General features: G+C 34.7%; 1 protein-coding gene across 1 annotated transcript; it reads left to right on the top strand.

The window, feature by feature from the left end:
* Positions 1 to 17,109: 17,109 nt before the first annotated feature.
* On the top strand, positions 17,110 to 56,208 carry LOC132910993 (protein tipE). The gene is made up of 6 exons (XM_060967256.1): positions 17,110 to 17,699; positions 22,351 to 22,674; positions 32,163 to 32,450; positions 33,425 to 33,618; positions 37,450 to 37,769; positions 50,764 to 56,208. The coding sequence occupies exons 2-6, from the start codon at positions 22,470 to 22,472 to the stop codon at positions 50,825 to 50,827; spliced, it is 1,071 nt and encodes a 356-aa protein (XP_060823239.1). The 5' UTR covers positions 17,110 to 17,699; positions 22,351 to 22,469; the 3' UTR covers positions 50,828 to 56,208.
* The last annotated feature ends 243 nt before the right edge of the window (positions 56,209 to 56,451 follow it).

Below are 56,451 nucleotides of genomic sequence, written 5' to 3'. Positions count from 1 at the left end.
TGAACCTACACGAAGAAAAGCACTCGGCACTGCTCTGTTTTTTTCCAGGCGAGCAGCAGTTTTTGTGCAAGCGGCGCCAGTGCGTACACTTCCTGCAAGCTTCGTTCGAAGCCAAACGCTTCAGGGAAACCTGCGAGAAATTTCTATCGCCGTCTTTTCAATGTTAGGAATGATTGTTCTTGTGTGAAAGTCGTGGTTCGATTCATTCGATGTTGTTATTTATTGAAGACATACCGGCTTAAAAGGATTGCTCGGAAAATATTCCCGCAGAAAATTGTAGATTATACTCTATCGGTTATGATGAATCGTTATATGGTCAACTGACTGATACTGTATGTAAGCATAAACGAGTGTTATTTTAATGGTTATGGAACATGTAGCGGATAACGAATGAATATGTACACAAGTGATTTTAAATATCTGTGAATGGGGTAAAATAACACTACGAAAATTGTAACTACTATTTTCTAAAATTATATCGTAAATCATAAAGTATCCGGTTTTCACGTATAAAATACAAAAATTATCAGGTTGTAATATGTGAAATATAAAATTATGAATCAGATTATATCATATGAAATATCATTCTTCTTCGATTAAACTAAATATGGTTTTTTGTTTCATTGGAATAAGCTTATTAATCTAAATATTATGTCGTTGGAATTGAAATTCTTTTATCACATCAAGATATTGCATAAATAATTATCAATAACTAATAGGACTACTATGTCTTCTATTTTTATTTAACAGTTTTATGTTAATATAATAATATTATTTTAGAAAAATGTTATTGTTTTGGTTCGTATAAAAACTTCGCAGGTTTTCTCCGGTCTTCGTTTCCAAAGCTAATTTTTATAAGAATGGTTTAGGAATCGATGATTTAGAAATTGTTTTTATAAAATAATAAATTATGATTCAAATATTTAATTACTCGATGCAATGAAAATACATACTCAGTGTAAAATTCACGAAAGCACATTTCATGTTACTCTTGGAGTTCATTGCTTGCGATGTAAAAATAATCAGATTAATATACTGGTAGATATTATCGTTCATAATTCCTCTACATCATTTTCAAGTTACTCAAAATACAAAAACGTAATTCATAGATTACAACTAAAAGAAAATTTCATGTAGCAAATTCTATATACATAAAATAAAACATGATTGTACAGGAGAAATGATTTAAAAATTTATCAAATAAACAAAATAAAATTACAAAGCAAGAAATGGATTTAGATAGATACCATTTTATACAACAAGCTTTCCATCGCGAAACAAGAAAGAAGATAATCACGAATACGATGCACTTATACTACTTCAATTCACATCACATGTGATCGGTCTAATCAATTTAATCAAGTTTCGATGTATAAACAGAGCACATTCTGTTGACACTCGTTACACAATATAAGATTAATCAGAAAGATTTCAAAACAAAAAAGACTTCGATTTCACAGGAAACTGAATTAAATCTTTCTAAAAACGAACGTTAAAATAGATCGTTACATGGCATAGATAAACCAGATAGGATTTTATGTGTTTCAAACTCGTGAAACACGCCTTCACTGGAATTAGAAACGAGCTTTATAAACGCGAATACACGGCATTTTATCACCACGTGCTGCGTCTAAGAATAGCCGAGCCGATCGATCGGTTAACGATCATCAATCTGGCTTTACACCAAATCAACTGCACATCATTACACGCTGATTGTATCATATTTTATCCAAAAAAACTAATATTTCCATCATCTAAACAGACTAATATTTCCATACAGCATTAAAATGTCATCTAACGAAGCGAGAACGGATGGAATGATCGCGCGACAGACTGCGTCATGCAAAGAATCCGACACTGACAGCGCGTTTTTCTCTTGAGATTTCACGCGAACCGAAACAATAAACTTGAAACAAACTGTATCATCCTCTAATACTAATCTGTAAGGATCACTCAAGCCGAGACAACCACCTGTCAAACAGCCGTTGCACGTTGTTTACACGAGCCTGTTTGAAGAGACAGTCGCAGCGATCGGCGAGCACGTCGTTCGCTGCAGCGTCGCGTGCCGATAAATCCCGTTAACGATGCTTTACAAGCGAGAGAGGCCGAAAAGCGTGGGCATGAATGTATAGTCGTCAACTGGTCGTACTTACGTGAATCGGCGATGGATCAGCGACTGGAAGAAGCCCCTGGAAAATCCACTTTCCGCAGTCTCTCCCTGGTCTTCCTGGGGGAAACAAATATGGCGGTGCTACCATTGGAGCTGCGATGGCTCCACCTCGTTGTTGCCGTATCGTACCAGAAAATCAATACTCCTGTTGCCACCAATACCGAGGCTTTTTCCTCGGAACGTGCTCACGTCCACAGGCAACACTATGATATTTTCAGGAACGAGGACTTGAATCGTGCCTATATAGAACGGCGTTCGAGGAAGAAAGAAGAATTTCCGAGGGTTAACAAGTTCTCTCGCTTTATCTTGTTTTCTCTGTCGCTTTCTATCGTTCTGTTTGGCTATCCTTGTTATGATAGCTTGGTTATATGCTTCTCTGTCTCTATCGTAGCTTGCCCTATTCAACGGTGGGAAAAAGTGGCCTGAATGGGAATCGGAAAATCAGATTTCCTGATCCCGTTAACGGGGCTCACCGACTGCTACCGTTCCTATTGTCGCCTCGGTTTACCAGTGTTTCTGCCTGCTCCTTTTTTCTTCGTAACTGCTCGCCATCCGTAGCCCATGGCAAAACACCGGTTTCTTTCATACAATCGAACTGATTCTTGAGTTCAGTTGGTGACAGTTCGGTCGATGAGTACCACGATGATGAAGCACGTGATGATCAATTGATCGATCTTTTCATTGTCTGGAACGGGACGTTTGATTTCGACCCGGGATGAAACAGAGCTTTGGAACGGGAAACTGGCCTGATTAAAGTTTTCTACAACAATGGTAGAAGTCAGCCTGCATTCCGTTTTATCGGTTAACTCTGCATCGGTGGCGATATCGATCCGTCCTGCCGTCGAATTCGATTCTACGGTATTCTTTTCCATTTTACTTTACGTCACGACACGACAGGAGGAGGGATAATCACCGGGAGTTGGAATAATAATGAAAATTACTTTGCGTCCACGGAGTACATCGGGTTTTTTTAATTAATTAATCTAACACGAAGTTCCGCGATCTGTTTAATTTCCCGCGTACTTTCGATAGGCTTTTTTGCTATGCGCTCTCTTCCTTCGGCTTGTTGGGCAGAACCAATTACGGATTTCGGTGTAGCTGAGAGAAACCGTGTTTTTCACGCGTGGAATACTTACACGGAACTATGCGGAGTTACTTACGAAACATAAAATCGTAATGAGACGAAACTTTTAGTTCATTAAGTTAACGTAACGATTAAATGGCAATAAGAAACCAATATATTTCATCCATAAATTCCGAATTCCTTCATTCACAATAAAATATAAGTTAGAAATCTCACCGTACAACCGTACTCGGATGTTGTAATCAATATTCTACTGTATTCAATCACCGAATTATACAAGATATTCACATATATTTCGTCTATCGGAGAAACCAGTTGTTTCATTACTATTCCGTTAGGAAGCGGAAGAAACTTACGAAGTATATCGTTAGAAATTGTTCTCCATAAAAAGAACATTGCCTTCTTAATCTTACATGTTTGCAGACGTCTTCAATCTCTGTTCTCATTCGTTCCTTCCAACGTCAGGAAAAAGAAAAAGAGAATTCGCAGTCGATAATTTGTTTGTTCGACAAACAAATTATCTGGCGGCTCCGGTCAGACGAGGTACCAGTTATGAATGAAAGTACGGGGGAAGCTTTATTATGATTGTCTTTCTTTCCACGTCGTTCGTCGTTACCTTGAGAGAAATGCGACAAAACAGGGAAGCTGAAGAACGAAGCCGCTGGCGATTAATCAACACTATTTCTGTCTTTGGCTCTTTTCGCCACTAAAAATAGACGCAAGTATCAAATATAATCAATAAAGGTTGTCACTAAAATTGCATGAGTCCTTTTGTGGAATGAGTGAACTAACATTATTAGCGATATTTACAAGTTGATTAGAACGCACATTAAAGTGTCAAAACACTTTTACAGTACCATGACGAAGCCCAGTCTGCTGTCTAAACACTTGAACAATTCTTGGCACAGTCAGATTTTCTTTCAATTAAATTAAAGAATCAATTTTAATTAAAGAATTAATTTTTATATTAAATAATATCATCTTGTGAAATTTGAGATTTAGATATGTGGATTTAAACATTTCCAATTTCTTTCCAACAATCAAAAACTTTCTTACTTGGTTCATTTAGTTTTCACTCTAATATATATCATAATCTTGCGGTAAGCGTAAATAAATTTTCTATGTAAATAAATATTTCAATATTCCAAATTATAATAAATTCTCTCGAAAGATTTTTCCAGTATCTCTTCAATAAACCGAAATCGCTAAATTTACTTACCTCTACTTTCGTGTCGACATTCTTTCCATTTTTGTGATATATCTTATTGCGAGAAGATCAAAATTTTCATAAGCAAACATAGAAATGAAGCGCACGTACGTGAAAGTATTACCTAAGGAGAAACAGAATTATGATAACGTGGTCGATGTGAAATTACTATAGCAAACACGAGCTGAGTGATTTCTCTGCATTTTTTTCTTTATTTCTCTCCTTTGCACGGTAAATAGCAACTGACTGACAAGGCTAGTTGCACCTGCAGTGAGTAAATTAGAACGGTTGGCTTACGTGCCAAAGAAATTGGCGTATAGTCCCTGAAACCGCCGGGGAATTGATATTTCCGTATTTCATAGGCATGCACCATACAACCTCTCTTTCTCGAAACGGTAACCTATATATGGTTAGTAATATTTTTAGAGTTATGAAAATTCAACGATGCGATACGTCAGTTTGAAAATAAGCACCTGTCTCGTTGCTTTTGCATCGAATTTCCCCGTTTCCTTTTAAAATTGACACGTAACAGGGAAAGGAAAGAAAGACAGCAAGGAAGAAAGAGAACGTGTTCGATACTCTGGCGGAATCGCCTTCGAATATATCATCGGTTTGCTAGGAGAATGATGTAACAAGGAAAATAACATTTTCAGGAAGTCGGTTCGAATGGAAGTTTGAAGTAAAAAAATTATTTAGCTAATGGTCTTTAGATTTTATGCGTATTCTTTACTATTAGACTAACACAGAGGTAAGACAGTTCTTGTGAATTGTGACATGATAGAGCGTGCTTCACCGGTAACAAAAATCTATATGAATTTCTTTTAAATTTCGTACATATACCTGTTTATACACACTAAATATACATATACAATTATGATTCAGCAAAGCACGGAATAATTTAGCGAATTTTAACTGCACGATAAATTTCAACCATAATATTTCATAACTTATGCCCATGAATACATCTCTATCAAACGGTAATAGAATCGGCAAATAGCCGGGGACAAATTCACAAGAACACAATGATTTACAACAAAATTACGTTCCCTGAAACAGTCCGCTCGATTTCGCGCGCTTCTAAAAATTGCCGAGAGATAACACGCAGTTTATATGACGGGCTAAAGCAAATATTATTGCTGAATTACCCGATCGAATCATGAAGTGATCGATATATGCGTTTTCATTGTATGTTTCATGAAACTATTCATCGTCAACAAGCGCAAGTTATTTTCGGTGTGAATTATCCCATTTCTGATAACCGTCGAACGATTTCCCTCGGTCGATGTACGGCCACTGGCCCGTAAACATAAATCAATAACGAAACAGAAAATTCCTGGCTCGAACATATACCCTTAGGTATGGAATCAAATGCGGGAAAAATAACCCATTCACGATGGTCGCGACTCATGGTCTTTTATTTCTACGGAAAATCCCGCTGATTACGATCTATTGTTATGCCTATTAAAAAGGACTGGTCGTCTCAGATAATTCAGCACGAATTTTCTTAAGTCTTTGAATGATAGTATTGTTTGTTAATCATGGAATATTATAGTACAGTGACGTAAAAAAGTTTTCGGAACTTTTTTTCATATTACAATAGGTAAAAAAATACACATAGTATGTATTGTATATCATGAACTGTAGATCTTTTCAACGATGACATATCTACGATAGATTGTAGTGTTTTGTCTTTGTTTTGATGAGAAATTACTAAAGAACAAATATTGATCTTCGTATTTTTTCCCTTTTTCATCATATTAAATATATCTCGTATTCTCCCAATACATAATAACGATAAAAACAATTTATTTTATACCTTCACCGTATAGTAAAGAATTAGCCTGCATCAAAAGTCGAATAGAACTGATTGTGAGTTACCCGCCAATATGACGGCAGGACATTTTCGGAAATATTTTCACGCTTTGTTAAGGAATAGTTATGGTTTATTTGATATTTTCTTAAAAGTTGTTCAGGAATATAGTACTTTTTATAATGAGATATATATGAGATATATTTAATACTTAATAATAAGATTTGGTCATGAAAAGACGCTCTACATATCTAAATGTCTTTCAATTTTCTTATTCGTTCTAACATAAAGACAAGTTCCAAAATCTTTCGCACTGCTGTATAATGTGTAATGTGCTATTCGTTTTTGTCTTATTTATTTCTAAAAGATGGTCTTTATTATTTAGAGGATTTAAAGAGTTTATTTAGAAGAGTTGTTGAAGATTTTTGTTTTCTCTCTATATAGAATGTGATCACATTTTTCCTTTTTCCAGCTTTTAGTTTTGATAATTTTAGAAATGGTCGGAATAATAATCAGGAAATACTGGATGCAGATATGAAGACAAATTATGTAAAATTAATTTAAACACACTTTCGCGTGAGCGCACTGTTACAATCTATGCACACCTCACAATTTAAATTATTAGAGTGAAATCCAAGGTACATGTTGAAGTTAAAGGTACACTGTGCCTTTTAACTTGTTACACTTGTCAGAGCTGCGCCCATGATTTTATTTCGCGTTCCTCTTAATTGCAGCCAAACCGTGCTTAGTGTCGTAGATTTATCGGCGTCATTTGCATTTGACGCATATATGCAGATTTTCTGTGAAATCAGTTATGCGGAACCCTTGTATACCAGAAACCACGCTGAGAATTCATTTCGCTCGGGATGATCCACGAGTTTTGTTTTATGCTAACGACGTATAATCTTATGCATGTCGTCTGTATTTGTATTTCAAAAAGATTTTTTATATGATATCGTATTTTCTACAAAATTTATTATCATCTAAAAATGTAATTTTAATATTCCAAAGTTACTATTTAATCTTCTAAAATTAACAATGGAAACGCGATAGAAAGTTTTGTTCATAACAGAAGTGAAATAGGGAAACACTTGGAATTCAAAAACTTTCCAAATGCCAGAAAGAACGAAATAAAGGCGAGAAGTTATCGGATGCGAGCAAATGGAAGACCAGCTGCGTCGAAGACCCGGCAATGTCATTTGCATCTGACACACTGTCAGTTAGTTGTGGGATTATCGATAAATTCAATGGACATTAGAGGTATTACAGAGGGATGTCCCATTTGCGACGCGTTCAGTTGAGGCGGTCTGTTAAAACGATAAGGTGGTTGTTGTTAATCGAAAACTTCGGAAAGCAATACTCTTCTCTCAAAGACATTTTTAAGAATTGTCTATTTACGAACATTAAATTTAAACGTACATACGAATATGTTCTCATAAAACCTATTTCCTTTATACATTTATTAAATTAACTATATTATTAAATTTACATTTATTAAATTAACCTTGAGGAAGATTTTTCCTTTTTGCGCCTGGAAAGTTATTAGAATTATTATCATCGATATTATTTTCTAAGATAAAATTGCAATTTGAGTGAAATTATTCGTTGAATGGGGCGAGGAAAAAGGTAAATAGAAAAAAAAAGAGAATGCGGAAAACTAAGAAAGACGAAAGATCGAATAAAGAAAAAATTGAAGAAGAAAAGAGGAAGGAAGGACGAGAAGGGAAGAAGGAAAATTATTATATTCAATTTTCTTATATTCCCTTCATAATGGATGTATATCCCAGAGTTACAAGAGAATATTTATATTCCATTTCATTTAGTATATTTCTAATCACAAAATTTCTATCTAATAATTGTACGTGATAGATAATAAAATTAATATGGAAATCCAAGAAAATCCAAGATACATATTTCTTTAGAAACTAATCGATCCAGAATTACCATAAATTAAATAAGTAGGTATCATTAGAACCTCCATTGGAAGTTCCACGAATCAAACGACAAAAATTCAGTAAACGTGACCCCGTACGAAGAACCAAGAGAAAAAGAGCAAACGAATCGATTGGGGGCAGAGTGTACAATTAATGTAGAAGATATACAAGCGTCATTTGCATCGTATATTCCGCGAGGTATAGGCCACAGATTATCAGAGAATCCAGGGAACAGACAACGTGCACGGATACGAGGAAGACATTTGGCCCACATTTTCATTCATTGGCTCCCAGCCAATTTTTCCGAGAAACCCTAAGAACAAACCGTCCTCTCTGAAACGACACCGGTTAAATTGCTAAGTCCAATCTTTTCCCTGTCACCGTGACTTCCGTAGGTTAGCATGGTGACAAAGTACGTTTCACAATGGCGATTCATCGTCTTTCTGATCTCCTTTGCACTCGTCATGCCGCAGGGTCTAAAGCGAGAAACACAGAACCGCTACTCCATCACGGGTCAAAAAGGCATTTACCACGCGAATTCGAGATGGAAGGTTCAGAATAAGTGGAGTCGCGACGCGGCTCCGTGCAAATCGATCGAGATCAGACGGTGTGGAGCCATTCGTCACATCCGGAGAGAACTGCCACCGGCGAATACTCGAAATTCATCGCGGATTATTACCAAAATTCCTGACATCCTTGCCTACAAGCCTTGTTGTCTTCTACGTACGTGATTCGTCGCGAATCGCGTATGGAATTTCGGTCAGTATTATATTATTACGTTCTAAGCAGCTGTCCGGCACTCGACGCTTCTGTGCCGTCGAGTTTTCTCGTGGAGACTGATTTCTTGTGATGTATGCCTGTTTTTAATTGCGAAGTTTTTTATAATAATAGGAAGTTTCTCCTAAGGATATAGAGTATACATCCTCCTCACCGACTATAATGATAGAGTTTAGCCAATTCCATACCAAGATAAATAAATCAGACGAAAATAGATACAATACGTAGAATGTAAAACATGGTCCAATGAAGAATATATTTCTCATAAGAGTAATCCTTAATTTTTAGTGCGTAAAGGTCTGACAATGTTTAAATACTCGGACTCATCTTTAGTTTTCTTTAATTTAAGAAAGAGCAAGAATATCTGACTTTTCTTTCATTCGTCATTGAATTAATTTTTCTTCGACTATTTAAAGTAAAAAATAACAGTTCGTGGAAGACCGATAAAGTAACGTTGAACGTAACCCTTATGTTCTTTAACAGGAATTACTCGATATCTTTCCTCGAAGCATACAAACTGTTGCAACTTTAAGCAATCTCCTGACGTTTATTTGCGACTGAACGTGCTTGAAGCCAGCAAGGATTGCGCGTATAAATTTCAACTAGGTTCGCTGGTCAGCTTAAGGGAGTTTAAGAGCTTGTTAAAAGTTGTTGGTTCTTCAACCAGACTTCTTTGCCGTGTTACGAAATAATTAAATAATTTTCTTAAATAAAATGAACCGAGAAATAGACTGAATTTTGACGAAATTATTTTTTAACGAATTCGTTTTCTGCATAGATGTATATCAAACACTAAAAACCGCAAAAGATATTTCTCCTGCCAAATAAAAAGGGGTATACGTATACAAAACGAGTAAAAAGAGCGAAAGAAAGACTTTGATTCATAACACGGCAACGGAATACAAGCCAATTTTTTTGCCCAGGCTAATAGAGAAGATTCGTTGCCTCTATCACGCTACCAGAAAAAAACGTAGCACCGTTGTTAGTATCGTGAATGCTGTTTTTACGAGTTTAAGACGAAACTAGGATATAACAATATCCATGACTCTTGTATAGCTCTTTTCTTTTTCTTCTTGTTGAAATATTCAGCAACATCGTATTGTATCAAATACACAACGTAAACTATAGTTTCCTTGACTTAGCCGTAAATAAAACAATTAAATTTATTTAAGGAATAGTGTAATGTTTTTGTTAAGTAGGATGAATTATTTCTCTGAATCGTAATTAGGAAAGTGTGTAAGTACTTTGAGCTTGTAACTCATTTTTTGAAGGCTTGGTAGATGCTATTAGGTAGGTGCATATGAAATATCGTTTCTTCAAACTTTGATGAGTCAATGTGACCGATTAAATTTTTTCTTATTATCAATTATCTATTATGATAAAGCGGAAGAAATTTGCCATAAATCATGTGCATTCAATGTGTTAAAAAGATTTTAATAGAAATGTTAAAACCTTATTATTGCTCGTCATGAATAGGTAGAAGTTTAAGTTTGGGAAAACTGCTATGAAAGTTGCTGGAAACATAAATTTAGCATTTGAGAAAGATTAAAGATATCCTGTACAATTTTTGACAAATAAATTATTTTCAAAAAATTGTTGGCTAAGAAACTATAACAGGTCAATTTTAAGATTTTTCGAATTTATAATTCTTATAAAATTATAATAAATATATATTCGAAAATATAATTCTTATAAATTTGAAATAATGAAACTAGATATTAATTTATAAGTTTCTAAATATAAAAGTTTCTTGATTATCGAAATGTTATCGCAAATTATCAAATACAATTGATAAAACAATATTTGAAATGAAGTTGTTCGCTTAAAATATCATAAAGGTATAGTAACAATGAAAATGACTCCCAAACACTCGAAACCTCCACGCCTAGTCTGTGTAAACATGTTCTACTTACGAGACTCTCGGCTGGCCATGCTTTTGTCCTACTACTGAAGCCGGAGTTCGCGGAACAGTTTCTGCCACGATATAATGAGATTCTACACTACACGGATGCATCAAGCAGATATATAACACCCACGATTGCATACAACGTTCTACCTTTTTCAATAGAGATTGAATCACAGCTAAAGTTTGCTTTATGCAACCATGATTCAGTTTTACGTTCTCTAACTTATATCAATTTGCTGAATTATCTAGACGATGTAACTTTTACAGTTTGACTCTTCTACTTTATAGGTTTGCAATATAAGTTTGCAATATCTTATAATATATCTTATAACAAATATTTAAAAAAAGGAAACAATATTTTTAAATAGACAATACGGTTAAATATCTAAACTAGATAAATTCGTACTTCTTATAAACAAATACATTGAAAATTATAAGAAGTGGTTTCAATTATAATTGATCTTTCTATGAGGGCTTTATCCAGAAGATATTTATTTCGGGCAAATGTATGAATACCATAAACTATTGTACCGTTGCCATACTTTGCCATATTAAGAGTGGTATGCTTTGAATATTTTATATATTTTTGCATATTATGTGTATTCTGTATATTTTTGCACTCTTAAACTTCTCATAAATGTACAAACAACTGTATGTTTACTGGAATTGTATTAAGATTGACTTGAGTATGTAGGTACATACTAAACTTGATCCTATCCCTAGTAAGAAAACAATTCCAGTAGCGTAAAACCATTGATCAATAACAGCCGTAACAGAATCGAACGAAGCGTAAATAATTACTTTTGCGAAATATAGGCGGCAAAATTACAAAGGTCGTAAAACTATGCGTAAATACTCGTACCAGATGCCCAAGTAACAGTACAACATTTCGCAATAATCCCGTTTCTTCCATTTCCACAAACAGTGAAGAGAAACGGGCGAAGGAGTTGACAACATGACGCGACGACACGCTGTTTACTTATCGCATCCAGTTCACGGTGCAATCGAACGAAAGCAGCATACATTCGCGCGATGCTCCGGAACAATGGCCCCGAGGGTAAATTATTTTGCAGTCTAGTTAATCCAGTGAATTCTTCGAAAGTACATGAGCAAATACCGATCCCTGTTTCGTAACGGACGAAACTCGTGATAACAGTTTAACTTTAGCAGCGAGCAAAGGAGGATACAGCGACCGTACTCTCTCTAAATATTATACTCGAACGCTGAAGGGAAGAATAAACAGTCGAAGGCGAGAGTACATCTGATCAGTCCAGTTTATTCGAAAGCGCGTAAATGCTATTTGTTAAGCTGAAACGCGAAGGAAGGGAATTATTTGATGTAATCTTTGTATCTTTCTGTTTCGATAATTCTGATGATAATATGCTTGTTATTAATTGATACTTTAATTTGTTGTTGTTGACGTAATTTTCCTATTGGTAAGTTACTATTGGTCACAAATATTTGGTTATTTGAAAAATTCGTAGCAAGATATAACAAATTTTTGTGGCAATGTGTTTTCATAGAACTGTGTCGTAACTAACCGATTCCATTTTATTGTTTGAAGTTTCTAATGAATAATTCCCTTTCAATTCAGCCAAATGCACAATAGAAAATAACCATTTGGGTCAAATAAGCGATTAAATTCTTCTAGTTACTAGGTTGAAAATATGGTGGCAAAAAGTAATTTCATTAGCTGCAACATCATTTCGCAGCAATTTGTATTTACAATTATTACTCTACTATTATTACTTTTATTATTACTAGTCTTATATTATAACTAGGGTAATGTAGGGTAGTATAACCCATTTAACAGTATTGCATAATAAAAACAATTTTAATTAACAAATTTTTCATTCTTCTAATCATCATTGTAATCAATACTTATACAAATGGTTTATTGTTATCAATATAATAATTCAAATAGTTATTCTCAAATAATATCAACAAAAATTACAATTTAATTCTTCACCATATGATTTCGTTTTATATATATCCAATTCACCAAGGAATACTCTCAAAAAAATTTTTGTTCACAAAGAGTTAATATCGATCACCAGAAACACCACGAACTTCCAGAAAGTTAATCTATTAATCTATTACACACATTTTGTTCCTTCAAATCGAACCATCGTTCCAATACGCAAAGCTGGAAGAATCCTATATGCTATATCCTAAACACTCTGGAGGCTGTATATCAAACGGAAAGTAGGAAACACGAAGTTACGAGTTTTGGTATTCCCTGGAAGACGCCCCGGGAATTTCATTTCACGACGGATCCCATCGGTAATAGAAAATAAACAACAATCAGGAATTGCATGAATGGATTCGTATCGTAGAGGAAATTGACAAGGATGAAACTTCGGGAACATCGATTCGTGGTTGTGTACATTATTAAAGAGAAAAGAAAGAAAAAGAAACAATAGAGTGAAAAGTGTATCGTGGTAACGATATTCCAAATCATCAAGAGGATAAGAGTATCCGCCGTGCGGTCTGTATCAATAAAGAAACAAACCTAGCTGGTTCGAGTATACTTGGAGCGCACTCCACTTCCAATACGGCGAAGCGAAGCAGTTCACCAGGGGAGAGAAGGTTCGTTACGACATTGTTCAAAGTGCAACGTCCTGTGGGCTTGTTTTGATCGATCCCTGTGTATGGCCTGTTGTTAGAGGCTAAACGCTTACATACTTGATATTCGAGTGCTAACGAGCAACGAATAGAAGGCTCTTCTTCGAACAAGGAATTATCACCGAGCAACACGAAACAAACTCATCAGAATGCCAGCCACGAAACGAAACTTCTATAATAACTCGATAATTATTATTGATGAAAATAACGGGTTTAATTTTCCTATCTAAATCGACGATGATCGAGATTCAATAATATGCTCGTACGTGATAATGTTGCGAATATCTTGTTGAAAATTGCTGGTGACGTTCGGAACTATTAGATCTGTTCGTTTGATAAGAATAATACGTGTAGAAACGTTTCTAATGCGGTTTACTTTTAAGATCTAAAGTAGCTAAAATATGTTGAACAAACTGTTATGACCCGAAAACAGGGTCAGATACATATTTATATGTTTATTTTATTATAAAATATCTTTATATCCTTGTTTTCATTATTTTTATGCTGTGAGATTAACTTCGGTATTGTTAGACTACGGATATTTATGTAAATTCGTACTTTTATGAACCTAAGTAAAGAAATAGGATGTAAGCGGAGATCTGTTTCATCCTCTAAATACCATCCTTATACATCCTTTAAATAAAAGTATTACACTATTTTGAATACGCGAAAATAAAACAAACCTTTTTGCCCCAACACTAAATATAAGCTCGATAATTAGAGCAAAGCACTAGTATCATGGAACAGAAAAGAGAACTTTCATAGCAGTTTCGTGACATGAAATATTCGGTCCCATAAATTATGACAACGACAAGGGAAGGCGTTTGGTAAAAACCTCGTGACAGCCTCGTCCCAGTTTTAACTAGTTCCGCGGGAATACCACGAAACGCAGAAGTAACGGAACGCAGACATCGTGATAATCGTAATAACCTGGAGATGGTGTCATCTCCCTTAATGGCATTTGCACTATTTAACCGACGTTGAGTGACAGTAGCTAGAATAAGCAAATGCGATAATCAACGAACTGTTCATCGGTAGACGGAAACAGACATCGAAACGCATATGCTGGCTCAATACGATTTGCGTGTTACGAATTGACCACGTTTGACCACACGGAATAATTCTCGAATTTGGAACAGGGAAAAATTGTTAATCTCTAGAAATTTCCCACGTCACGATACGTATGCGTTTTTGCACTATCTCCAAGTTTACTTTAGCTTTAGCGAAGTAATTAAGGTCAGGAGACAATTATCTTTTCTGCACTTGTGAAGATCAAATTTTAATGCTTTAATCGATTGGAGACAAAATTCTATGGATTTAGTTATATTTCAAAATATAGTTAACGTAAGGCATAAGCAACGTAAGGTTGCGAAGGTGGAGAAAAAGCGAGCAAAAAATTATTGCTTTTTCCAAGTTGATCATTTAAAATAAAAATATTACAATATCACATAAAATATTAGAAAAAAATTAGATACGAAATGCTATCTTGTATTATTATAAAAATGTGAAATATTAGCCATTTTATTAGCCACGTTATGTAGGACGATGTTTCCTATTTTCTCCTTATATTTTAATCCTACAATCGGATTCAGTTTTCGAATCAGTCAAATCTTCTGGGGTTCATCGTGCTCACCATAGATAGACAGATTAATACGACGAATCCACGTAGAGCTAGGTTTCATAAATGAAACGGCATTCCTGGCGAGGAAGATCGATTTACCCTGCCGGACAAACTAATTTCTCAGGCTCGTCTCGAACATCGCTGCACTGGCTAACTTCATTACAACGATTTACAACTGTTCCAAACTCATGGTAGACCGGTTCTTATTGGTTTCGGTTCCAAGGCTCCACGGCTGCATCAGCATTAGGTCATTAGGGAAACCCTGGAGGGTGCATACACGATCTTGGAGAACTTACCTTCTCGCAATTTCTTGCGACTCGTTTTAATCCGAGGATAAAAACTTGTCTCATTACTGAATTGTATTTTTAAGAGATCCTTTTTTTCTTTTCTCTTTTATTAATCGACGTTCGATATTACAGAATTACTTGATTAAATTCTTAAATTTTATTATCTTATATTTAAAACATCTCCAACTGCCAAACAAATTGAAAAATTCGAGAAATAGACTTATATGAAATATAATTTACTTTTATTTGTAATTATTATTTGAAATAAAAGTTTAAAAGCTGTTCTGAGTTAACAATGCTCCAAAGTACAATATAACAAACATACTTTTGAATCCCGTATTATGGAAAAATAGAAAGTATATAGAACTCTTGGAACTTAAAAAAGAATAGAAACAAAATTTTTCGCGATAGAATTAGTTGAATTTACGAGTGTAATTTACGATCTTATTTATATATTGGCCATTGTATTTAATTTTAATCCTTTTAATCCTTTTTCTGGCGTAAATACAGTAATCTTTCAGCTGTATTCAATTCCATAAGTGTCCACTGATACTGCACTCTAATCTCTGCAGTAGTATTATGTAAATTGAGAAGCATCAATGTCCGGCTATCGATAAGCACATTGTAATTCGACCTTAAATGTCAGACATCTATTAAAATTCTCTGGCTAATTTCCAATATGTAAAACGTTATTGCAAACCAACCTGGTCTGTTACCAAAACGATATTTGATATAAATGGTAACAACCGAAATTCTACAAATCTGTCGACCTCCTAAGTTCGCCAGAAAAAACGAGTGTTTGTTACGAGAATAAATACCAACGTCGCGAAATGAATCATTCCGAATTATTGCAAGGAAAATCGAGGAGAGTCAGCGCTAAATCACTCGGATGCTTTCATGAAATCGCGAAATTTGGTAAACCAGATTCGTCAAGTATTTCCGGTCGAGTGTTATGAAAAATACGTTTCGTTAATTTCAACCTGAATCTTATTACGACCCTCCTCTTCTCGAATAACGTTATCCGATCGATGCAATCAGGTCTTCGACGAGATTTCTGCTTTCACTTTTCTGTTTTTAACCTAAACAACTTTGTTAAGGAAATGGAAACACATAATTAAATGATATAAAGGGTTCTTAACAATATTATGTACTTCTATAATATTGTCTGTAAGTGTTTGAGTGCCTCACACAATTTATACAAAATATTTATGTTTTTCCCATAACTCGTACTAAATACTCTGCTTTTAAACTAAAGCAAGAAATATGTTTATCTGTAATGAATAATTCGCATCTTATACAATCGATATAAACTTATAAAATGTTGCTGGAAATGCATATCTCAATCGGTCTTCCTGGAAAGGAAAAAGATAATTTAATTTTTTAAATGCCTGTTTATATTATACAACTGCTGTGTGGAATTATATCGCAAAAGAACCATATCTAATTAAATCATGAAGTTGTCGATCGCAGATATGCTAAGAAAAAAGGTATACGTGCAAATGCAAAGGAAAGAAGGAACGAGAGAAAGAAGGACTGAAAACGGAAGGTCGTGAAACAAGAAGCAGGAAGGCGTAGAAGATGAGGCGAAACCTAGTCAAGGGACGCCCTAGTGTCGATGTTGAGCGTCGGTTGGCGGCGTCGACGGTGGTGGCGGCGGTGGCGGCGGTCGATGCCACCAGATGCCACTGTGGCGCTAGCATCGCTCGAAAATAAGCTCGCCCAAAAGCTCTACCGACTGCAGTAGCCCGGCATCCGTCGGCGCCGCGGCCAGGACGAAAATTTCCCGCGGTTATATCATATTCCACCGTGTCGTGTGAGCCTCGCCGATGGAAGCTCGAATGGCAGCTCGAGGTTAACCGAGAGATACGAGACGATCGACGGAACACTTCGTGTCGACCATCGAGATCGTACGATAAAACAGAAACGAGAAGGGAACGAGAGAAACAAAAAAAGAACGGCGACCATGAGGTGGCAGCCACGATTAGTGGACTGAAAGTTATTAGTCAGAGTTCTCTTTGGTTACCTGACCTCGCTGTGCTTCGACGGAAACAGCGGGTTCTTGGTTCGATCGAGGCGCGGTGGTTCGCGAGATCGCGCGACAAATGTACACGGGGGTGGACAGTGTGACATAGTGCCGCGAAGTAGGCGAGGAAAGCGACGGGGAGGGAGGAAAAGGCCAGTGAGCAAAGAACGCGGGAAGAGGAGGAGGTGGGACAGGATGCGGGGGCACAGGAAGAGGGCGCAGAGCCCCGACGATTTCTCTTCTTCTTCATAGGGGGTACCGTTCCCTTCCTTTCGTTGCGGAAACAATCGAGCTTTCTCTTAAGTTGTCTCGTCTGAGTCTGTGAGCTTTTTCACGCACGGGTAGGACGCGCCTTCAGGAGCTGCTTCGCGAATGGATGGGTCAGGGGGTGGTAGTCACAATTCAGACCGAGACTCGGTTATTACTCCGCGTTCTGTAATTCTAAAGTGTCTTCTTCCGTTTCTTTGTTACAATTCGTACAGTGTCGAATTATCTCATTTATTCTTACAAGTGACATAAGCATCTACAATAGAAACTTTTAATAAAAATGAAAAGACGTGATTTCTTTAAGAACTCGGTTGGCCCAGTTTCGAACGATAGGATCCATGGAGTGAATGTTGCTAGAATCTCCCTAGAGAGGATCCCCGGTAGCACGTGAAAAGGGTGAACCTGGTCGACTGAAAAAAACGTTGCGAAATTGTTTTCACTCGTAGCTTCTTCGGATGTACTCAGAAATATACAAGTCCGATATTTTTCATGGAAATCAAGAGAGTCGAATCTCTAGTACACTTTCAATTACGTTTCTTCTGTCATTGAAAAGGATTCTCGAGATCCTCCATTGAGAAAGGCCAACCGAGGGGCATGCTGATACGCGGACGAGGACGAAGTCGCGGATTTAAAAGCACACCCAAGCATATACTAATTGCTGGTTAACGAGGCAGGCCTGGCTGCTTCCATTTGCAGGCACTGGCGCAGCTTCTTGCAGATTGGATACTTCCTTTCGTACGGACGCGGCCACGTAATCAACGTGGACACTTAATGCGGAGCGTGTTGATTTACGTCAAGTGGCTCTGTAAATGCAAAGCGTTCTCCTCTCTACCCTCTTACACGGCTCGCCCCTTTGTCGTGAAGGGGTTGCAGTGGGACAATTTGATCATTCGGGGCGGAGAACGAGCTTGTCGTAATTCGAACTGCTCTGAATCGCACCATAGATTGCAAAATTTATAGAAACGATTTCCTCATAAATTGAAAATAAAGAGCTTTTTAAATTCAATATTTTTGATACTTTGAACAGAAATTTGGAAACATTGAAAAAGGAAAGATCATAAAGTGTTTCGGTATTACATTTTAATTGATCCTTTCGTATTTCAAGGAAAAAATTAAAATCGAATTATAGTTTGAATAAAGTAATAAGTGCGTACGTTTGGGTGATGAATAGGATTTTATTCACCGTGAAAGCTGTTTTTATCGTATTCAGAAAAGGTGTTGCTAAATTTTTGATACTTGATTGATATTTGAGTTTCAGTGTCAACAGAACATTAGAATAATAATGCGTTTGCGTAATAAGTGTAGCGGGTAAAAAGTTGTAGGAGATATAAATATAAGCTGAAATTGTCTTTTTCACTTGCAAGATGATATAAAAATGAGAAAAAATGTAAAATTACAAAGGACCAATGAGGATGATTTTACACAAAACACTCCTTTGAGCTTTTTCTGTGTCTAGCTTAAGCTTTCTCTGACGTAACTTCTCGGCACGAGACTCGTCGAGTCAATAAAGGAACACAGAGCACTTTGTGGCCGTGAAATCTAGTTTCTTTGCATTGCGGGCCGAAAATGCACGCCAAAGGAGGGAAAATACGATTTACAAAATCATGAACCTACTCTTTTTTCTAACGTAAGATTTTTCTATGTTCCTTTTCTACGTGCAACAACATAGAGGCCTCGTTTTTATTTCTGCGCAATGCAAGAACGGTTTAGACATTTTTTAAAAGGTTTATATAGGCGACTAATTAGTAACAGGTGTAAGTGATAAATTGTCATTTAGCGAGGAAGTAAACAAACCGTGTATTCAAGGCTTAAAAAAACAAACTCTTCCATGGGAGATCAGGAGTACGTAAGTACTAAACAAGCCAATCTAATGAACTCAAAAAATTGCAACAACTTGAAATTTTGCATTTTGCAAGTAAAAAATTCACCCTGGCTTTCGTTAATCTGTTACTTAATCAATTATTCTTCGTTACTTTATTTTAATTGTCGTTCCTTCAAAACCTTGCTATCATTTGTCATCATTCTTTACCATCACAATCTGAAAGTTTATAAATAATGATTAACGTAAAAGTCGAGATAATACTTATCCCATTTAATTGCGGGAAAAGCAGATGGTGGCAGAAACTACACGGCGGAAGACACTATGCCACACAAAGCTCGGCACTAAGTTTTATCTCTATAATACTGGCGCTCCGTGAATCGGGGCAATCCAATAAAACAAATCCGTAGTTTGCGGCCTAAAGTGCGCGGAAGCGTCGAGTGTAGTTAAAGTTCCGTTACCAGTCTTGTAGAGACAAGTAAAAAGAAAGGATAGGGAGAAGACAATGCACGATCGTGCGTTTAGTTATATTCGTTTCCTCGGATTTATTAAAAGGAGCTTGCGCGATATGGGCGTTTATCGAAAGCTTCAAGGGCAGGCTACGCCCGCCACTGAGTTTAGTGATAGGCAAAACGCTTAAAATCCAATAAACAGCAGCCAGTGTTCCATAATTTACGGAACACGAGAGCGCGACATCTGACTCACTTTCTTTTTCGTAGAAAAATTTCGCAAAAAAAGTTTCTTAGGTTAGGAGCGACTTATTAAAGTGTAAATCGCATCGATTACTTTATCTCTATGTTTGTGTTAAGTCGAAGACTTCGATTTTCATAAAAAGTTTGGTCTTTCCTTTGAAGAAATTTATTTAACGCGAGTTATCGAAAAATATAGGTTTATTGGAAAAATAGGGAAATTTAAGGGAAATTCAGAGGTAATATATTTTTCTAGAAATATTATTTTATTAAATAGTATATGCACCGTTTTCTCGAGTGATGTGTAACACTTTTTTGATCAATGTAAACTACAGCTCTCAAATTTAAGCTTAAAATCAAACAGTACAATCCACATATTTACTTTTACGTTCTGTACTAGCAGAAAGTTCAAACAATCGGATCACGAAATATTTTTTTCTGGAATGACGCGATAGTTTTCCCAGTGTAATTCGGTCACTCAAAGAGCGATGGTGCTCGGTTGAACGCTGTCAACGCGAAGCAAACTTCCCCAAAAAGTCAAAGCAATGCTTCGTAGATGAAATACCGTAAAAGTTTCGAATGCAGATGGATCCAAATAGAATTATTCGTCGGCTCAATTACAGGAAGACGTGAATGGAAAGTTCGTAGCTCGCGTATTGCATTGTTGGTTCATTGTCATGGAAATATCTTACGCGTAATGCTATGAAATTGGCACGTGCCTCTTGGATAAATGAATGGATGGCATCGTGAACGATAGTTCAGGATCCGAATAGCTAAGGCTTCGTCTTATTTACAAGATAATAAAGACCAAGATATTGCTTTGTCACTGAAGAAATGACCGTAAATATTGAAAAGCTTCAGAAAACGCATTTCAATGTGTATTTACATTTCGTTACTTTTTATTACGTTGTCCCGTGAATTTCGCTGGTTTTCTATCAAAATTTGGACCTAAAATTACACAAAAACATTGTGAAAGTAGCTTAATTATCAAAGTATTTTTCTTTGTTTTAGAAACTAGTAAAATTTAGGAACCAACATTTTTATCTGCAACTTCTGTTTTAAAAATCTGTATAGTTCAAAATTTTATTAAAATTTGTTAATAAAACTATTCCTCTCGAAGCCTCGAAAATCATCTGTGGCATGTTTTTACAAAAAGGTAGTGGAAATTAACATTATCAATTGCTATTATTGCTGAATATTCTTTTTCGATTTGCATAACTTCTGTTAGGAATATCTAGAATGGAAACATTGTGCTTCGAAATGTTGGTATATGCGGTTAAAGCGGATCATAAGATCCTGAGAACGTAATCGATACCGTTCCAAGAATCGCATAGCTTTCGGGGAGATTTATTGAATCTCGATGTAGAAAACTTCGTTTTCTTGAAACTTCGTCAACATCGATACCACAAATATAGGAGCAAACTTGTGCGTTGACAGAGCGTAAAGTCACAACAGACATTACTTTAGGATCCTCGTTGTGTCTCTTGAGATTTCTTAAATCCAATTTGAGAATAGAAAGTCTAAAAGATTTCGGGGAACCTTTATCTAAAACTCTGACCTTGCTGTCAAATATTATACCTTAACATCCATTAAATAAGAAAGTGATTAGCTATTTACAATCTGCCATAACTCAAGAAATTCTATAGATGTATTATATATAGTATATTATAAATAGCTTCATTCAAACGTTCAAACTTCACGATACTTAATGACATTTAAGACTTTGCAATAGAATTCCGGAATTAGATCAAGATGAAACATATCTGAGAGACTGCTCAAACGAAGCAGACTATCTTGAAACTTGATGGCTACCTTGACTATTTTTCACTAATAATTATCCAATACGATGAAGGGAAATCTTATCTTAGAAAAAAATTAAATCTATCTTAGAGATTCTATGCGCTTAAACTTCCACTCTTGAACGTACAAGTGCCCAACAAGACAGCTGGAAGTAACTCTCTGTCAAAATATTCAACCAACCATAAGAACCCTCGACTTGTTTGCTTTCAACAAACTCGGTTCTAAATCTATAAGCCCGTTCAATCCGCGGAGAAAGCGTCTATAAGAGAAAGCTCGATCTCTCGAAACGCGATACAAAAGCAAAGTGGTGAAATTCGAGACGAATCCGCAGATCGTTTCGCCTCATCGACGTCGAACGTGACGACGAGCAGCGAGCACGCCGAGGACGACGAACACGACGACGTCAACTAGGTGCACCCCTGAAACGAGCACTGCCGTTTGTTCTCCGAAATGGCGGAGGAAAAGGAGAAGCAGACGTTCCTGCAGAAGCTGCTGTTCTACACGACCGCGTTCTTCATCCTCCTCAGCACCTTCAGCCTCTTTGCCTTCCTCTTCTTGGTCCCCTTCGTCATCGACCCCGCCTTCACCACCATCTTCATGCAGTTCGACACTCGGCCAGCCGAGTGTGTCACCATCGACGTTGAGTCCAGGAGAGGTGAACAATCGGCACCCTTCACCAAATTCTTTCGTCCGATCGGTGATCGCTTTTGTTGTGTTGTTGCATGTGAAGAATCCTCTTTTCTAACACAATTTTTCTCTTGGAAGTCACTTTTCTCTTTTATCCCTCGAATGATTACAAAGTTTTAGATCGATCGGTTTAGAGCCCTGAGTTTCAACGGTCCTGGAGTTGTTTCAGTGTGTTGGGTTTTGTGTATGATTCGCTCAAGTTGGAATAGTCTAGTAATATCATAGTTTGATATATATCTGGACTTTTCTTTTTGAAAAGTAAATAGCAAAGATGACGTATATAAGTTATGTGTTTAATTGGAAATTGGTTTTGGATTTAATATCGAACTTTGTCTCTAGTTTCTTGGTAGTTGTATTGGAAGTTCTATAAGTGTGAATTAATATCGGATGTAGATTCGAGTTTAGTTGAGATACGTATTCTATGAACCTCTGAGTTTATCCTGAAATTTAGTTCTTGAATAAGCACTTTTATTCTAATGTTAAGAGTAATTCTTATTTTATATTATGTAATTTATTTATTTGTACACTAGGTGAGAAAATGTTATATTTGATTTAATTTAATGATTATCTACTTATTTTCATTTTTCATTTCAATTTTTCAACAAATCATATTTAAATTAACTTCGAATTTGATAGACGGTTTCTAAAATTTTTAACGAAATATTCTTATCGTTTCTTTGTATCTTTTTCTTCACTTTCATTATTTTAAATTTAATTCAATCATTTAAACATCTTTTTATTTTTTTTTTATCGTACCTTCGACAAATTTCATTAATTGTAGCAGGACACTCCATTATCATAATTAAACGTTCATCGACTTTTATCGTAGGCGTACTTCATCGTTTAAAGTATATAAGTAAATAATTCCTTCTTGAACTATTTGATACGTTCCTTCCTTCCAATCTCTTTGATCTATATAAAGCCACGCCTGTGATGACACGAAGTATGTTCGTCTCTATACTCCTATTTTTCTACTCTCTCATACTTTCTCGATAATTTCTCTTCTATGTGTTCCATAGTGTGATCATCGCGTGAGATTGATTAAGCATCATGTAACTGTATGTAAGTACGTCTTTGGAGTACATTTAGCAGTGAATGAGTATTAACGATATACGGTACATATACTCGTTGAAACAAGGATGCACAGTTGACGTAAAGATTTAGGAAAAATTGTCTTCTATACAATTGTATATTTCACATTTCGCAAAAACACTCGTGAAAATAGCAATATATGTACGAGATATATTATAATAGTTAGAGAGTTTTATATAAAACTATACGATAGTAAAATTTGAGATATTTTATTATCTAAAGGATTTAGGAAATATTCCACAAATATTATTTTAATATGATAATAAAAATCTTGGATTTTAATTAAAAAATGTGCTTTTATTACATTCTTACCGGTCAAAGTAACTTGAATTAGATATTCCATCGCTTTCAATTTAGGAAATATTTGAAAAATATTATTCCAATGTCTAAAATCTAAGGTTTATATCATGGTCATTGATTAAAATTACATCAAGTTCAAGGGAAAATGTAACATAAAGAATGCAATAATATATTTAAAAGATAATGGATTTTCTACGACTTCTCATAAAATATGTAACCTTTTATTGACATATGTCAAATTCGGAATATTTCTGTTCATCAGTATCGATTGTAACTTCATTAATCCTTTATGAAACATTTAACCAACGATTGTTTGATTAATGGACAACATCAGCCGATAAATTAATTAACGAAATCAACAACGTAGAACGTTCCTTAAAACCTTCAATGGAAGCAGCATCGATTGTAACTTCCTACACAATTCTACAAAAACAAGGTTGCAGAGTTCGCAATTAATTTCCGAATAATCCAATCTACAGTGTTCTAATTGGAAACTGAACATCTCTTAATCAATCAGTCAGGTACGTCTTTTAAATTTAGCTTTTATGAACTCTGTCTTTCAACGTCTATTTAAAGTGTTCATGTTCAATTTACCAAGCGAGAACTTTCTAAAAAAGAGACTTACAATAAATCTGTTTGATAAATATTAAATTGTCTAATAAGTACTGCATTATTTAATTCTATCATCTTTTGCAAGTTGATTAACTAACTTAGTCAGTCTATCACGTCAAAACTTTAGCCCCTTTATTAATTCTTTAAATTATTTAATGACTACTCGCGAGAAATATTTCCCAAATATTGCAACAATTGATATTCCAATATGATCTCAGTTATTTTGCAATCTTCAATAAAATTTGATGTAATAGATCTCGACTGTGTTTTTCAGTCAAATAGTTGAATTAGATATTATGAAATATTTATTTATTCTGTAAATACAAAAAGAATGTTTCACTTACGAAATATTACAATGAATATTCTATCCTGGATATTTTATATATCGCTGCATATTGTTTTTAAAATTCTTAGATTTTAAATTTTTTATAAGTTGCATAAAAATTTGCGGTCTAATACATAGTTATCAATTCAAACATAACGAATACTAAAAAATTAGAACTAGTACTTGTCTAGAAGACTCAATTTATTCAAGTCGTCATTTTGTCCTATAGCCCTTTTTCGGGAAGTTTTCCATCCATATTCATAAATAAATTCATAAATAAATAAAAATTTCGAAACGTTGGTATACGTGTAATATTTTGTTCTAATCGTAGGAATGCCGGGATATGTGTGAAAGGAACTGCGGAATGTATAAATCGATTCGTCCTAATTCACGAAATAGGGTCACCATCGGAATATACGATTTGCATGAATGATTGAGAAAACTATTTCCAGCCAAGTCGAATAACGAGAGCTGTTTTGATAGACAGTCTTTCGACGGTTTGCACGACGAATTTAATATTACATATCAGATCACGGATCGGAGGCAATGACATTTAATTTAATATTCAAACGGGACAGTTCAGATTCGCGGCCGAGAGACCTTTGCCTTCTGTTCATTATTTAAGAAAGATAAAAATATGCGCATAAACGGTATGACATCTTCCAAAAGGGCGTCGTGGCGTTCGAATTACACTTGTTTCATTGACACGATGATTTTTCGTCGGCTTGCATTATATTTGTAAAAGCAATAACACATTCCTATTTTTATTTTATGAGAATTAAAATATAAAATGCGTCAGTTTTTATTTTATTCAAGATTTTATTATCGATTATATCTGTTTCTTGATATTTATCAAAGTATTTAATTTTCAGTACTCAAAATTGTTCACTGCAAATAAATTTCCATAGTTTCTGTCCATTTGGAGAATGATTCAGAGATTCAATGAATTTACTTACTATACCAGATTTTTTCAACATATTTTCCCACATTTTTCCGACGTCGTAATGTCTACACATGTCACTGGGAAATATCATGAATAAACGCGAATCTCCCGTAATAGTTAAATAGTACGCAACCAAATCTCCCCAAACAATTGATTCATGCGAATATGTACATATTTGAAACGTAAAAACCAGCAGAGATATACTCTAATATTTCCCGAGGACTCCTCTCATGTTTTTCGAGAAGCAAAAAAATCTCATAAAATTGAACTTTCTTTCTTCTTTCTCATAAAAATGTACAGATATAGAATATAAAATAGGCATCTCCAGAAATATTACATTCCCCCTACGATATCTATTTATTCATATTGACAAATGGTTATCGTAGCGCTATTTATGCAACGAGATATCTATCGATAATTCTGCTGCAGAACGATTACTCATTTCGATTGCGAATGTTTAATATCTTGCGCACCACATTTAGATATTACTTTCATAACCGTTTACAAACTCGTGTCGCTTTAATATGCCTTTATAACCATCATAGTAGCTTATTGATTTACATCGTTACACCGCCTACCTGATTTTAAAAAAAGAACAAATAATAACGAAGAGTATACATATATATTAAAAAAAAAAAAGAAGAATTCATCGGATGAGAGTTTCATGTAAATATGTTTTATACAATAATAAATGATCGTGAAATGGGAACTATCGACAAATTACGATCGCATGTTGTATGGTAATGAGGAACAATAACGACGAGCATTAATATTATTTACGTAGAGTAAGGGAGAACGTAAAAAGGTATCGACGTTTTTCGCGACCCCATTTAAATTCGACCACCTCGAAGGCCTAGTTTCCATCGATATTTCCGGCAGGCATTGTGGTGTTGATTTTCATGGAAACAAGATTTAAACAGAAGGGTTAAAACGAGAGGCAGGAAGGGTTGATAGGATGGGGTAGCTTTCTGAACTGTGAAACGCTTGTAGCGGTTGTCATGGGACGGTCAGTTGCACGTTCAACGTCAATCAATTCCACGAATACGATAAAAAACCATGCAAGGTGATAGTGACAATCATAATTCTTCTAGACAATATTTTTGTAACTATACGTATCGATTTTGGCAGTTATAGACGAGAAATTATATTTGTGATCAGTTGTCAGGCAAAAATCGTTGATTTTCCGTATAGGGAAATTCGTTTTGTCACGAAAGAATAGAAATGTTCCAATAACATGAAAGTTTCGACGTTTCTGTAAATAATTCGTTGGATATTTACGAAGAATGCTACTGATGGCCATTGGAAACGCACAACTGTCTTGACGCATTTAATATTTTATCGTTATAGAATATACGATCAATTATTGCTATATTATATCACGCACCTAACACAAGGTTTAGGAAAACATTAGTTCTCACCTATCTGATAATTTTTGGACACGATACAATTAGTCTTTGGATAAATATATATACGTGAAATTTGTTGAAAATGTTAATGAACCTCGGCTAGTGATAATAAAATTACGATTACAATAGTAATAGATAGTAACATAACAATTCAAATATGACAATACCTAAAAAATAATCAGCAAATTCTATTTTAATTGAATTTCTAAACGGGCTATCGAATACATTCGTCTTAGGAAATATCAATATATTGCTTAAAGGAAAACAAAAGAAGCCTGATAACATTAGTCTGGAGAATTTTCTAAATTAAATACGAGTAGGTACTTTTTTAAATATTTGTATTAAAAAATACACATTCTGTTTCTACAATAGAAACTAAATTACGTAATCCGTGTATCGACTGCATTTAAAGGAAAAATTTTTTGTTTTCCCTGCAGTTATACATAATCCATATAACGTGTATACACACATATGCATGAAAAAGCAAACGTCGAAGCATTCGATCGTTGGAGAATACCAGCCGCTTACGGCCGCTGGCATTCGACAGAAGACCTAAAGTGTAAGCAGAAGGGTGACGAAAGAGGGAATACACAGAGTGTAGGCATAGGGGCGGGCACATGTTCGGATTGCTTAAGACCGACTTGAATGCTGTGAATATAAAGACACCAGTTGCGTCGATCTTAGCCTCGTCTCCGTCTAGTACCTCTTTAGCGGCGTTATTACGCCGATATATCGATAACGTCGTCGTTTACCAAAGTTCTAAGTGATTCGGCGCGTCCAATCTGTTACCTCATTTCTTGTCGCGATCGTTTGCATTGATATCCACGGCGGACTCCATCCTTGCTTAATTCTGCAGCGGTACGTCTAGACGTTAATTAGAGGGCGACCAGGAAAGCCTGTACTCGCTTCACTCAAAAGAACGAAATCTCTCCCCTCGGCAGTTGTTCGTTTTCGACGCGACGCCGTTAAGGGGCTGAAAGAAAGGCATTTGAGGAATTGTTACAAATATTATTATAATGTCCACCCAATCGTAATCCTGTTTTTCAAAATTACACAATATAATTTATTAAAACTATTAGTGAATCGATGAGTTGTATGTTGTAGGTTATAGACTTTCGTTGCTCATAGCTCTTACAGTCTTATAATTTTATAGTTTTATGTTAAAAAGAAAAATCAGTTATAATTCGTATATTTGAAATATCCCTAATTTTAATATCAAATTTGTTACAGTTATGCAATAGAATCCTTTTTGGAATTAATAATTTTTAACTTATATTTTATAAAATTTTTCTGACAACATTAGTTGAATTAAGGAGCCTTAGCTGTTGCGTTTCATTTAACGGAAGAGAAAAATTATAGAAGGGTGGGTTACGGATTCCAGAATAGGATTCTTTAAATTGTTCTGTTAATCCCATCTGTCCTTTTCTATAATTCTTAGTAATATTCTTATTTTCTGTAAGAAATAATAATAAGTAAAGAACAAATTTTTTAATTTTACTAAATAACTACAGAACGAACAAACGCAATTTTTAAATTTGGAAATTGAATGGAAATCGATTATGATATATCTATAAAAGAAATACTGCCTAAAATCGTGATTAAAATGATGCTCTCCTTTGTGTGTGGAATAATTTAATTCAATTGCGAAATGTGAAATATAACTCTATAGAATAATAAATATAAATATAATTATAGATTGAGGTTTTCAACTCTTTACTGCGTTAAATAAATTTACTTAAGTACTCATAGTGTGCATTATTTAGGTATTTAGGATACACTGTTCTACTTTCAGATTTCATGTATTGCATGCAGTCTAAATATATATACATACACCAAACGCAATTTTCAGTTGTCCCAAGATTGGTGATATTTATATATGAATGTGTCTCGCTTCTCTGGAATATATCATCATGTTGGTTACTGTTGGTATTTCATATTCTATTAATTGTCGTGGTTTCCATTCTTTCTCTCTGTAGATGTCCTCAATGTATTTTCGGACTTCTCGTAGATTTCTACTATCTATGTTCGTGTTATATGAACTTTGACTGCATTATATAATCTCCTTTTTTGTATTATCTCTAGTATAAATTTTATATAGTTATAAATCTATCTGTGCATATATGCAAATCCCTTGAATGCACATTTGTCAGAAGCATTTATCTTAATTTATCATGAAAATTGCAGAAACGAATCCATGTTTCAAACAAAACAATTTCCATTTAAAATTTACGACTATTTGAAATTTAAATTAAAATGAAATTATGACTATAAATTTAAATTATTTCCTTATAAGAATTAATTATCATTACACTTTGCTATACTCTTTCGTATTTTAATATTTAAATATTCCATTCTAATTTTGTATGGAACACATAATTTCACTGATAGATTAAATGTCACTTCAAAGGAACTTAATTCTCAAAATATTTGTCACTTAGTGATAACATTGTTCATTCAACACAAATACTTCATATGCAATTGAACAAGTGTCAGCGACAAGTACTGCTAAGATTATTACGCGTAGCTGATGTGTCGTAATAGGATTTCAGCGAGAACACGAACTCGGTGGCAAATTTGCGCAGGGAAGAAAATGCACGAAGTTAAATTATATTCATCCCTATACGAGAACAGCCTTGCAACTGCGGTTAATTAACAATACGAATTACCACCGACGTTGTTGCGGCACCATGTTGTTACAATTAAAATTTCTGCATCACGCAACCTCGCAAATAACTTTGCAACGTAATAATCCACAAACGACCGGACTATTTAATTTTGATAATTTGAAAATTCGTTTGATATTCGAATTACAGCTTAGTCCTATTGTATACAGAATCTAAAAATATTGCATTGAATTTTTATTTATCGTTTTACAGTAAAATTATTTTACAAAATAAGCTTTTAATTATATTTTACTAATCAAAGCTTGCCAACAGTCGATAACTAAAATTCAAGATGTTTACATCCATTCCTCGCATCTGTTTCGAACTGAAACTCGCCTTAAAAGAATTAAAATTGTGCTTTTTAAGCTGGAATCTCCGGACGTTGGGCGTTATCCAAAAGTGTGACCCGGTATGTCAACTACATCATTGCTGAAGCTTTTCTCCCCGAAAGTTTCGAGGAGGAAGACGAGGTCAGGGCAAGGATTTCGTAACCTGCCTCAGGGACTAAGTTGAGAACTTTACTACAATTTTCTTGTACTCGAGAATCTCGAGGAAGTCACCGTGCATTTTTCCTCCCTGGTCAACTTCGCCTTTTTCCACCTTGTCTATTGATTCTCTTTCATACGATTGATACGAGACTTGATCAGTTTTTGAGATAATGATCCCATGTGTGTCCTTCAACTATCTTTGTCTTCGTTTATTTCTCGGTATATCTTCGTATGACACTATGCACGTCGAAAAATTGTGAATGTTCCATTACTTATCCAATGCTTTTTATTGATAAGAATATCTAAGTTCTAAAAGTAGTTTGCTGTTTTTATTTTTCTCACAAATAAAAAGTGTTTCCTTGGTATTTGAGTTTCAATTTGCTGGTGCTAGATATTTAATATCTTTAAATTAATGTTTTGATTGATACAAATTTTTAAACTAAATATTAAAGTAATAACTTGTACTTAGTAACTTATAATATATTATATGTTATATATATAGTAATATATATTTATATTTATATTTATAATATATATTATATATATACATATAACTTAGTAACTTGTACTTTCCTTTCTATTTTAATTATGTTATTACGTAATATCAATTTATAGCTTCCAGTTTCTCAATGTTTATCGAATAAATATAATCTACGTATATCTATATTCAATAGTATCAAATATGTAACTAAATTTTGTGCTACATAGAGCCTTTCGTAATTAAATGTAATAAATCTGCGTAGTTATCTTCAATATTTTAATTTATACAATAAATTCATACGTTCAAACGATATAGACTAATATACAGATGTATCAAACCAGCTAGAATTATCAAAATCATCCAAAGTGAAAGTAACAGCAAACTACACACAATACGACGATTCATATATACTTACCCAGTTCTCAAATATTTATTACCTCAAAAATGAACACTTCCACAAGTTTTTTGATTCACATGTTAAATTCTTCGATCTTCGATTCCACTTACTCCACGGATACATATAAGTTCATCAATCAAAGATCTAAGGTTTTTACATCCCGGTATTACAGAATTTTTCGAATCGTTACTTCTGGGTGTGAGCCATGTTCTCGAGCAAGATACGTTTCACAGTATTACAGTTAGTTTCAGACGAAACAAACTCTTCCACATATTTTTCTGAGAAATAAGAACGTTATCAATTATGATTGCAACACTACAAATTAACGATATTATGAGTAGAATTTTTATTCACTTGAACAAGTTATTTTTTTTTAGAAGTCCTAGTATTCTTCAAACTTTTAGGCAGGAGTACGGTATTTTATTTTCTTATTTTTAGTTTTTATTTATTTATTTTTTTTTTATTTTTTACTTTCTTATAAATTTAAAATTCCCATAAATGTGTAAACATCTGCGGTGCATCAATAGCCCCTTGATGGTAACTGCGATACTGATTAAATTTCAAAAATCTTCCTTAAAAATACGGCTCACACTCAAAAGCCTCGATTCTAAAACTTCTAAATTGCATCGAATTACTTTTTCGGCGTGCATCACTCTTTGCTGTTAAAATAGTTCGTTTCTTCGTGTCTGGTCCCCGTAAAATTCGTGTCTTCAATCGACGAAAGTCCATGAACGATCCGTTGAGTCCAGGTACGAGCAACTGCTCATGGACATCCTGTAGAGAGGGTTGCACCAAAGAGCTGTACGATTGCACGCAAATACGTGTTAACTACAAGCTACCGACTAATACGTCCGAGGATAGTGATGGACAGGGTGAGGGAGGCGGGGCGGTAGGAGGTGTCGAGGACGACGAAGACAGCATGATGATGGGAAAACCGCGTTACGAACGCTCCCTGAGGGAGTACGATTACGTCGAGGACCTTGACGACGACTTCGCCGAAGACGACGAAGCAGGACTGCCGAAACCCTTTCCTACAGGTACAGGGCAACGTACTGTGCCGTTTTCATCTACATGTTTATTATTAATGTGATGTGGATGACCTAATTTAACACTAAAATATACGAGTGATATTTCTGACATGATCAATTTAATAGTAATATTGGAAGGGGAGAAATTTCATATAGCACGAAGCTAATAGGAAAATGTACCGTACGATGGAAGGGTGATTCAATGCGTTGAATATTTAAAACGTGATTACAAGAGAGTTTCATTAGTTTCTATAATAAAATAGAACGATAAACGTTGGAGGAAGATTGGTCTATCATTTTCCTCAGTTTATTTCAACCTGTCGGCATAAGGGACTGCTATATGGGAACATCTTAACGCAGTATTTAGTTTCGTGTTTAGAAAGTAATTGTTGAAAATCTATTTCATATATATTAGAAGGCAATTTTATATCGCTCTAAATGCCAATATGGTTTTTTAAGATTGTATATGGTAATCTTTATATGACAATACATCTTCATAAAGATGATCAAAATTTAACTTCTTTGTATCTGGATTAATATAGATATATATTTTTAATGCACCAAATCATCGAACAGATGTATTTCAAAATACGTATATACACGGTAAAAAACCAACTTACAAAAACATACTTAAGAGTAATAAAACAACAATTCCGCACGACAGTAGAAATTCGACCTACTTCCTAAATGTCAGAAATGATCCACCCCGCGGAGGAGTGTCACGAAAGACCGCAGAAAATAAAGGGTCAAGTACTGTAACCATGAAAACCTAACAACCATCGTGCAACACGTTCCACTAACGAAATAGCAAAATTTATTATCGTTTGAATCTGCAAACTCTCGAATTCTCGAACGTCAGTGACCATATTGTCGCTAGAGAAACACTTTCTACTAACAATGTCCACTTTCACCCTCTCATTGATGGAAATGTCTGTCGACGGTCGGACGAGATGACTAGGATGATAACGAGGCGAAGTTCGCAGGGCTCATGGGCAACGACTCCGAGTGGTACTTCACCGGGGCCAAGCTGTTCCCCAACGTAAAAGGCTGTGGATACCCTCCAATGCTGAATTGCAGTATTTTCTACCGGCAGTACGCCAACATAGGGCAGAACTTTAGCTGTTACTACTCGAAAGTGGATCCCGGGATAGTCATCAGCGAACTCGACATGTGGCAGGTCTTTCTATGATTTTCTATTATTCTATGTGTGTATACAGGACGTGGCAATATCGTACAACTAGATTGAAGATTATTTTATGTGTATACAAAAATAAATCGAAAATCTGAAATACAACTTTTTCATTTGGGTACTCAGGTTTGTGGGAAAATTGAGTTGGAAAATTTATCAAGTATGAGATACATGTAAATTTGAATAATTCCTGAAATGATACAAGTGGGTACGTGTAAATAGATTAAAAATGTGAAATAAAATTTCTAGAAGTTTGAATTTGAATATATTTAGCTAATAATTTATCTAGTATATAGGTGCAGTTGATACCTTTGTGTCAATGCTATGATTTTATTCTTCATTTGTTATTTTATTTTCGCGAGTATAGTAACCTATTATCGATTGTATACTTGTCTCCAATCGAAAATTAGTCGAATTTATATGTACTCGACTTTTCTTTTAAAAATAAAGTTTTAAGTGAAAAATTATCCTAGATCTTTAACTTAATTTTGCATGTGAAATAACCTTCTGTCCAGTTGTATCATACGTGTTGCCATATCCTATAAACTGCATGTACGTGTCTACTTCAAATTTGTCTCGTACTATGCAAAACACTGATCTGGGCGGAACGTTGTTGCACTTACGTATGCAACGTATCTGGTTTCTATGCATATAATTCGGTTGATTTTGTATTCTACGTTTGTTATGTGCTACACCTCAAGAATTTTTCTATCGTTTAAGTTTATTGTTCTATGTAAAAAAGAAATGGATATTATTATCGATTCACATTTATGTGCTTCTATCCAGTTGGTATAAATAGTAATAATTCTTCCTGAATCTTGATCTTATTTAGATATGCAGGAAAAAGGATATTTATATATGATATGGATATTACAGAGAACATGAATATAACGATATTGAGATAACAAGAGAAATGCTAACTACACTTTTAAACTACAAATCAGAAGTCATATTGAAATATTGAAGTGAGTAACAAAACCTTGATATAAATTAAATTAATTATAAAATATGTCAGCGTCATTAATCAGACATTTTACCGTTCATCTTGATCATGTTACCTAATATCCTTCTAACCTGCAATATATTTACTTGTATCTGTATGAAGAATACTCAAGGATATTTATTATAACTAACAAAGAATTAAATATTTCTGTTTTTTAATTACTGAGCATCTTACAAAAGCAGAGTCAAGTACGTCAAGTATAATCGTAACCTACAAAAAGATCGAAAATTATATTTAAAAAACTTATTATAAATAATAAAAACAAGAGAATCGAATCAATTTCCCAAAACGAAAAATGTGATAATACTGTTTACTATGTCAAGGGTTCGACATCAAATGCCACGCTAATCATTAAAAAGTGAATTCAGTATCCATTTCATCACGATGTAAGACTGAGCAGAAGAACAAATGGTATTGAAAAATCTGCTTCACGATATTATTTACCATATGAATCATTCGACAGTAAGTATTACGTTGATTGTCGAAACGTGAACTATTGGTGCTCGTTCCAAACAGGATTGCAAATAGAGGAATTGGTCTTTACGAACTGAATCGACATTACGATAATCGAAAGGGATAAGAATCGTATCTCGTCGCAGTGACGTGTCGTTTGCTTCGAGGTGTAACCCGGTTACCGCGTTCTAGACGTCGCCGATTTACACCCGGTGCTTGTACGTACAAGTCACGCGACAGTAGTCTTCATGTGTGTGACTTTCGTGCGAGTTTACCGTAGACAGGAACGTCGGACCGTGAATCGATACTGCAGGTGCTTATTGAGGGCATAGTGCATTATGCAGCGAACAACGTCTCCCCAGTAAATGGTTAAATACGTAACGACGCTCATTATTAACGGAGATCGGTATCTGTTTTAATTGGACACAAAGACACAGAGCCGCGAGCTAGAGTAATTGATGCCGATTGCATTGGCTGCATCAATGGGGAGAAAGAGTTACGAAGAAGAAAGGCGATTGTGCGCGTTCAAATTTCCCTCTTGACTTGTTATCAGAAAAGACAAAATTAAAAAGTACCTGGGCGAACAAAAAAGAGCATCGAGAATGTAATTGCATAATGGAATCCGCGGTGGCAATTTATCTGCGAGAGAGCGTAAAATGGTTTGTCTCAACGATCCGTTGATTATGAGATATTTTTAGTGAACAGTTCGTGAGTATCAAATTGAATTTTTGGAATATTTTAAAAGTAGACTGTAGAAATAAAGCATCCTTACGAAACACAGTAAATTACTGAGTTTGCAGTATAAGAGGATAGTACGAGAATGAATACAGTTATTCACAAACGGATTATAGAAGGAACAAAACAAATTCATTTAATTTATTACTTTATATATTAAATCGCTATAATCATCGATCTGCATGAAAGAAATTGGGCTTCGATATTAGTACTCGAATAAAATGTTTTACCCATAATTATTCAAATAATACATTGTTTTATTCGACTACAAGTTACTTTGAAATAATTACATGAAAAAATTAGCCAAAACAGAAAACAGTTTGAAAATGATTTATTTGATCTCAACACAGAATGTTATTATAAATAATTAAAATAAAATAATATAAAATAAAATAAAATAAAATAAAAATAGTAAAATAGTCAATAATAAAGTCAAAACGATACATTATTCCAAATTATTATTTTTCACTTTTGTCTCAAATAAAAGTTTCCATGAATCTGAAAATATTCCGCACACTTTACTTAATTCACGTAAATTACTGGTGGGGCGTCGATGGAAAATGCCGAAAGAGGATTTAAAAAGAAACAGGCGTCGCGAGTTGGAAAGAGCGATCCAACGGTATCTCAGCGTGGAAAACGATATTCCGGCGCCAGGCACAGTAGAATTCCGTTACGTTTACGGAAACGTAGCCGCCTGTACGGTGACGAACAATGCATTTCAAGCGGGCTGAATACCCGGCCCGACGACAAAGACGGAAACCATCGTACTCGATGAAACTCGTGCCGCGCTGTCCGGAAGAAAAGAAAATTTCTCGCTCGTCCGCTCTTCAGCTGCGGTAGAATTGAATCCACATGAGCGAGAAAGGATGAAAATGGGCAGAAAGGGAGACCGAGAGAGATAGAACGAACGCCCTGACCATTATAAAGCGACGATAACATCGTGGATTTGCCGGTGGAAAAGCTTGCCACTCCTACCACACTACGTGTGTCAATTTCGTAAATTAACGGCGCCCTCGAGATGCGTTCAGAGATTGGATCGTTTGACGCCACCGAGGAAATTCATTGGATGAAAATGTGAAGACGCGAATTTTGGTATCGGACGGAGATAAAATGTGTTGTTAGTGAAATAGTATTTTATTGGCTGTTTTCACTTAATACAGGTCTTAGAGGACATGTTTTGAACACGTGTCTATGTATCGATAGTAAGATCGAGATTTTGGAGGAAATTTGACCTTTGGATATTTTAGATTTGTCTTTTCTTGATTACTAAGTAGGAAATTACTATTCCACAGTTATTATTCTTTGAATTTTAGATTATTTCTTTACATTATAGTTGCTCGTCTCACACTTTTCTACATCTTCCAAGAAATTTAATGAAAATTTGTCATAATTTAAAAGATACTTGTTCCGTGATACTTTATATTTATTCCGACAAATTGAGGCAACTGCTTTCATCAAACTGAAACATTCCATTTGATAAATTCTTTGCATAAATCCTTTTCAAAAAAAGTCCCAAAAGTCCCCTGACCAATTCAGCACGTACGAGGTATTCTTTGATACGCCGCGCGAAAGCAGAAGTGGACGTTGAACCATCCAGTGAGGTTGCTCGCGTGACGTGTTCCCCGCAGGTTTACATGAATCTGGTGTACGCGATGGCGATTCCGATACCGTCTTTCATAATCTCGGTGATATACCTCACCATCGCCTACTTCAAGATCTACAACGAAGAGGAGGTGGTCCTCGTGGGCGGCGAGGAGGGCGAGGACGGCGGAGAGGGTGAAGGAAGTAACGCGACACCTTTACCACTGACGAGCGGCGCCCTTACACCCGGTAGCGAGGCTTTCAGGGAAGACCTAGCAAGCTTCGGGCATCAGCTGAAAGTCGCCATGGCCGACGACATCAGCAGAGAAAGCCTGGATGAGATACCCAACACATACTACACTCATGGGTAAGCGTGAAGATCTGTAAGATCTAAAAGGTCATTTGTTTCTGCGTTTTTCATTTTCGTTCTCACGTGCCTTACAATCTTGTAGAAAGAAAAACTGTTAGTTCCAATTGGTCGAGGAGAAGTGGGAAGTAGGTTAGAAATTTCATGCTTGAACTAAGCTAGATATCTCGAGATTTTATGGACGTGGAGTTGTTTGTGGCGTTGAGAATGTTTCGGCTTGTTCGATGTAAGTTCAGTTGTTGAGTGTACTTCTGATAGAATGTTTTGGAATTTCGGTGGTGTCGGAACTGGGTTTGTTAAAAGTGTGTGTTAATTCGGGTTTCGTGGTTCTAACAAAAGTAGTCGCAGTACTACACAAGTACAAAAATGCTTTTATATTTAATTCTTTCAGAACCAAGCGTTCCTGAACTTTGAGAAAATACTATTGTCGATATGCAATATCGAACTTTATTAAATGTGAAAGCATTGTGTATAGAGGGACGTTATATTGGATATTTGCTGTATCATGATTAATCTCTAAAGATTAATTCGGCAGGAAGTAAACATTTCGAATGTTCGATTTAGGGAGAAAGAATTTATCGATAGGTCAAATAGGTCAATCGCTTCGAGTAGCCTGCCAAACGAAAAATTGGGGTTCGAATCCCATTTCAGCAATCTGACTGACTGGTTCTTTTCTCTATCCAATTTATCGAGACTCTATGTATATAAATCTATGGTATCACCACTTTCCGTTGGCGGAAGCTATTTGGAAAATTGGAAAATCTGAACGAGCAAACAACAGATAAACTTCAAAAGTTTATTAGTTAATTGAATCATATTCGAAATTAATATTTGCAATATAGAAGGAAACAATTTCTGTATGCTGTTAAAGTGTTAAAAATTGTTAATTTGAATCAATCGCTAGTCAAAAATCTGACACGTGTGTATATACAAATTTAAAGATACTTCATTCTCCAATCTCTACTACATACAAAATTTCAAAATATTAAGGACATTTCTACTTAAACAAACTTTTACACATAATTTCTATCGCTAGCAAAATAAGATACTCGTATCGACTAACAATAATTTCCAAATTTTAAACCCCAAAATCGTCACAAATCTCCATTGAATATAACATTCCTATAATTTTCTTGAAAAATGCATTTCAGAGGGTTAGTTTCGGACGCGGCGAAATTAGCATACGCCTTTCGAAAACAGCTTCGAGAATTTATTATACCGTGTAACAAGAGTCTTATTTTACTGGTTACATATCAAAGATCACGTATTTCTGTTGTTACGACTAATAGCGTAATAAACCACAAGTAATGGTCAGGATTCAGTCGAGCCAGAACAAACGTCGTTAATAGGACACTTAGGTGGTTTTAAGCGCTTTGGTAGTTAGAGTACCACGTTACTTGGATCATAGGGTTTCTGGTCAATCTAGCAACACTTAGCCGCGTAAGGTTTTAAGAAATCGTTAATTCTAACCATGTAATCGTGTTAAAGCAATTTTCCCACGATTTACTCATTGAAAGTAAAAGAAGAAAAAATATATCAACGAAGTTGTATATTGTGATAGAACGCGATCTTGGAAATTTATAAAAAATTTACGAAAGAAGTAGATGATATTGAGGGACGAATAGCAATATTCGAATTGTAATTACGTGATACGTAACTGTGTAAAACTTGAAAAAGGAATGTAAACCGGAATTCTTTAGGTATTTTCTTCGTTACGTATGCTTCAGTAAAAATTTAAAAACTGATTTTGTTAAGCGACGCTTGTATTTATTCACGCATGAGAATATAACAAAAGATTTGAAGAATTCAACACAATAGAATGTTAGTGCAATTATATCGATTGTTATTTGCATTAATCTATATGAGAACCCTAAATTGGTTAGGTTTTAGGATTTTATAACGATAGAATTCTTTGACAAAGTTTATCACCAATAAAATCGTCATAATTATTCATAAATGACATATAGAAAATTAACTTTTGCTTTTTTCGATAAACATTATAGCTGTGAATCTTCGGAGAAAAAATATGATATATAGATCATCATTGGATCTTTATCATGCCCAAACGAAATTTTTGCATGCTTATTGAAATTCCATTGCATTTTTCTCAAAACTCTTAAAATATAATATTGCCGACAGGATCTCTCCAACATGTTAGGAACATCTTCATCACCTTTGAAACCTTCAGAAAGAAAGGAGAGTACATATACCTGTATGTACCATCATTCTATCTTTACCACGTCTAAAAAATCCTTCAACATCTGCATTGGAATTTCAATACACTCTCTCGTAACAGTTTAAACATTACACCGCTATCAGAACCTTTCCTGAACACACGAACATATATCCATCAACATCACAAAAGACTGCACGATACTACAGCAGCGTCAATCTCTTTTTCATCTCTTAAAAACTTCGAACACCCTCGGTTTTCCGTTTTAACTCGCACTTTCTCACGAATCCATAAATGGAAGAACCCGTTTCCTCGCGTATCCTGCTGAGTATCGATCCGATCGACGTAAATCCACGGAGAGATTCCTTGGCGAGGACAAAAAGCTTAGCCGAGAGTGCACGGCCATCGAATGGGAAGAACGGAGTGATCGTCGTTGGAAAACGGTTATCGAGCGGCCTTTGTGCGCGGAAACAGGCATGAAATACGCTCGAGATGAACGGTGCTCGCGGATCGTAGGTATATAAATATCCGTGGCACATGGTCAGCAAGCTCTACAAAGCGTCGATATCGGATGATTACACGGTCAATTTCGCCGGTGGCCCGCGACAAACCGAAGATATCCGATCACTCGGCTGCGCAAACACTGCGGCCTGCGCATCGAATACGATTAGCCATCGTTGAATCGTATCTATGGCCTCGAGATTTCCGAACGATGCTCGCCTGGCTTAACCCTAAACGTAGTTTAACCCTTTGTACGAAGATCTTTAACGTTGTCGTATGTTTGTTGCGGGAAATCTGAGCTGTCAGGTTTCGTGTCATGAGGTAGAGAGAGCGTTTCGATGGGAGGGAAGTTTGGTTTGATGTGTGGAAATTCCGTTTACGTTGCTACCTTTGATGGTCGGGTGAAATGTCAAAGGATATATTAGCCATCTGCGATTCTACTTCGAACTGGACTTGACATTCATGTATCTTGACATTTTTCGATTCCTTTCAGATTTCATATATAAAGCATACTGTTCAACAAACAGAATTAAAAATTTTGAGCAGCTCTTGGGAAAGTAGTTTATTAATTATGAAGTAGTTTATTAATTATCAAGATTATTTGAAATGAATGGTTGAATTAATTCTAGAGCCGTAAAAGATTACTCCTTCGAAGTAAATAAGAGTCATAGTGTTGTAAACATATTTAAGAAAAATGTCCATAAATGTCTATGAACTTATTTATTCAGTAGCCTTCTTCCGTATTCTACCTTTATTGGTGAAAAGAATAAAAGAAACAATCTTCACATTATCAATGTCGCTGTAATGGCGCCAATAAACTACAAAGGGTTTAAAGGATTTACGTGAATGAAATTCAGGTTAAGAATTCGATAGAATAAAATTACATTAGAACGTTTCTTCCAAAAAAGAAAGACGAGAAAGATAACAAAAGAACGTATAGTATGTAAAAAATGAACGACTTTATCGATCAAAATAATTATTCTCGCTTACGATTACCTTTTGTTAACGCTCGTCCACAGAATAAAAAATCCAAGAGCAAAGATGCTCTAGAAGCAGTGTATTGAAGAGATTTTCCACACTCCAAAACTGTGATTCTTATAAAACCAATTTTTATACACTTGCTTTATCTTAAGAAGGAAGCTAGTTACTCATGAGAGTAATTATTTTGTATTTGTTCTTTTCTATCGAAAAAGAATAGAATTTTCTTACTTACTTGATAATTCTGCGACTGAAATGCTCTAAAATTGTTTCTCTTATTTGTATAACATTGTTCAAAAGATAAAGCCACCCTATTTTCAGGTTTTTACTAGTTTTCTTTTCATGGTATAGCGGAGTAAATCTGAAGGTTTAAATCTTTGGCAATGAAGAAATCTTGTTAAAATACACTTACGTATGTATATCTTTTTATCTTCAAAGAGATCCATTTTTAATGCTCGTCTTTTCTTATAAAAGTATAATTAAGATATAGTTAATCTACATGAAAAGCTATTATAAGTAAATCAAGAATGAAAAAAAGACTTTCCGGAAAGTGATCGTCTTTATTGAGAAGAGGGACGATGAACTGGAGAGAATGCGAATTTAACGCAACCTGATTACCCGAAGCGAACGTTCAACTGTCTTTGCTTTTAGCAATACGAAAGCACGGTAATAGCGTTAACGTGGAAACTTGCGACGTTCCTCCCTGTTTGAACTCGCTTATTATATCATGTGTTTCCACAAAATTGCATGTTCAATTGCAGAACTTGATGAACCATTTTCATTGCGTCACAAATATTTTTATTAATTATTCGACTCTTTCTAACGCTTCATTTTCGCAATTTGTGAAACATATAAACTTCAAGAAGAAACAAATAAGCCTGAAATACACGAAACATTCATTTTAGAATTTCTCCGTACAATTTACTAATCGTTCGAAATTATAAGCGTTTCACTTTAGAAATATTTTCTATTAAATTATTTAATAGAATATCGATAAATATTAGACTATTTTCTATAACAGCGCGAACCTTCACGATATTCTTTCTCGTTTAAAATACGCTCTTGTATGCACACAAATAGAACAAAATCAATCTCCGCGATGCTCTGCTCGGCACACATACTTACATTAGAAACGAATCAGAACCTATCCCTTGAATCCGTAGTATAACTTTTCCTTTATCAACATCAATTTTTTTCGCTATCTCCCAAAACTCCCTAAAAAATATCAGTTATCAATAGAACAGAAGGAGTAAATCCTTTTACAAGAAATCAAGCTCAGTTAGACAATTGATTGACTTTCTTGCTCCAGTTATTTCAATCAGTGTTCATATCACTGTAGATGCGTTATAGTTGCATCGACGATAATGTTACAGAGATGAAAAACGTGGGTCCAACGTCAAAATAACCGTTGTAACGGTCGCAATGTCAACACTTCGCGAGATAGAACGTAGAACAGAATTAAGTAGATAAATATGAACTGATGATAGATCTGACATATGTACACCAGTTTGAATCGCATCCTCTTATCATGCAGAAATCTTTCGTTTCTATGTCGAACAAGATTTATCTGGATTTTCTGTTAGCGTTTATCGTGATTTTAAAAACACATGTTTTGAAATAAAAAGATATAAAAGCTTGTTGGATAATAAATTTTGGATTTATTTATAAATAAACTGCGGATGTTTATATAAATTTATATTTTTACGAACGGAAGTATAGAAATCTGACGTAAATAAAGATTTGTTTCAGGGATATTTGAATTTTGACTGCAAAAAGTGAGATATTATCTTTCGTTGTGCGTTGCGTACATCTGAAATTAAAACTCCATCGTACAATCGTAAAAGGCAATTTTCCTCTTTTATCGTTAGTATAAAATAAGTAATTGGTTTTTATATAATTTATTTGTAGACGCAATTATCATCGAATTACAGATATTATCGTATGTAGGACGATTTTTATTGCTTCGATATTCGAATAAAACACAACTCTTTTCTCCTATAACGTTTTTCTCTGTTTGTTACGTTGCGTTAAACAGAATTTAGCATGTTCACACAATAAAAACAAGTAAAAACACGGTCAAATGCTTATCTTTCTTTTCTGGATACCATTGTTCCAATTCCTTTATTTTTCGAACATATTTTTATTCTCGTAACGATAAAAAAATTGACACACCTTTACGATTCTACGAAGATCGAAATACATTTTCAATGAAATTGCTTCGAGAATATGTGATAATCTTTAATTAAATTATGAAAAATAATCCTTATAAAATTTATTCTTTCTACATAATAGTTACGATACTTCCTATTTTCTCCTGGGAATCTTCGTCTTTATCGAGTGTCTTCGCTGTCGATTGCAGTTTTTGAGTTGAGATCAGAAAACTAGGCGATTCTTTGCCTGATTTCGGTGTTGCCGACGAAATTATGAAAGTATAAAATTATGCTGTTCTCGTAAATAGCAGAAGTTCCAGTGAACGGGGAATAGGAAACTTTATTTTCCAGACTACCAGTCGCCAGAGTTTTTCCCGAGCTATGCTATAAATGGAAGGGTGCTTTGACTCGTCGAAAGAATTATACGAGAGCACTGAGAAAGTCGGAAATTATGATTTACTTTTTCGCTGTTCAATTATTGAGAGAAGTTGTAAAATTCGTAATGAAGATATCACGGAACTCTGTCGATTTCAATTAATTTAACTAACCTTTTTTTAGCGTAATTTAAACGTTTATCTGAGTTAAACGAAAATCCTTATCCTCATGATAATTACATTTCATGCAAAAAAAAATGTCTACCTACTCTTTGTTCCGATATAAATATGTGAAAGTAGAAAGTTAATAATTTCTAGATCTAAATTTTTTCGAAATATTGAACGAATAAATTTAGGATAGGACGATAGAGAATTAATAAAAAATAAAATTCTTATGAAAGGAAGGATTAATTAAAAAATTGAGAGGCCGGAATATACATATAATACTCATCGGATATTTACAGAAGTGAAATTTCAATATTATTTTCTATAATAGTTAATTAAATCTTTCAATTCTTGTACATTACTAAGTTGTCAATTTAAAATATACATGATTCAATGTAATGTATGTAATGAAATAATGTAAAAAAATTACATTTCGAAAATATCGATGGTAAAGAAACTATCGTAATAAAAGTTGAAAATGCTGACAGCTTAGAGAATGTGATGTTCAAAATACTGTTAATGACACATGGAGTCCTGTTTCCATATAGAGTATATTTGAAAGGAGAGTGAGCGCCTTGTAGTCTACGGCGAAATCAATGGATTACTACACGTCATTTCAAAATATGTGTTACATCAAAAAATTCACAATAGTTTCGTAGTTCATACTTTAGAAAAAAAAGAAAGAATGTCAACAAATTTTAATTTTTATTTATTACATAGGATTATATTACACACAATAAATTTTTTAGTTGACATATTTTTAGAATGATGGATTCTTCTATATCAGAAACGAGGATTAATATAAAATTTAATGCAAATTTATAATTCTATTTTTAAAAACTATTATCTTCTTTGAAATCAAACCACTCTTTTGACAAGCTCTGTATTTTCGCGTGATCTATAGAAGAGATCATATTCCCCATCCATATTTCTGTATCGTATCGTACAACTACACAATATGTGAATGAACTTGAGCATTTATCTGTTGATGGAATTAAACCACAAATGTCATAGAAAACTGAAGCGTGCGAATTTATCATCCGATTTATTATTCGAAATAGAGAATATAAATTTCACCAGAGGCATTAAAATTTTGACAATCACCGATATGCGATAAATTTTAAATAAAAAAAATAGGAAGATCATTTATTGATAATATTTATTGACCTCTTGAAAATTGAATTTTATAAACACAGAAAGGAAATCAATACAATGCAATATTTTATCGAGTTTATAGCCGCGCTTGCACTTTTAATGGATAGATAAGGGAAAAAAAATCTCTTTCGGGTTCATTGTTAGCTCTCCTGTTTTATTGAGAAAAATGGAATCGTGGAGAAAGGAGCTCATCGAACAAAGCGGGAAGAGATAATAGCGTTGTTGGCTTGCCAAAACTGCTACTAAAGCTTTCTTCCTTAAGGATGCCTCACAGTTAAACAACTTGTCGCGTAAACTGTGTGAATGATTGAATTGAAATCGTTAAGTTTTATCCTTCTCGTATTTAGATATAATCAGTCCTCACAAGTTCCTAAACATCGAAATATTCGTATTCATTAAGTTTTTATTTATCGTGCCAGGAAATTATCAACATTGTTTATTACGTTAAAAATTACAAGTAAATATTTATGGCTATTAATAATTTAGAGATAAAGGAGTTAAATAAATAAGAAAATAGACAAAAAAATTACTTGCGCTTTTTTACAATCTTCTCTCATTAATTTAAAATAACTTACAGTATTACAGTCACCTTTCAAAATAAATGAAAAACATTAATCAGCTTTATGAGAGAGGATACTTTCCTATCCTTTGATCTTCCAAGATATTTATATTTTTATCTATATTGGATCGATATCTTACCTGAATTCACAGTGGAATTGATATTTGGATGATATTTATATTGCTTTTAATGGCTCGATACTGATTATGAACCTACGAAACCGATATGTAAGTACAGCGGACAGATCTATCTGCTCGTCAAAGATTCGAATTGCTTTAATAGGAAATTCCCATCGGCTTTTCGGTGTCCCACGACGATCAGTTTACTTGCCGCAATGTAATCAATTTCTCTTAGGAGGCGCGTATCAGAATTCGAAGCGCAACATGTAATTAGTTACGGTCGTGGTACCAAAATTAATTCCCAGCAGACTTATTCTTCGGAGGTGGTGAGGATATTAAATTTGTTAGAAATAATTGTGGAGAAATTATAGTAAATTATATTACAGATTGATAAATTGATTTTTTTATATTAATATCTTAACTAAGAGTACTGAACTTAACACGAATTTAGTCATATACTACATGAAATTACACGAAGTCAAATATCAGTTTATTCGACGTTTGCGACGACCAGAAACACGATAAAATACCATGAACGATGCTACTTGCGTCGTGCCCGTATCTGAATGTATATTCATGTGTTTATTTAATTAGCATAAATGTAAAACATCATCCAGACTAAGACGAAAATAGCGATGAATACAGTTTATGAAATTAAATTAGGTCAATTGATCTCTCTAATTCCAGTTTCGTGATATTAAGAAATACATACTTACATTTTGTTAAACAAACAGAAAGAATAAAAGCTTTTATTTTCTTGTCCAAATGGATAAACTTTTATAAAACATAATCGTACAGAACGTTATTTCACATAGTTCATTAGTAATTAAAAGATTGATAGATTGATAGATTGATAGATAGATATACATTTATGTATTTATGTATACATATACATGCATAGATATATGTATTTACATTTAGCGATACCTATAGTTCTAGTATCATCCTACAGTAATCGTAAAATGAAAGTAGTACAAAATATTACATTCAAAAGAATTAAAAATTCAAAGGATGAAAATTAGAAAGTTACATATTAAATATTCCAAATGGTACAAACATCTTTTTCAATCTAATTTCCTGGACAAACCACAAGCAATTAATTCGTTTTAAATCTACAATGAAATGTGTACCGTGTACATACGTTTTTCCTATACGTAAATCAACCTCTATATGGGATGCGTGAGTAGCGTGAGTGAGGCCAGGCAAGGACGCAGGCATCGATTCTAACCTAACCACCTCCGTCCCAGCTTCTAGCTTAACTCCAACAACTCACCCCGTTTCCACTTTCAACCTGCTCTTACCCCTTCTCTGTCAGGTCAACTCTGAACCTTGTGACTTTGTTTCACTTGACTACTCCTCTACCTATTCGTGGTCACCTACTCCTGGAGACCAGACGAATAGTAACATTTTTCTTTTAATATTCACTAAAGATCTTAATTAGGATTTTGAAATTTCGCAATTTACGATCTCTAATTTTCTTTCGTTTTTCGACCCCAAGATATCAGATGAAACATAAACGTTACGAATGGATACGATGTTACTGTTAGGTTAACCTTTAAACTGTAAAGGTGAATATTTCATGCTGTTTCGTTTCGTGGCCATTTCGACCGAGTTGAGTTTCTCGCGAGACAATAGATAGAAAACTTGTATTCTGCCATCTAAAAAAGTTATTTGACAAAAGTTTTATGATAACTTCAATTTAGAACATTAGAAGATGTTATATGATTGTTTTAACAAGTATTACTTACTGAAAAATGCATCAAACATGAAAGATCCACGTTTACAATTTAGGGGTACCGTAAAAACATTTATAATTCAAGGCTTAAAGAATAATTATTATATTAATCTTGGAATACAAGAAATAAAAACCACAACGTACAATTAAGTCAGATATACTTATATTTCCAAAAAAGCTATTTACAAGATATTTAATTTTATTTTGTGCGATTTCTCAGCACTGTTTTCACTACTTCACACTATTTTAGAAGGATGGATCTCCTTTGGAAAATCAATTTACAATAATACAAAATTGCGAAAAATATTATAATACAATTTGAGTGTTTTGAGATAATTGAGCAATAACTTCTAAAAGCATAGAAAATTCCATAATTGAAACGTGGAACAACCTATCAGAAGAATCGAACATCACGCAATTATCTTTCATTCTCCACTAACGTTCTAAGCTATGTACATTCTCAATGTCCATGATCAATAAAATACACATTTTAACATGAATTTAATACTAAATGAAATCACTCGTTAGCGTAACTCGATCGATAGGGCTGTCCGGGTTGAATGTTTGAGTATATAGCCCCGACTCTGGCATCTTGCCTACACACGATCTTGCATTTACACTATTATCCCATTTCGAAGCTTTATTTTTATTCTCGTAACGGTACCTCCAATTGGCCGATTCATTAACAGCTTCTGATTTCCGTTCGATCGACGTATCAAATTCGGTATAATGTTACTGCAGGAAATCGCATGCTGTTTTACGAAGTGATAATCGATAATCGCGTACAATTTCGAAGATTTTCAACGTCGAATAGCGTGTACACATTTTGATCAATAATACGGCACCACTTTGCGTTGGACTGGTTTCGAGCAGCAAGTAGAGCATGCGCCCGATAAACATTAAGGGATTTGCTGTCGTCTTCTCGTTCGAAACGATTAATCGTTCTACGTTCGCGCGATCGCTTTTTTTCCTTTTATTTCTCCCCGGCACACTAGTTTTTGTTCGCTTTCATTTCGCGCAAACGATCGGTGGAATTATCGTGAGAGTGTTGGGACAAATTGATCGCTTATCGTTCCTTCGTTAATTTCAAGATAGAACGTTAACTTATATTTTAAATGAAGAGATGTAGTTTTATAACAAGAGTCTTTAGTAATTAATAAAAATAGTATTAAACACCTAGAGCTTCTGAAGAAAAAATGGATTTTAAAATTTTATTATTTTAGTTATTTAGTTCCATTAGATAGACGTAGTAAAAAAAAGGGAATTTTAGAATTTTGTAAGATAACTATATTATCTTAAATGTGTTACTTTACATATTCAGATAAATTACATAGAAGTTGTTCGAAATATCAAGTATTTTTAGAATTTAAATAAAAAGGGATTTTAAAACCTTATAAGATACGTTGTTTTAAATACATAATGGTTTTTTACATATTTAACTGAATTAAATACAAATAATAAGAACTCTGAATTATCTTGGAAAAAAAGACAAAATTTAAATGTTGATGCATTATTCGTTATATTATATCCACATTATTAAAAAATTAAATAAGCACCTTATTGCAAATTTAAACAACGTTTACTGTTCTCAATAATTATTTTTGTAATTGTTATTTTGTATTGGCGAATTACTATCTAGTGAATTCTGTACCTTATTTCCTTTCTTAGTAAATTTTAGAAACTAGGACAAAGAAAGGATATTAAATTTTAAAGAATAAGTAAGATCGAGGAAAAACGATATTACTTCGAAAATGAATTTTATGCTATATCTTATGAACCATGCAAAGTTTCCTTGGTCCGCTCTCTGGTCTTTAAGGTTAGATTACAAGACCATTCATTTGCTTAACTATTTAAGATCATCGGCAAACTTGGATTATCTTTCGATCGTTGTCGTTGACGAGCTTCTTGGTGGCATTAAAGATCTTCAAGAGCCTCTTGGGATATCAATGAAATTGACGATAAAATTATTTCGTAGCATGCGAGCGAGGCAATAAAATTGCAATAGCGTCAGAAGTACGATTTTAAAGGGATTTTAAAAGATTTCTTTTTAAAATATGTACGTATTATTTCGTAGTACGCAAGTACCAATAAAAAATAAAAATTAAATAAAATCTACGTTATGGAAAATTTTGTTCGTTAATCTAAATCAGAACTTAAAAAAGGAAATTTAAAAATCAGTCCTGTTTTGCGGCCAAGTTTCAGGACAAAATACAACACACACAAGAATACACAAAAATCACGCACCAATGCGACTTAAACCCAAAAAAAACAAAAAAATAAACGCAAAAACCTAAAACCCACGACACATATTAGACCATGGCTACGTCGTACCGACGCGTATCGGTACTTTTGCCTAATCCACCCTACAACCGAAATTCATTGTTTATTGTGAATAACATACACATGTAATACTCATCTTCTTGGACAATAAACGTTATAAAAATAAAAAAAAAAAAAAAAAAATTTAAAAATCCCAACCTTACACACAAATCTCTGGTTTTAAGAATGACGTTTCGTCTTCGTTAAAATGTGTACATGTACGTGTCTGCGAAGGATGGGTCAGTGTGCGAATCTAAAAGGGAGAGTGCGAAAATTATGTATCTGAGGTGAGAGAATTAATCACTTTTAGATCTTCTATCAACTTTTTCTTTCTGAAACAGGACAAGGTAATCAATTTACTATCATTAAGTCGCTACTCGCTATAGTTGGGACATTCAAAGTTCAGACGCAAATAATGGAGATTTGGTATCGATTACTATAATTTTTCCACTTTTCTTGTGTATAGATGTGAGTAGATGTGAGTAGATGTACCTAGATGTGTGCGCAAATGTAGGTGCGATACTTATCAATTTTCGCCAATACTGAAAATTCAAGCGCCTTATCTTCAGGATAGCTTCTTTTTTGTTTTAAAAGAAGATTAAGAATCAATTTTCATCATTCGAAACTGCCAAGTGGAAAAATGGTAAATTTACGTACCAACTGTGACTGTCCCAACTTTACTAAATTATCATCTGACGCTTGATTTTCTTACAGTCTGCGCTGTATACATTTACAAGGTTAACCAACGCTGATACACCTGTTTCAGAAACTTGAGCAAGACGATGACGACGAGTATCTCAACTCCCCCTGGGCCGACGGCAGCAGTCTGAAGCGACACTTTCAAGGTCTGAACAACATCTCCTGGAAACCGCACTAAGCGGGAACCCAAGAATGGGACCTAGAAGAAACGAGAGAAAAAGCGAAAGGAAAAGAATTTTTTCTTCTACGTAGCTTGTTCGAGTTACCGACCGCAAATATAGCCAATATTCTCTCACCGACTATCAAAGATGTAGAACGAGAATTTTATGAGATATGTAATAGAGAAAGAAAGACCGCAATGGCGACCGTATCTTCAGGTATTTCCACGGATTGATCCAGTGGTGTACGATGCTCAAAGTAAGAGTTTTTGAAAGGAACGGACGTTCAATTGCGTCCAATTAAATACAAAATAAAAAAATAAAAGAAAGAAAATAAAAATAGGATATATTCTTCGGCGTCCTCTCCTCAAAGCGAAGAAACAAAAAAAAAAAACAGAATTCAATTGATATAGAATTTGATCCAGAGTGTCGTTCAAAATGAAAGACAAAGGAAAAGAAAGAAAGAGAGTGTTTTAATAATATGCCATAACGCTATCGCATAATACTGTCCCACACTGTGTACGCGCTAATTATTATCCAATAGAGATATAATGATATTTTGTGACAGACTTTTTTCTACTCGACAACCGCCCGGCATCACGAGAAACGCGTGCAAAGAACGTGACCTCTCGGTTCTTGCTGATCGATTAATCCGTCAGTGACTCGCGTTTTTAGCCCAGCACCGAGGTCGAACGATCGGCTGCTTGGCGAGGATCCAGCGAGGAAACATTACATTCGGATTCGTTGCCGATATTCCGAGGATCTCTGGGGTCTCGTCGTATCGTAAAGGGTACTTCCGAAACATTATAGAAGAACTTCCAGGATAAATTCCCGGCACTACTCGATCGCCATTGAGAGAAGATCGATGCAAATGAACCATCGACCTGGAAACCATTCCGTACCTAAACTGTATAATCCCTCTTCTCGGCGATTTAACAAGTTCCCGAATTTGCTCACAGCGATGCTCGAGGAACGTTGTACAAACGTAGAAATTGTATAAATTCTCAACGATTGTGCTCCACATGTATTTGGAGAAACGCGATTCGTAGCATAATATCAAAGAGAATTGCGAAATGGATCGATTTTGGAGATCATTATATATATATATATCGTGTCGAGTACAGGAATTATTTGTCGTTGAGCTTCTTCTGGAACACCCTGTACGATCTTTTCTTCGTATATGTAATTCACGTAACTATTCTCACGGAAGCCTGCGAATGCAAGACAAATAAGGCGAATCGTTTCCTGCGGGTTGAACGTACCATACTATTCGATCACTGACAGAACAAATTATATGTAATAAACAGTCACGCGATTCGCTCCTCCTCATCGTGATACTAAGTCGAGCGAATGCATTCCTGCCCATTTCTTCGATAGCACGCGCCTGGTGAAAAAACACACACATACACACATACACACACTTGATCCTTTTTGCACAACTCTGGCTGACTCTAATTTACTTGACCAAGGAAATGTAAAGAATGAGAAAAAAGGAAAATGTAATCCCTGTCGTGATAATCGGCAAACGCTGAAGAGGAGAGAAACCGAACTTGCGCGAAACAGTCGCGTTTACTCAAGTGGACTAAAAGCTTAAAACGAGTAAATTAATGAATTAAGAGTACCGTTACCAAGTTAACAAGTATTACTAAGTTAATCTGCTTGCTGTGTGATCATGACGCGCATCCGAGAAACGCCACTCCACGTGCATCGTAGACGAATCGTGAACCACACATGTATCGATACACCGTATCTTTCACGTACACAGAACATACATACATATACACGTACATGTACACGTCCGTTTTACATGAACCGTAAATACACGCTTCTGTCTGAGAATATTCGACGCGATTCACCGAGACGTAAAACGGCGAACTTCAAATTACGCTTTAGGGGTGCGCCCTTCCTCCATCGATTACTCGATTTCCGCGTTTGTTTTATTTTGGAAAAAGGAAGATAGAGGTCGCTCGGATATGATAGAAACGACGAGTAGAACGTTGTGATCGAAAATTTGGTGATGGATGGAAATCGAGTGAGAAGGCTGATTCGTATCTACTGTGAATTTGTCTGACTAGTCTCGGGTGATACTACTGAGCCCCTTCTAACTCTGCTGGCGTATTGAATCAGTAGGTTGCTATAAGTATATTACTATAAGACTTGATATAATTTTCGCAAAATTATAAACAATTATTATTGTATTACGTTGAAACATATGAAATGTCCGATTTTGAACGGCTGGCTGAATCATACAAGAATGTATTAATATACGTAAATGTTAGAAAAATAATATTATATATGATAGAGAAAATTCTCAACTTTAAGATGACATATAAGGATAAAAATATTTGTTGAAAAGAAATTTTAGAAAATTGATGCAACAAAAATGGACATTTCATATATTACAAATTATTATTAACAAGCGATCCTTTTTCAATAATATAATATAAAAGGATTTATGCAATAAATTATTGTATGTCAAAGTGGTTAGTGAGAGATATCAATGAAAATACTGTCTGTAAGAGATACTGCCACAATGAACCTAAATGTTTCCTTCGAAATACGTTCATACTGCAACATATTGACAAATAAGATCCGATGAAGTGTCGGCGTTTAAATCGACGTTGTTTGTATGCTGAACTCTCAGTGAAAAGGTATCGAACGATACTTTATCAAACCAATATCAGTTCTTTATCAGTAGATCGACACACAGCACGAATCAGCCCTATCTGAAGCATATTGTATGGCATCACGATACAGCTTCGTGTCGCGAAAGAATGTAATTTTTCAAAGGTGGATCGGGTGAAGTTTATCGATAGGAAGGAACGGAAAGTTCATTGTTCCCGCTTTGTATCTCTGATTGAATAACGAGTAGCACACAGTCAGATATTGCACGCGACATTTTCTAAAATTATAGATTTCGAACCGCCGGCTATCGTAGCGGGCTCAAAGAAAACTCAACCCCGCGATTACGTAAAGGGACACAGGGTGCTACTTGCGCAGAGGGTGAAACAAGTAACGATGGTTTTTTCGCGGCATCGTTGCTGCGCGTGAATCGATACGAGTGGCGCAGGACAGGCGAACCTTCGCCCCTGAGATCGATGGCAAAAATTGATGCTGAACAAATTTTACCAACACCCAAATTCGAGTTATTTGATGAATTTCTGCTGTAATATTCTTTAAAGTTCATATTCTTCTTTTTGGACAGGTAATATCATGATACTCGGATTAACTTGATCCGTTTCGTGCCATTACTGTCCTTTAACACTGAAATTCAAAGATAATTGAAAAGATTTCTGGAAAAGGAGCTTATAAGATAAAATGGTGATGATAAAATAATTGGTGCTTGCGTAAATTTTGTCGGGAATTTTAGTTTTATTATTATTATATTACCTACGTTTGAATTCATAATTATAATGGACCTTAAAGGAGATCGTTCATTCGATATTTGTGATATTTTATGATCATTCCACTATTTGAATGAAAAATATATTCGACACTTTACCATAGACTCTTACCTACAAGTGTTATTCTTAGAAAGCTCCTGCATTGTCAGTTTTATTAGAATTTATGAGCGAATTTAGAATAATATTGAACAATATTAATATCCACTTTGTACGAAGTACTAGTTATAATGTAAACGTAGCATTTTATAAAGAATGAATCTTGAACACATTATATAATTAACTCAGAGATCTATGTTTAACGAATGTAAATTATAGTATTTTCCATTGCTCGGTTCTGGAATTATTGTTGAGCAGAGTATCGATCAAATAGTCGCACCCTGGGTACCACGCAACTTGAAGCTGATCTTCTACGTTCGAAGATATGAAACAACGCTAATTTCAGCGATTGAATTACAAAAAAGAAAATGGAAGCATAGTAAAAAGCAACTAAGATTTCATATAGACTATTTTCCTTTCCGCTAAAGAACGCGAAAAGTGATTACTATGGTGCTTGATTCGAGAAACAGTTAAAATATCTGTATTAAAAGATAATTTTAACATATTCAACACAGCATCGAATTATATGAGATGATCTTACGTGTGATTCTCATTCGACGTGATCTTTCATCATTTTACAAGTTTGCGACCTGTTCCATACGTAAAAACTACATACACACACGTACAAACACAGACACACCTTTTCAACGAACATGTATACACACGTGTACACACGTATACGAACACACATATGACTAACACGAATATACACTGATAACCTATGGAAAGAAATAATAATTGAATTGTTTTTATGGATTAAGAACAAGTTGTCTGTGATCTACAATAATTAAAAGAATATTTAATAAGTATTAACATGGTAAATGCATAATTGATATGTCGATAATGTCAAACGAATCGGTTTAGGGAATAATAACTAATAATAGAGCAAACAAAAGAAAGAGGAAGGAGAACAAGGAAGCGGAAGTAAAAGTAGTCAGATATCGGGATGATCTCAATGTTAATGGATAGAGCAATATGATAGAAGAGATGGTGGGCAAAAAATAATAACGATAACGTTTGTCGCATTAACGACACCACCGCAAAGGAATTCTAGAGAGAAGAAAGGTATATTATATAAATGCATATATAAACATTAAAATAATAAAGAAAGAAAAAAAATAGAGATTTAAAAATGGAACACGCCACGTCTAAATACTATGTAATCGCTGTTGTTAATCAGTAATAATTCGCGATATAAAGAGAAGAGAAGAAAAATACCAATTTATGCGTGCTGCGTTCGAAGTACCGATTAAAATACCAAAAAAATTATATGAATAAATAAATAAATATATACGTTATCGCACTTCATTGTCGCGGCTAAAAAAAAGTACATAGGATAGATAGATTTATAGAAGCGCAAAAAAACACCAAAAATCGTTCCTTCCACCCGCTCCGGCCGTGTATTTGATTATCGATTTTAAATATATCGCATCTCATGTAAAAGTCAAAGAATGGCTCTGCGAACTTGTAAGCGCACCTCAGAATGCAATTAGTATGTCGTTTTACTAATAAAACAGGGAGGAATAAAGTTGTTAAACTGAATGAGAATAAGAGATTAAAAGGGGAGAGGAATGGAAATTACAGAGGAGAGAAAAGAACGAAGAGAAAGAGAAAGCTATATTAATGCCACAATCACCGAGTAATAAGTTGTTCAACGAGCGTTGCGAAAGATGTTCGAGATAATTTTTGTACAGTTTTGGCACACACGAGAACGTGCAACATCGTCGTCTTTATATTTATGTACAACATTCAATTATTATAAATTTTCGATATTATTACAAACTATGATCGATTTCGTGTGAAAGTGTATAAATGCTTTTTCTGCGGTTACCAATAAAATGTTGTCAAAGCTTTTTCACGTGATATATATATATACATACATATTTCACTCAGAAGTTTGATTTATCTACTGATTATTGTCCTTCTCTTGTTCCACAATATATTATAGCTTAAAAAATTATAATTTTTTCAATAGAATTTTGAATAGTCGAACTGTATCAAGCTATAAATTGTTTACATGATACGTGTTTTTTTTGCATAGATGTTTTATTATCAATAACTTTTCTGTATATAAGATATTAAATTATACATCATCAA

Source organism: Bombus pascuorum, chromosome 9 (genome assembly GCF_905332965.1).
Source record: "Bombus pascuorum chromosome 9, iyBomPasc1.1, whole genome shotgun sequence".
NCBI lineage: Eukaryota > Metazoa > Arthropoda > Insecta > Hymenoptera > Apidae > Bombus > Bombus pascuorum.
This window is presented reverse-complemented; position numbering and strand designations above follow the sequence as displayed.

Coding starts and splice junctions, on each gene's coding strand:
- LOC132910993 (XM_060967256.1), top strand. CDS start 22,470: ATGGCGGAGGAAAAGGAGAAGCAGACGTTCCTGCAGAAGCTGCTGTTC. Junction 22,675..32,162: donor CGACGTTGAGTCCAGGAGAG/GTGAACAATCGG, acceptor CGTTGAGTCCAG/GTACGAGCAACTGCTCATGG. Junction 33,619..37,449: donor GCGAACTCGACATGTGGCAG/GTCTTTCTATGA, acceptor TGTTCCCCGCAG/GTTTACATGAATCTGGTGTA.